We start from the raw sequence: 63096 nt of genomic DNA on the forward strand, positions 1-63096 counted from the left end.
CTGGATACAACGCACGCTCGGCAATTGTCTACGCGCCATATTGTAGAACAGCTGGGAATTACACAGGAGACAGCGTACTACTCTATATCCAGAAATATTAGCTTATTAAAAATTTCTGCTCAATGGGCTCCACGTCTCATCACCCCTGAGAAGCAATATGCTTGCTCTATTATTTATCATGGGGAAATATAGGTTCATCTCTGTACCATCGTCTAGAGAGACGGCATCAAGTTTTATCGAATGGCAAGGATATGTTGCTCACTGAGTGTGATGCGAAAGGTTGCAACATTGCCAGATTTTATTACTGCGAACTTATGGAGCGTCTAAAATAAAGAATGCGGAAAGGAAACCAGGAACGCTGACCAGGGGAGTTTTGTACCATCAGGACAGCGTTCCAGCACACACCTTAGCAAGTGCGTGGTACTGTAGTTCCAGCTTGTTCCTCACTCGTACGATCTGCCAGATGCTGCCCCCTCCTAATCTTTTTCCAAACATGAAATATCTCTTGCTGGGCCAAGTTTTGCCACTACCAATTAGGATGGAAGCTGGAGAATTTCGATGAAAATGTTTCTCAGCACCGCTGGAGAAAGTGCCTCGCCTTAGAGTACGAATATATAGAAACATACTTCGGAAAAGCTGGAAGTGGTTTTATGATCTGGAGACTTATATCAGCTGCCATATCTTTTATCAAAGCAAAAGGCATACACTGATTACTTCAGGAAAGTGTCACGCCAGAAATACATGCATCTATAGCATGAGGACGCAAATGAGTGTTGTACTCATTTGAAACGGACTGCATCTGTAATATAATCATCAATAAAAATAACCAAGGAGACCCGGTACCTTATACAGCACAGGGAGGCTGGCTTGAATGGAGCTTGGCAGGAAACGATGCGTGTTCAATATGTTTAGCCTTATACAGCGTTAACAGTTCCCTGAGGCCAAATAGAACAGTTGTTACATTCACATCAATGCCTGAATATATCTTCTTTCCCAGCAGCACGTTACTGCCCACAAAGATAGACGGACACTGGAAAGGTTGGCCCTGATGTATAAAACGGTTCAACAGTACTCTGCTTCAACGTAGTCTTCTGCTGCCGCGCTCTTTCTCGGAAAGAGAATTTCAGTTTTTGTGACTGTGTGGTTGTGGAGGAACCACACAGGAACCACAAATTCTATGTTATTTCCTTTCACTCTAATGTTTTTCTGAAAATGTTGCAGTCCAGAAATAATTTGGTGTCCAACATCACACATAACGTGTTCTCTATCGCAGACGGTGTCTGCAGGTGCTTGTTTGGATTTCAGGCGTGTGAGCATGTGTCCAGATAGTTTACATGAAGTTAGCAAAAATTCACAAGTGTCATAAGCCTTTCAAATCACTCCTCATCTCTTCTGCGCTTAGTGCAAATACTGGGGAAGTACAGGTGTGTTGCAGGCGCAGTCAGTCCCTTAGCTACAGCACTTTGCCCTTCAGCTTACGCTTCGTGTAGATAGAGAACAGCGGATCTGAGTTTCCGAATAATAACGCGAAAAGTCAGTATAGAAAAACTTTGATGCGCTTACAGCTCCTTCACACACTGTTTCATTATCACACCTTGTTACAGAGAGCGCTACGAGAACAGAAGGTGCTTCGTGGAGCCACGTGTTCTTCCTTCCATATAACTGGAATCAGAACAGAACTGTACCACGTGAACGGAAGAGGGTCTTACTTGAATATTTGGTGGAACAAGCACGCTGCGAATTCTGGAAAGGTTGGCATGTCAGGTTCCGTCATGTTCCTCCAGCGCATCTCTGGAAATAAAAAAAAAGAAAGGAAAACTGCACATTTGAGTTGGTTACAAGTTTTCTAAGAGGGAACTCATGTTGCTGTTTTTGCGGAATACAGCATCAAATGCAGGGTCTCAAGTGGCTGGTTTGAAAATAGGTGATATGCTTTTTTGGTAGCTGATGGGATCGCTTCACGCTTTATCGCCCGTGATATGCCTGATGACCGCCTAAATCAACTGTATCGAACCGACCCTTAAAAAACACATTAAAACCTTACCAGGGTACTCTTACCATGAAACTGACGTATTACATACAAACAGCTGCTCACAGACATGAGGGGCTTTGTATCCCATCAAATTCAACTGAGGGCACGTGATGTCCGGATATTAGACAAACTGACTTGTCAAAAGGGAACAAATGTGCTGTGTTTAGCTCCATAGCATGTAAGCAACCAAAGCTGTCATGCGCCAATAGGTAAATATGCCTGTCAGAATAGAGGAACATGTTATAGTTTAAAAAAAAAAAAAAACATGGGCTTCTTTTAGGAAGTAGTTTTTTTTTCCGGATCGGCAACTTTTTTTCGCGAGAGGGAAGGAGGGGCGTCTTCTTAATGGAGGACTGTTTTTTGGAAATGGTGGCCCGAATAGGACAACACAGTTGAGCCCTGCGCAAGGAGGAATACTGGAATCGCATTCGTAACCCATTCAGAAGATTTTAATGATGGTTGAAATAGCTTTGGTTTGAATGTGCCAAAAACTGCACGGTCAGTGGTGTGACACACACTGTTTTAACGCATAGATGTACAGTGTTCGAAAAGTTCTGTGTCAAAATAAGTGCCCAGAAAAGCCAAGAACTGTGTCTGTTACCGTAATAATGATGTTTTCTTCTTGAGCACACTAAATGCAATGCAGTATATTAGCGTAATAACCGCCGAGACAATAGCATTTGTTATCCTTTATTTTTACTCCCAAATCAAAACATTTTCAATCACTGAATCAATAGCCCCGGTTTTTGTTTGAGGTTGAAAGTCGACTTCTGAATCAACATGTGCTTTTTAGTCGATGGTTGCGAAGACTAAAATTTATATAAGCCACCAAATGATTAAGAATAATGACTCCCCAGTGGAAATTATTCAGTCCGATGGAGCGAATGCGTGAGCAGACAGTCGTAATGAACCGATAAACTGTACAAGCATGAAGTTTGCAACGTAGCGTATCTTACCAGGCAGTAACGAAAGCAGCACAGGCAATCGGCCCAATATTGGGAATATATTGGCAAATACTGGTCTTACAAAGAACCAGAGCAAAACCATCCATTTGCAATATTGGGCCCGTTTCCTATGCTGCGTGGGAGTACGTACTATCGCATATTATATAAGGCAACAGCAGTGAATTCACCCACGAACTTCAGACCAGTGCGCTGAAGGACAGGTTCGTCGAAATAGGCACCCTACCAAAGAACAAGGTTCTAGGTTATCCTGCAGACTAGCGCCGGAAATGTCCTTACAGGACGCGAGAAACATTTTTCAGTTGAAGACCTCAAAAACAAGCCTACAAATGTTCAGGCGAACCGCTTGGCGCCATTTACCATTATTTAGTGTATTACCTTTTTTGTAAATAATAATTTGTAAATAATAAATGCGTGATCTGTTTACTACGCTGTACAAAAATTTTCTGCATGAAATTGATATGCCCAAGCTGGTTCACATTTGCCAGGCTTCAATGTGCCCGCAGTAACAACATTCGTCTTTGAAATGAAGCAGCGGGTAGATCGGCTGACGTCACAGAACAACAAACAAGAAAGCGTGCACAGGGCACAGCAGTCAAGGGCGCTGCAAATGGTCTCCTTTAGTTCATTTCAATAGCAAAAGAGCACTCACTGCATTTTAAGGAATAGATCGAAAAAGGAAGCATGGTAGCAGTAGGTATTCTCAGCAACCAAGCCACAGGGGCGTAGCCAAGGGGGAGGGGGGGTGTATCTTCTGTGTCGGAACACCAAATGATATTTCCTGAGTGCTGCATTACCCCCCCCCCCCCCCCCCCCGTGTTTTCTCGGCCTTTTTTTCGCCCATGCTGTTTACACACCACGTCGACATATTTAGATGTAGAAACGAAAAATCAGAAGAGTGTTGGTTTGTTGACCAAAATCGATTCTCTTCTAAAAATCAGATGGCGCCACTAAGCTCTTTTTTTTACAAGCGGCATTTAACAACTTTCGAAAAATATTTCTGGCTACACCACTGCCAAGTGGCATGTTCTTGCGTCGGCGCCTGCGGCAGTCGTCCCCTGGATGTGGAAACCACAACGGCTTGACGCTATTCTCTTGCCGGCTTCTAAACAAGGTCGTGATTAGTACACATTATTGCAGTATATTATTGCCATGCTATCGAACGCAGGAAATCAATACAACAATAGAGTATTGCTTGTCAGCGCTGATTATGCTTTATATTTTATTTGTAGCATAGATGTGGTTTAGAAAATTGGAAACATATTTTGAACCACTAAAATTCGCGAATTAAAAAGTGTAGAAGCTGTTACTTTTTTCACTATAAGCACTTGATTAGGCTTCCCGAGAATAAACCGACCAGTCAGCCAGCCTAGCCTCTGACAAGCTTTCTGAATTTAGGTTCGAGCAAAATATTTTCCGCGTATAGGAAAACCATTTGAACAGATAACCTGAAAGTAGATGTGGATTTGAAAGCTCCATTCACTAAGAGAAGTGGACTGCTGCATATTTAGGCAACACGGAAATCATTAAGTAGTTCTGCGTGAACCCGCGCTCCGCAAACATTTGAGTGTTTTGAAAACTGGAATGCAAGGCTTGTTATCAGCGCAGAAGGAAGAAAGCTCAGTTTCTTGTATTAATTCCGAGGCGGTTACTGCATTAAGTTGACCGACAAAGCAAGATGTTTCAGTACCACGGTGAAAGTAGCGTCTTTCAGCCTTTTTTGTGTTGTGTGAGGCCTTCCATACATGTTAGGCTGTGCCTGTCAAAAGAGGCTATCCCAATGCTCCAGCCTACTACTGCCAAAAGGAACGCAATTCTATGAGAGAGGATCGAGGCTATTTTGTAGCTCTTCATAGGGAATGTTGTCACTGCAGACGCCTGTATGAACTCCGAACTGAAGCGATAACAGGTTGGCTCGTTGCAAGGTTGCCGTCATATTGGGGACCAACGCACAATTGCGCTCTCAAAGCCGCAATACATTAAAACTCAGTTTAATAAAGTAATGAACAGCTACAAATTATTTCGTTAAATTGGGAAATTCGCAAAATTGATCAAGGCACTTTTCCATAATTCTAAATCTCAAATCGGAACGCAGCGGCACCCAAAGTAGCGTGACATCGCATGCGCCGACAACCCGCCCCTGCGCATATAAGTCCACAAAAGCAGCCCTAATCACTTGAGTGAAAGCGCCATCTGGCAAAACGGATTCGAAGGCAAGGTGTTCTTTGTACTGCACAGTGTCGCAACTTGTACACCCGTTAAAACAAAACTAAACATGCGTCTTGGGATATATATGTTACCATTGGCGCGCTGCCAACAATATGCAATGCATTGGCTGTTTGTTTCGGTATTTCGGGTTATTGAGAACACTGATCTCTATAATTACGAGCTGGGGACTCTAAATTTGCTCGTTAGATTAGTAACATTGTGTACCATTGTCTACCACTTGTGTACCAGTTGTAGACGAGTAGGGCGGGCGGTTGGGTGTGAGTAGATAGGCAGTATTAAGGGTGGATATTTTCTCCCAAAGGGTAAGACTACTACCAGAGCAGCACAGAGTGGAAATACTCTTATCACTCATCTACTTCTCGAGCATACCTCTCCCAATTTTGACACGAGTCTCAGTCGACGCCAACTGTTTGGAAAATTACGCTCCAGAAGTGGTGCCAACAAATTCGAAGGCCCCCTCGATACATAAAATTACAGTGCCATTACTTGCCATTACAGCGCCATTGCAATGCCCTGCAGAATTTTAACTATTTAAATCTTTCTCTGGTGTCCCTAATCGGCTCGTTTTATCCAGGACAGCAATTCTCATCGTTAGCCGTGCTTCTTAGTTCACACCAGAAAATTTTAAAACTTCAACTAGACTGTAAAAAAAGGCGGATCCCAAGCAGACTGCATAAACGACTTCACACTGCATTAGGAATTTAGTGTTAAGCAGGGATTGCAGGTTAATTACAAAGATTGCAGTTTTTTTTAATCTTCTGGAAGCATGTTTGCCTGCCATTTGCGGCGTTTGCAATCAGAAATCGGCAAGGTGGTCGGCGTCTAAACAGGCAACAGGGAATCAGTGTCGATACCTTCTCAGTACAGAGAAACCTTAGTAGCTCCCCGTGTCAAATACAGGGCATGATTCGAAAACTGAAAAAAAGCATTCGCCGTTTTTTTTTATACCCTGAAGCAGCTACTTCGAAAATGGGAACCATAACTATGTCCCCTTAAGCAGGATTCACTCACCAGGGTTCCTGTCCAGCAGAGAGTCACAACGGCTGGGAGTTGACACGTCACAATTCCAGAGACTTCGCTGGGAATCTGCTGCAGGCGCCTGGAAGGACAACGCCATCTTTGGTACGAAATATGTCCAGAGCTTTAACGAGACGAAGTGGAGCCAATGCGATCGAGTGCTGAGTAACCACCTTGCGGTCATGATAGAAACTAAAGGAGAAAGGTTTCGAGTGCAAAGCTACACGACACCACCACAAGAAATATGCACGTCAATGATCATGAAAAGACGACGTGTGCTTACCTCCATGTTTTGACAACTGAACTTACGAAGTGTTAAAAACAACAACTTGTATGCATGCTGATCTTACTGGGTCATTTGAATTAGGTTCTCTGTACGTTCTACATGCGGGCCATGACTTTGGCCTCATTCATTTTCACACACATCGATAACATACCTGAGAAAATTTGACTATGACGAATTCCCGAGCAGAGACCTACGGCACCAAAGCTGAGGTCTACATATTTGCAACCGGAAATGCAGTTGTCCTTTCGGTACACTGCCACCTGTATGCGAAGAAAAACTTTGGAGACCCCTCGCCAGTTTTCACATCTGACGTATGTGGAGGTGACAGAAGATTTACTGCAGTATCACGGGATTGGATTAAAAGAGTGACGTGATCCGCAGTTCTGCTGGGTACGAATAAAGAGGCACGGTGCGTAACTACTTGTCCAGAGAGAATGTATTTTTGAGTAGTCTAATCACGCTTGTATGCTAAACCTCTGCGCATGAAGTATGCACACGAAGTGGTGCTCTCTCGCTAGTAGGCTGCTTTGATAAAGCGGCCCAACCATCGGGCACGTAGACGACTACGCTATATGATATTCCCTTCCAGGTTATAAAGCTGCCTCTCTGAGTGTAAGAAAGCAACAACGGTTGACTTACTTATGAAGTTGATTCAGGCTCTGGAAGCCCCCGGTATCCAGGTACCACGTCCGAAGGAAGGCCAGCTCTGCGATGACACCAGGAGAAAGTGCTAGAGCGTAAACTGGTGATTACATGCTATTAGTGATGACCTCCCACGGTTAATGAAACGAGCGTTTCAGTCAAGGGCTGCACACATACTCTAGGGGTACAACAGCAGTAGCCACTTTGAGGAAACAGTGTCCAAAATTGCGCGCGCATTGTAATTTACTAGACGCAAAGGCGCAAGTCTACGTGCGCTAAAACTAGGGAACGTAGCACCGAGTTCTGCTTCAAGCTTCTGCTCCGGTTGAAGGCAGCGCTAACCATCAGAGTTTTTTTTTTCAAATCTAAATTATTGCCTAGGTGCCAGGTGACCATAGAATCTTACCGTTACTATGCGATCCTCGTCAAACCATGGCTGTAAGAGCAATTCTCTGTTGAGTATCGTTACACGCATTGAACGGACACCACCTGCTCACAACAGTGAGTCTGGATGGCGATGAAAAAAATGAATAGCCGTAAGAAATAGCCGGAAAAAAAGAGTGCGCTCAGAGTATAGCCAAGTCAGCGACATTCCCGTCAGAGATTCTTTCCGGGGGGAACGCATAATACACTTGTATCATTAAAATATATAGTTATGTTTGTCCTGTACTCTACTTGCTTAAAGAAAGGGTTGGTGAAAACATATCCGTTCCAAAGGCGCTTGGTGACATCAACTGGCGCAACTAGGAGCATGCGATATTTTAAAAACTTATGTAGCTGAACTTTCCCTCTGCAGTCGATCTTCTTATACAGCTATGGATGAAGCATGACTGCAAGAACTGAAGGGTACGTGGCTGTAGCCGCGTAATCGAACTAAATAAATAGCCGTTCCTATTAGTGTCTGTTCAGATTAAGACAATATGCGATTCGACAAGCGAAAAACAATTTTGAATAGAAGGTGGCTTAATTAAAGCGGCTTAAAATTGGCAGACGATTTCGGTAGTCACTTATGCAAAATTTGAGCGCAGCTTTTCAAACGCCACCTGCCACCGCTGGCAGGTGCCGTGTTACGCTGTTAGCCACTCATCCACCTCCGGTTGTCCATTCCTCCGTTCTTGCCGTGACAGGTGGCGTTTCGAACTTCTACTGCCTGCTAAGACGCCACGTCACACACCGCAGCACGCCACCTGTGAGGTGGCGTGTTGCGGGGGAAGTGCTTCGGGAGTGAGGAATAAAGTTTTCTTCCTTCTGATAATTTTCATCACTTTGGTCTTTTAAGCTAGGTGTACACTGAACGGTGCCGATGTGTTTAAAACGGAGGCTGCGCCCTCTCACTTAGGTGGCGCCTTGGCACGGTCAGTCAGGGTGGCCTATAGGATTGTCGCATTGTGTTACTGAGAATTTTCATGGCCACAAAAGAAGTGCCATAGGATATGGCGATACTACAACTCCTTACTCCATATTACTACTGGAAATAAACGTGCCACAGGTAGATAAGAGCAGTCGAGTCACAGACACTGAGGCCAGGCATTCCATTTACTGGGAATAGCCCGAGTAATATACAACAGATAACAGAATACTCACCAGGTGCCGTAGTGTAGTCTCCTGAGCAGAGCCCTGTCCCAGGTACCACATCCAAAGAAACGGAGCTCTGCAAAAACTACACCATTCTGCGGTTACAACTCAAAACCGCATTGCTATAGCCAATATTTATCTAAACATTCATTTGTCTTTATTTTATCTTCGGCAGCGTGATTGCGATGGTAGCACATTCGTAGTTGTGGAAAAAAGGCAACACTAGGTCTAACTTCCCTTTTCGCCTCAGGGTCTCAGCTACCGGCTTCAACGAAGGGGAGACGCTGGTGCTTAGAATGAAGCGACGGATGCAGACGCAGAGATGTGGCAATGCCAGATTGATGCAAGATCTAACGTCCGCCGGCGGATATATGCCTCGCAGGATGAAACCAATGATCAAAAAGCGCGCTTTAAACTGTGGTAACTGCAAGAACTGAAGGGCACGTGGCTGTAGCCGCGTAATAGAACTAAATAAATAGCCGTTCCTAATAGTGTCTGTTTAGATACGATTCGACAAGCGAAAAACATTTATGAATAGAAGGTGTCTTAATTATACCGGCTTAAAATTATCAGACGATTACGGTAGTCACTTATGCAAAATTTGAGCGCAGCTTTTCAAATGCGACCTGCCACAGCTGGCAGCTACCGTGTTACGCTGCTAGCCACCCATGCACCTCCGGTTGTTCATTCCTCCGCTCTTGCCGTGAGAGGTGGCGTTTCGAACTGCTACTGCCTGCTAAGACGCCACGTCACACACCGCAGCACGCCACCTGTGAGGTGGCGTGTTGCGGGGAAGTGCTTCGGGAGCTAACAGATTAGCTCTCAACCCTCTGAAATTTGTAAACGTGATGGGAGGCAGTTATGTGGGTTTAGCGTCGCTATTAAATGTAAAGGCACCACAGCAGAAGAGCCCGAACGGATTTCAACCGCGTGAGGTTCTTTAACTTGGATATAAATATCGTTGTACAACTGTTGGCTTCAGCCAGATTGGTTTGGTTTATGGGAGTTCAACGTCCCAAAGCGACTGAGGCGAGAGACGCTGTAGTGAAAGGCTCCGGAAATTTACTGAGGACGCGATGTTGCTCGGGTGTTGACCATTCGCGGTGCTGACTGCGATGCGCGTATAAGGCTATCAAATGCTGGACTGCCCTGATGTGCTGCACCTGCGTTCAAATTCTTCGGCAGCGAGTTCTGATCACTTCGGAGAAGGGAATAACTCGGGGCGGGTCGTTCACAAAGAAAAATTCTGTAAACATCTAGCACATCTCCCCACAAGCTGGTTAATGAGATAAAAATTATTCCCGACAGGAAGAGACAATGCATCGTACATAACCTTCTTAAAGACATTCGCAGTTTCTTGTTTAATTCGTAACCAAAGTTACACCCTAAGCGGACCTTTCTAAGGAATACTGAAACAAAATCTTAAAATTGAACAGAAACACTGAATTAGATTCTCGGATTGTGATTACACTGAAATCTGGTCATCACTTCGCATATTTTTCAGCGGATGGTTTTATTTTCGATGTTTTATGAGCGCGCAGCAAGCCCTCCCGGCCGGCGCGAGGTGAGAACCGTGACGTTATGACACCCTCGTCCGACAGGCAACCGGTCGCGTCACTCGAAGCGCGATGTCGCACTGAAATACGGGTAGACCAACACTTGTTGTTGGGCTAGTTGGTAATACATACTTCTGAAGGAACCAGCGCACAAAACACAACGGACAAGAAAATGGCGGTACACAACGGACAGGAGCGCTGAACTTACAACTTTATTTCGGAAGTAAAGATGCAACGTATATATACAGCCATGTCAGGGGGGCGTGCCACACAAGGAAAGGAAGAACAAGTGGAATCTACAAGGTCATGAAGAGACAATCGGCACAAGCAAACCAAAGATCTTAACTAATATTACATGTGAAGGTGAAGGAGTTTCAATGGAGGCAAGAAAAACAACAGGGAAAAAACAAGGGAAAAAACGCCAGACCTCGTGAAGATGAAAATTGATACTGATAACAAAAACCGATAAAAACAAAACGGTAAAAACCAATAAAAGCGATAAAAACAATAAAGTTAACAGGGCAATGGAAATGAAAAAGATAAGATGCCAACAAGTAACACGGCTACAATACTAACAGCTCAAAGTATTTAGCCAAACTTGATAAAAACGTGAACAGTCGGTTGGATGGTACAAAAGCGACAAAGATTTTTCGTTTTGTAGACGACTTTCTCGTTTTTCTCGATTGCAATCAGGATACCTTCCAAGTTGATGTCTCGAAAACATTGGCCATTTTCTTAGAATGCTTATCTCCTTTAACCCTTACACATGAACTTCCAAATAATGGGTCCTTGAGATTTTTAGAATTGGGCCTTCATTTCAAGTGTGATCACCTATGCTGTTCTTATGAGCCAAGGGGCCAGAAGCCGGTACTTCCTTTTGACTCAGCCCACTCTAAGTTGGTTAAAAGGAATGTAATTCAAGGAATCTTTAGAAATGCGCTGGTAAAATCGTGTGAACACCAAATTGAGACCAGTTTTTTAGCGCAAACATTTAGATTAGGAAATGCTGGCTACCCCACTAAGCTTTTAGCCTCAGTCGCTGAAGCAATGCTTAAAATTCAAAACTGGACTGCCCCTACTGACAACGCCAATAGAAAGAAAGTCTCTTATGCCCTACTTGCATCGCATTTCCCACAACATGAAGAAAATTGGGAAACGTGTTGGAGTTGAAGTCGTCTTTAGTGCCCCAAAGAGACTTTCCCAGCTTTGCAGTAAGGTCAATGAAAGTTCGTTTAACAGTACCTTTTGCTGGGCTAGTTGGTGTGACATTGTGTTCAGAAAAGAAAAAAAACAGCGCTAAATTCTACACAAACCACACAGAAAGACGGACAGGACGGGCGCTGACTCCAACTAAGTTTATTGAAAGCCACATGTAGCATATATATAGCCCGAAGAAGGTGAACGCATGCGAAGTTATCGTCCTTGTGTGTGTGGGTGTTGTTGCCATGTGGGAAATGCGCATGCGTTCACCTTCTTCGGGCTATATATATGCTACATGTGGCTTTCAATAAACTTAGTTGGAGTCAGCGCCCGTCCTGTCCGTCTTTCTGTGTGGTTTGTGTAGAATTTAGCGCTGTTTTTTCTTTTCTGAACACAAGGTCAATGAAACTCGTAAAAAAGAGATTATATGCAATATCAGGCACCGGAAGAATTTTGTGCAGTATATCGATTCAGTTGTCTATTCCATCCCTCTGTCCTTTGGGAAGCAGTATATTGAACAGACAGGGCGTTGTTTAAATGAAAGACTAAAAGATCATGATTACAACGTAAATGTTCAAAGGTGCCGTCACATTGGTATCCATTGTCGGAATTGCAAAGATGTAGAAACAGGATGTTTGCCACACTTTGAAAAAAACTCGGGTAATAGCCACAATCAGAAACACGAGGCCACGTGAAATAGTTGAGGCAATCACGATAGCTGCGTTAAAAGAAAAGTGCATTAGCCAGCCTTCAGTGTCGCTATCTGAGAAAGAACTCGCCTATCTGGCACAAAATTCGAGGCACTAACATTTTAACTTCCCACCTTATGCAACCGTCTTTTTTCCCGCCAACTTTATTCCGCTATTTGATACACAAGACTTAACCTTATGTTTCTGTGGGTTTTACCTTTTAGCTGTTAGTTTTTCCGCGATGTTTTCTTAATTTTAGCTGTTAGTATTTTTGCCGTGTTACTTGTTGGCATCTTTTTCATTTCCATTGCCCTGTTAACTTTATTGCTTTTATCGCTTTTATTGGTTTTTACCTTTTTGCTTTTATCGGTTTTTGTTATCAGTATCAATTTTAATCTTCACGAGGTCTGGAGTTTTTTTTCTTGTTTCTTCCCTGTTGTTTTTCTTGCCTCCATTGAAACTCCTCACCTTCACATGTTATATTAGTTAAGATCTTTGGTTTGCTTGTGCCGCTTGTCTCTTCATGACCTTGTAGATTCCACTTGTTGTTGCTTTCCTTGTGTGGCACGCCCCCCTGACATGGCTGTATATATACGTTGCATCTTTACTTCCCAAATAAAGTTGTAAGTTCAGCGCTCCTGTCCGTCGTGTACCGCCTTTTTCTTGTCCGTTGTGTTTTGTGCGCTGGTTCCTTCAGAAGGGGCAGACCAAGCGATAAAGCTCCCGACCTCGGATGCTGCCGAAGCAAAACTGGCAAAACCCACAAGTAGCGATGGCAGTCGGGCTACTGCGGGAACAGTGGGCGCGCGGGTGTTATGACGTCTAGTCGCAGCTTCCACAGGCGGCCGAGAGATGCAACGATGTGGCAATAAATCACGAAAAAGCGTGCCTTCTGCCTTTTCTCGCAAAAATATTTGTCGCATTTATCAATTTTAGCAGTCAAGCTCTTGTTTACATGTAAAAGAGCAGCTCCAAAAGTTTGGTTCAGCATCCCTTTAAGGAAGAGTTTAAGCCAGAACATGCTTTTCGCCAGTCTTATTAAATACTACGCCACACGTGATTGAAAGAGCAGATCACAGTAACTTGCACTTGGAGGCGCAGGTTTGAACAAGGGTACTGAGGAGGGAAGCCTCAGGGTGCTGATCACCGTTCACTAAAAAACATATACGCTAGCTGACAGCGAAATATCTCCCAACAGTGGGACTGCTTTAGGGGGGACCCTGCTCTTTTTAAAAAAATGAAATTTAATAATGAAGTCACACTTATGCAAACTTCAGTGAACCGTGGGCTGATTCTAAACATGTACAGTCGTGGTCAAAATTCTTAAGGGAAAAGGTTTGGTTTGGTTATTGGGGTTTAATGTCCCAAAGCAACTCAGGCTATGAGGGACGCCGTAGTGAAGGGCTCCGGAAATTTCGACCACCTGGGGTTCTTTAACGTGCACTGACATCGCACAGCACACCAGCCTCTAGAATTTCGCCTTCATCGAAATTCAGCCGCCGCAGCCGGGATCGAACCCGCGTCTTTCGGGCCAGCAGCCGAGCGCCGTAACCACTGAGCCACCGCGGCGGGGTCAAGGTAAAAGAAAGGGTTTTTGGTTCAGCCGTAAAGCAAAGTCATTACGGCACTATTAAATGTCTAATCACCTTGAATCACCTTGAACTGAAGAAATTTTACCGCAGAGAATTTTCATACAATATGTTATGTAAGTATGAAACTATTATGTAGAGAGCCGCCGCGGTGGCTCAGTGGCTATGGTGCTCGGCTGCTGTCCCGAAAGACGCGGGTTCGATCCCGGCCGCGGCGGCTGAATTTCTTTGGACGAGAAATTCGAGGCCCGTGTACTGTGCGATGTCAGTGCACGTTAAAGAACCCCAGGTGGTCGAAATTCCCGGAGCCCTTCACTACGGCGTCTCTCATAGCCTTAGTCGCTTTGGGACGTTAAACCCCATAAACCAAACCATTATGTAGAGAGAATTGAAGCAATTTTACCGCAGAGAACTTTAGCAATTTTGGCGAAGAATTTTTATTGCAGCAGAGAAGATTCCTGCTTGACATGTGTTTTGAATGATCCGCTACACGGAGCCCTCTAGGGACATTCATTTCGTTGAAGGTGAACGCTGTGGCATTAACACTTTTCACCAAGACTGTACTTGCGTACTCACTCAATATGTTAAGTATGAAACTATTATGTATAGAGAATTGAAGAAGTTTTACCGCAGAGAATTTTCATACAATATGTTATGTACAGGCGCGGCCATAAGTAAACGGAGCACGCTATTGCGTTCGAAGTGCAATCACGCTTTCTCCATTGGTAATGAAAAAGCGTTGTTTGTCTAAAGAAAGCCCACCAACCTCCTCTACCTGCATGCGCGTACCACTGCTGGAAATTTCAATTAGGTGACGCGTGAAAAATATTCGAAGATAGTTGCGTGCTCCGTTTACTTTAGTCCGCGCCTGTAAGTATGAAACTATTATGTAGAGAGAATTGAAGCAATTTTACCGCAGAAAATGTTTGCAATTTTGCTGATGGGAACTAGCTGATATACATTCCACTGTTCTAGCTTGACATCATGCAGTGCAATAAGGTTAAAATTATTGTGTATATAACAGGAGTTGAATTACGAGGTTTTGAAGTCGCCACTTGAGAAATGGCAAGAAAAGTTAGCATCTCTGTTTCTGGTGTGGCAAGACAGCAACTAATAAAAGAAATAAAGCCACAAGAAGTAAGAGTTCTAGAAATATAAATAATCTAAGGTTTAGCCCATTATAGGAATTACTGTGGTCTTAAACCTCACTTAGGCACACAACATAGATGGTTTGCAGCGCTTAAGCTTCCATGAATAGGAAGATCTCTCACCGGAGCTGCGCATGGACTAACAGTCGTAAATTCAAGAAATGTAGTGACCTGTACACTACTGTGCATTATTTCGATCTTGCCTGTTGCTTAGGTCAAGCGGTTGACGGGCAATAAGGATTTTTTCAAATGACGCACAATTCATTCAACGTCTTTTGCCGTGAGACGCCAACTACGCGCTCCGTACGTGCTTTACAACTAACGAAAGCCGGAACCGAGGACCAAATTGGCGAACAAGCAGGGTAGCATTAACAGCACTTAGAAGCGAATAGCGGGGCATCAGCTCAGGCCTTGATGCAATGAATGCAATTGAGAACATTTGTTCAAGATCGAGTTAAAATAACTGAAGGGAATCAGCTAGCACAGGGAGATCCTCTACTGAAACATTCAGTGTGAGCCACTCGTAGGAATTTATAGGAATATGAAGCCCATAACATAGGAAAGAACACTGTGCCATGTCAGTGCACGTTAAGAACCCCAGGTGGTCGAAATTTCCAGAGCCCTTCACTACGGTGTCTCTCATAGCCTGAGTAGCTTTGGGATGTTAAACCCCATAAACCAAACCAAACCATATAAAGATCTATATCTTATCTTTACGGAGTCTATAAGCATTCCATTAAGCTTTTACACGGTTTCCATACAATACGCTTGACCTTATATGGAGTCCGCGAGTCTCCATACGTGCTTCTATATAGCCCATAACGACTCCATATGCTCGATACTAACTGCATAAAGTTTGATATGGAAATGCAAAGAATTATGGAGCTTTTCATATGGATACTTTCAGTAGGGTGAAAGGTTGATGCACAGCTCTGGTCGAATTATTCCTCACCGAGCACAGTCCTCTTCCACCCTGTCCCCGTCAAGCTGACGGTGGGATAAGAGGCACCCACGTGACGAAGGCACCACAGAACACGTAGGCGGCCACATTTCCTCGGCCAACATTGGTCCGTGCCCCGACACTGTTTCGTAAAGCTTCAAGAAAGGTGGAGGGATTACGATTAAAAATGAATTATACAGGAAAAAGCGGCCATCTAAGAAGTGACAAGATACCACAGCAAAGTTGGAAAAGGGTTGTCAGGAGATGCGGGTCATTTGTAACTATGAGGAAGAGGTGAGGCACAAGTCATGCTGGCACTCGGACGTAATGCTCTAAATTATACATAGTAACAATGCGATATTTAAATAATCCATGGAGCCATCCTTTAACGATCTATACGCCTAATTCATGACAAGGTTACGGACAGGTTCTTACAACCTGAGTCGGTTTTTCGATGCGATCACTGAGTAGGCAAAGGAGAGAGTCAGTGTCTGCGACGAAAGTGGCCGACCCAGCACCACTGCATAGAAGCCAGAATGTGTTCCCAGGCTGTCGTATTGAGTGTAAGGAAAAAAAAAGCTGGACTCAGAATTAGAGAACCAGGAAAAGCATTATGCGTAGAGGAATCTATGGGTATGGTATCTAAAGCCTCGTCAACGAAGTTATCAGCTGCAGTTTATTTGCACCATTGAAGAATCTCGAATTTAGTGGGCTGATTTCACTTCTTAAGAAGCTAGCCGCAGGTTTTCCACGTGTCTACAAAAGAAGACGAGAAGCGATTATCTTCACAGAAATCGGTGCTTTTTGTTCATACTGTAGGTAGTGTATTCTTACCGTAGAAAATTATTTTTGTGAACCGTATTTGGCTCAGCCCCTTCTTTCCCATTCACCGACGAGGCCTGACAAGATAACCCTCTCTTACGCTGTCCTGTGCTCCAACAAGTGTCACTAATTCTCGACTCCTTTTCTCTTTCTTGACATGCCGCGCACAGCGTACCAAGCGTTCCTCTGCACTCGCCCTCCGTGTCTGGCCATGTCATGACGTGTTGTGCCTTGAGATACTGAGGAGAGTCACTAATTTGAGGTCCCAGTGAGCCAATTGGCTAGCTTCTGCATGACCAACCTCACGGCTTGAACTAGCTTTCGACTGACCAAGTTGACTGCAGGAACCCTATTTTAGTTCCAAGAATATCTTTCAATTCTCGCAAGCATCAAATAATGTGTCTGATACAACGTATGCTGAACAGTACAACGAAATGTACGAGCTGAAAAAAAGTTATTAGAGTTATAGAATAGCGCAGGTTTATTCATCATCATTGTCATCAGCATATTTATGCCCACTGTGGGGCAAATGTCTCTTCATTGACGGGGAATGAAGAAAATACTACGTTAGTTTCGCATGGTGTTTCACACGTATTTTGCGCATTCCACTGAGAAAACAAGAACAGGAAAATGAGGTGCTTGTTAACGACCTACATATGAACGAAGCGATCAGTCACTGAAAGCGAGGAAAGCATAGGGAAGCTTTTCTCATTTAAATCTGCGGTGTTGATCAGTACGAAAGAATTATTGTAACCATAATGTAATCAGAAGCCCGCGTTTGTCATGGCACAGAAACTTGGTGAAGGCAGAGTAACACATCATATGAAACAAGGCAAAAGAATATGCGCAGAAAGAGGTTGAAAAATACGAGCGAGGGTGATGCGGCAGAAATCCAAGCCAGTTTTGGCAAAGAGCACCTGCATATGTTCTTGCCGGGACGCAGTATACATGATTTGTATAATCTTTTACTAGAATAATTCTGCCTATAACTGCTGAAGATATCGTACATAGAATGGCCTTATCTTGCAACTCAGCCTTTTTGTGGCATTGAACTTCACGTTTGGTTGATGCTTATGTTCATTTTCATATATATTTGGTACTGAGCATTGAGATGGATGGATTGACGCCAGATCCTACCATGCTGACTGGATGCTGACGTTTCTGCGTTGGCAACTGCTGCGCCCAAAATCCAGTGACAGAGCTAAGGCACAAGGAATTTGGGCTACTTGCACCCATGACAGCGGAAAATCAACGTCTTTTCCCGCTGAGGGGTGGCTTAAGCTGAAAACCCGTTTGTCTCTATCAGGGTCTCGGTAAGCGCAAAGCTGAATTTCCCACCTCTCAGTACTGAAGCGTATTTAAGAGGTCATACTTTTACAGGCGCCGTTCATGTATGTGTCCATGCCATAACCTTCCGCCCATTATGCTCCACTGAGTAAACCGCGCGAAGGAGGGCAAAAAAGAATTCAGCACAATTTAGGCGAGCAACATTGCAGTTCTTTGCGGAAAAGAAGGGGTGGCACAAGTTAATTCCTTTCACTCATAAAAGGATGTACAATGCGTAGTGAGGATGTGCGAGTTTTAGAGACACGCTGAAGGACATTAAAGGCTGAACACGTATGTTTAGAACACAGACTGTCGAATGAATTGCATCACAGCAAAGCGAGCGGGCCATTCACTTCCACAACAGTGAAGTATCAGTCCTGCTCACCTGGTACAGCTCTCTTCTTCCCAGTCCTGGTGGTAAGGGCGAGGGAGAAGACTGCCGGAGGACCAGCTCGCACCCACGTGACGAAGGCACTGCAGACACCGCAGTCTGCCGCGTCTTGATTCACATCGGCCCCGCTGGCTCTGTTGCTTGAGGACGAAAGGACAAAAGTTAAAGCTGATTCGCTATACGACTTGTGCTATGGCGACATTCACCGAACATCGCTTGCAAACGCCTACGTAGACAAGCGTCGTCCATGACACACATTTTCACAGATTTTCTGTGAACGGACCTGGAGGCCGACAAGTACTGACACCTAATTTCATTGGGATTTTTACGCTGCGAGAGGAAAAAAAACGAGGGATCCTCGTAGCAACCACATAATGAGTACATACAAGGCATAATACGATAGAAGATATAAGAGATGATATTGGTACGGTGTAGTGAGTATGGTGATTCAGTGTGTCGACGTGGCATTTATGCCATGAGGGACGTCACAGTTCAAGGCTCCGGATTAATGCTTGAGTGCTTGGAGGTCATTAAACTCATGGCATCACCAAGCACACGGGCGGTTTTGTATTATGCCGCGATTGAAACACCGAGGAAACCTTTGCATATTTATTGTTGTCTAGTTTCCTTATTCACGGCATTATGCGACTCACATTCTGACCTCCCTCATTCTTGGTGTAGGCGACGCTTATCCGCCTACTGTGTTTGAACGCGGGCTGTAAAGGAAACTGGTTGTGTGTCGACAGGCACCCCGTCTAGACTGGGTGCAAGTATTAGATGCGAAAGCAGGGCTACGACACCAGTTTGTCAGAGGTAGAAAGCTGCTAGGCTGCAAGAAAAGAAACTGCAGCGAAAAAAAGTGGGTCTCTAGTTAGGGCTAGTTGGTTCATGATTCAGGAGGAAAACGGGGCAAAAAAACGTGGACAAAAGAGAGAAAAGGCGTAGGTCCTCTTGTGTTTGCCTCTTTTGTCCACGTTTTTTTGCGCCGCTTTCCTCCTGGAAAAAAAGTGTTGATTCCTGTCTTATAGACGTGAAATGAAGCATGTGTAATGTTGATGTATTGAATATGTGGTTAGCTATAGCGCAATTTGTCGGTAAGGGTTGCCTGTCATCTCTGCCTGGTTAGGTATATGGGTAAACAAATGCGTTCCCTGTCCTGGACCCACACTCGTTGATCGTAGGAGCATGGGCATCACTACTCTACTGCGGTATACCCCGCTCCCCTCCATTCCAGCAGCGCCTTCTATGTCTCGCGAAGTAGAAGCAATGGGCTTTATCCCCATCCAGACACTGCGGTGGCTTCCCCAATTTAGCTCACAAGGAAACCATCACGTGGTACTGCGATGCTTGTAGCTACGAGGAACGAGGACTTTCGTCACAAGTTTGGAGTTAGAACTGCAGAGATAATTCGCTTCGAGAAACTGGTTGAGGAGTTCTGCAACATGCAGTCGTGTCGCAACAATTCGTCAGTGAGTGACAGCCCAAAATGGTCGCTGGCGACTTGCGCAGGGCCCCTCTTCCACGATGAATCGGCTCAATTGTGTCGCGTGACCTCCGCGACTCGCCACTATGTACGCGCTTTAACAGCAGCCTGCCTATCTAGTTTAGGCGGAAGCGACCGAAAGTGAGCGTCCGACCGCAGAGCGTTGGGGACGAGGTACCGCTACAAAAGAAGTGCAGGCCCCTCCAAACCGAAGCAATATTTGACAGTTAAATCCCACGACAACGCTGATATATTCAATGCTGACCATCGACCGGGCTTGGCTGCGATGATTTTCCGGTCCCTGTCACTGACAATGGCTTTACGACTGCAATGTGCAGACTACAGTGACAGCAAGACTACTGCCGTCCATGTTGCAGGAAGTGTTTGTGTTTGGGAAGAATACCACGAATGCTGGATTCAGAGAGCTTCCACTTCAGTCGACGATCTACCTGCACACCTATTGATGAAATGAGATTCCCAGCCGGTACCGATGTTTCATTTTTAAGTGGAAAACAAAAGACCTGCACCTGAATAGATTGCAAATGCATTCACTGAAGGATACCGCACACTGGCTATAAACTTGCATCCTATAAAAATATAGGACCCTTGACTCCTACTGGTAATTCTTTTGGGCGAGCTGGCATATTTCTATATTGGAATGCTTTGGGCGGACGCACACACCACTGCTGATTGTGCTCCTGTTTCAGCTTGCTCGGTTGTTACAAGATGAAGAGAAAACTGGGAATTATATCGTCAGCTAAGCGACACGTTTTCGCGAGTTTTCCCATTTATTCTTCCACAGAAAATTGCGTGAAAAGGAGGTTTTTGTGGGAAATTTTGCACAATCAAAATAAATACTCAGCTACACATTTTGATCAACCGGAACAAATTTCAGGCATGTTATGTCAGCTGATCTGAGGGCATCTGGTCTGTGATGACATTGTCTGCTACAGAGCCTTCTGCTCTTGAGGATCCACGTTATTTTCTCCGCGTAGAGAATTAGACCACAAGATTGAAGAAAGCAAATGCATTTATTACTATAACCTCTGTGCAAATGTCTTGTGCACAAATTTCTACACTTGCATTAGCGTGCTTGTTAAAACTCTCAGCCAGGTTTTGTTTCTCCCACTGCAATGAAAGGCTTGTGAGAGTAACACATTTTCTCGCATAGAAGTTACAAAGGCAAGCTTGTCCTCTATACGCTAGTGTATCGCAGGAACCACATACTCACCTCCGGCAGTTTTCTTCGGTGTTGAGCGGGCTGCCTGGCAGATACGACTGGACATGTTCTTCGTTCTGGGACCGATGGAGCGACTCTGCATCGTGGAATGGCCGCTCGCTGATCGAATGTCTCCGAGCTAAATGTCGGAGACGCGTGACCCAGTGGCAGAGCGAACCACCACGTCCCGCTACTGGCTGTTTCCATGACAACGAAGTGGCAGCTTCTTACTTCTGGCCTGTGAGAGAGCAGCAATTAAGGGAGCGCGTAAGGCTGCATGTCTGTTGGTTTTATGGTTTTATAGAGCATAACGTCCCAAAGCGACCCAGACAGTGAGGAACGCCGTAGCGGAGCATTCACATCGCACAGTACACAAGCCTCTAGCCTTTCGCCTTCAACGAAATGCGACCGTTGGGACCGGGATAGAATCCACGGTTTTCGGTACAGCAGCCGAGCATCATAAATACTGAGCTATCAAGACCGCTTAGGCTGCACGCTTTTTATGCGTAGACGATTAGGCAAGAAAAAAGCAAAAAGGGTTCCGGAAATTCTCACCATCTGGGGTTCTTTAACGTGCACTGACATCGCACAGTACACGGGCCTCTAGCATTTCGTCTGCATCGAAATTCGACCACCGCTGGAGGAGAAATACTAGACGCCCATGTAGTGTGCGATATCTGTGCACGTTAAAACCCAGGTGGTCTAAATTTCTGGAGTCCTTCACTACGGCGTTTCTCATAGCCTGAGTCGATTTGGGGAGATAAGGTGACCGCAGCTGGCAAGGCACAGCGTTAAATGGAGAAATAAGTAAGTGACCTTTGTCCTGCAGTAGAAATAATTTGGCTGATGATGATGATGATGATGATATAGGGTAAGCCAGCAGCCCAATTCCATCGTAACCACGAGACGAGCGAGCCATTAAACTAGAAACTGAGCTCTTTTGGAGTGGTTAAACTGGACACTACACAAGTTAACGCTGCGGTGGCTCAATAGTTATACTGACCGGCTGGTTATAACCTGCGTAGGTTTAACTTTAAACACCCACAATAAACAAAGTGTATCCAGCAGTTTGCCGGGCTCACTTTCCGAAATGTAGAGAACGAATGAAGATACAAGGCTCCTGATCCTTGCTTCCTAGCACGTAAAATTGAGCGCGACAAAACAATTCATATGCAGGCTGTTTCACTTAAGACTGAGCGTTTTTTAGAAACGACCATTTTGAGTCACTAGAGCGTTTGTTAGCCATAGTATTAAAGTGATAGTGTTAAAGGCCCGGTTACGAATAAAATTCGGCGTCGGCGTTGTCAGCGAAAAACCATCATCAAGGTTCTGGCATGTCACCAGAGAGCTATCTTGGAGGTAGGTGGGACACCTAGTTCACATAACCTTGCGGCGTCATCACAGCCCGGCCACCTGATTGTGAGCAAACTCGGGAACTGCAACCTGGAATTGCTTGCCATCGCAGGGTAAGACGCATCACTTAACCGCTGCACCACTGCGCCGGGAGGGATATTAGGACTTCCAGGGATCTGGTTTGGTTTGGTTTATAAGGTTTACCGTCCCAAAGCAACTAAGGCTATGAGGGACGCCGTAGTGGAGGGCTCCGGAAATTTCGACCACCTGGGGTTCTTTAACGTGCACTGACATGGCACAATACACGGTCCTCTAGAATTTCTCCTCCAAAGAAATTCAACCGCCGCGGCCGGGATCGAACCCGCGTCTTTCGGGTCAGCAGCCGAGCACCATGTCCCAGTGATCTCTGAACGTAAAGTAGATAATGCCCTTCTGCATATTTTGGAATTAACTCCTTTCGCTATTGCGCCATACCCTTAAGACAGAGCTTAAGTGTCTCCTCCAGTTCTGTCAGCAGTATACTGCATCAGAATGCAGCTAAGACATGCTCACTAGCCGACTTGTAGCCCGCCGTTGTAAATATCGATATCAGCCACCGGTCGACTCGCCCCCCTCTACGCTTACTCCTGTCCCACTCGAATAACTTGCAAAGAACTACCTGTGCAAAGATGAATCTTACGCGAGCTCGGGAAGAGCCACCTGAGTTTCGCAACCTCCGCCGGTGGCTGTGCTTGAAACAGGCACCTGCCAGTGCAGTGACGCATCGCTTAACTGCTGTAGCGCAGCACCGGCAGTGGTCGTAGTGCTCACCGCGATCTAACAACGTAACACGCTTTGCGTAGTTGCGTAGTCAGAACTGCAGTAGAATAAGAATATGAATAGACTGGAGGGTGAAAGAAAATGTACTGATAATTGGAATAAAATCACAACTGGAATTGATTGGTGATCGAAAGAAGGATGCTATAGAGTTTACTCCTTGTCATTCAACTGACCACTCCTAATTTTTTTTTCTCGAAGCTGTCCGTTCTGAGCTGCAGTTTGCCAATGTGCTACTGTCAGTCATATGGCTGCAGGAACAGCTTCGCTGCGCTATGAATGCACGCCGCTACGGGTCACCAGGGCAGAGTACGTTATGGCCTCATCGTAGCCTAATGCAAGATGACTGGTTATGAAGATCTGGTGGTGCATCATTTGTGTAGACTTCATTACGCCGCGTGATATACGGCAGAAACCATACGTGCATTTGGCATTGATGCACCAGCAGGTTCCCTGTTGCCCGTTGTGTGTATCGCACTTGACTTCTGTCTATAAATTTAAGTTGTATTTTCGTCCTATCTATAATGTAGCCACGCCAGTCAATGCGCCGTTTAGGGTACTGAGAATGGTTTCTCGGTTGGAGGAACCAATTTATTTCTCAAGGATTGCAAAGAGCTGTGGTTGGACAGAAAGCTTGAAACACGAATACTAAGCTTTGCTTTTGTATTGGATGATGGTGAGGGCAAGACCACCGCGTCTTTTTGGAGTAATTCTGTGGCGATGGAAATATTTAGCCTGCAAAACGAATTGGCCTATAGCTGTCACAATAGGTGGGGAAACAGGACAATCAAGTCCCTCAGATCTAGCGGCTGGTTTGAGAAGATCAGAATGGGGCATATTAACGTTTTTTTATACAATGTCACGTTTAATGCACCAGCACCAATATGATTCCTAGATCACAGAATAACTGACTACACGACCACACCACCGCCTCACCGTGGGCCTTAAAACAGTAGTGCGTACATGCAAATTTTGTAGTCTGAAAACGAAGCACGGCTAACATGTTTCGGGCTGATTTATTGCAGACCTTCTCTTTGTACAGTCAAAAATAATGAATAAGCAGTATCTCTGGTGCGTACATTAACAACTATACACTATGGTGGTCACGCCACTGTGAACAGCGCCCCCATGCTGGGAGCCATTGCACACACTTGGCTTGGTGAAGTTCTGTATGCCACAACTTCGCAGCTGTATGACTAAAGAGGGAGCTTCACATCAAACTATGGTTGTTGGAGAAGCAGTGATGGTGGACACAAAAAGGGGGCATGGTTACACCACGTTTTTTCTCCCAATGGCACTCAGTGGGTATAATAAATGGTGATATTCCTCGCAGGTTATGCATTTTGTCCTTTCTGCTGTATAGCTGCCAGGGAAAAAGAAAAAGGGGTAAGTTACGCGTTTCTGGAAGCCACCTAAGTCCAGGCACACTCAACAGCAGCCAGCAACGGGGACGTACTTGCAATGGCAGGACGGAAGGAGCGGACTTTCCCGCCTTCCTCGTTTCTCCATGGTATGGAGATAGAGCTCCCAGTCACTAGCTCGCACTACCGGTTAGTGGCAAAAAACAATTACCGTGGGTAGCGCTGTTGAAACCTTGTGTGCTGTTGGTGGGGCGTCGCTTCTGGAGCTGAAATTAAATGAAAGATAGAATTAAGTTCACTGGTTATGAGATGATTGGCCTTGTATGTCTCCCTAACATTGAACACTTTAAATGCACTGTGAGGGAAGGAAAGGATGGTGTGAAAAAGAGGAAGGAAATTTCATATAAGGCAGAGGGGCAACCTTTGTACGAGGAATTTTTCTGCTCCTAACTGTGAAAAATTTTCTCGGGACGACATATCTTGTTGGCCGCCTTAACTATTTGCACGGCTGCTCTCATATCCTCAAGATTTTGCTTCATGTCAACCGGGAAAGCAGGCAGAAAAGTGGCAGGAAAAATGGGATCGCAGCCAATAAATGTATGAGGAGTGAACCATGAGGTGGCTCGGCAGCAAGTCTATGCCATGTTGAACGCGGCAGAAGCTGAAGCTGTACTTGCTCATTTTTCACTACGCATTGATGATGGTTCGCGGTTTCGTAACTTCAAATATAGCCCAAGTGTGCGAAATATTTCAGTTTTCTAATCCATGTTTACAAAATATAATGCAGCTTTTCTACTTTACCAGGAGCCAGAGCTAACTTTAGCCGTGGGTTTAAAATATACCGAGGCACACTATGTAAACATAACTTATGGTGTCCACAAGTTGATACTCAAGCCTACCGAATGAATATCCGCCTCGCAGTTGGGAGATGCTGAGTTAGATCTGTAGTGCTCTCGGTATAGAAGGGTTTCCTAATCAATGCAAGGTTTTTTATGCCCTGGTGCTGACATTTCCAGCGACTCAGCGTAGTCTTCAGTTGGGAAACTCGCAGTGGTATGGGAGAATCGGCGCAAAATAAGAACACCACTCGTGGCATTTCGAATGATATTCGCCACGTTATCGAATCTGGTATTAGCATACAACTGCTTGTGTCATGTACCCTTTTAGCAGTGTTGGAAGAGCGTAGCATTCAGAACTCGTCAGTTTTACCGAGAAATGAAGTTCCCCGTGTCAGAGAGGCGGTACTATGGACTTTGTACGGCGAGATCAGACGCATAGGACAGCACACATCTGAACAGTTCGCATTTGTAGCAAACTGAGTTTAATGATCTTTGTGTTGAATCCCGGCCTTTAATACCCCACGGCAGCTGTTGAAGCAAAGCAGACTAAATTCAGCCGCCGCGGTGGCTCAGTGGCTATGGTGCTCGGCTGCTGGCCCGAAAGACGCGGGTTCAATCCCGGTCGCGGCGGCTGAATTTCTTTGGAGGAGAAATTCGAGGCCCATGTACTGTTCGATGTCAGTGCACGTTAAAGAACCCCAGGTGGTCGAAATTTACGGAGCCCTCCACTACGGCGTCTCTCATAGCCTTAGTCGCTTTGGGACGTTAAACCCCATAAACCAACCAACCAGACTAAATTCAACAAGCTATGTGGCTACAGGTCCAAAACGCCTATAGGTTCCTTCGAAGAGCATTCAGTAAGCTAAAGCTTTAGAGGTGATGCTATGTCTATACAGCCTTAGGCACCAACCTACAACCATGCTTCTATGTCGCCTCTCTACATACCTCGATGAATTTCCTCTGTACTAGTTTTAAGCCATGTTTGCGTGGAAGCTTTACTGTTTCTATATGCATTGGTGAGCTCGTAACGCACAAACGTCAGCTATTTCGTTATCGGCTATGCTGACATGGTTCGGTAGCCAGCATAATTTTATGTCTTGTTATGTACTGCCTCCTTTTGTACCACTATTGATAATCCAGGTGGTGAGAGCTACCTGGCAGAAATTGATTGGCGTTAAAATAGACTAATGACTGTATGTCTGCACAGATATCTTTTATATTTTCCACAGATGTTACTATTTCTGTAACCTACTGTTCAGCAGCACGACTAACTCTTCTGTCTCTTCTATAAAACAATTAGGTGACCACATTTCCAGCTATTGGAAGTGCTTTCTCAGTTTATAAATGTTACCAACGATGATTTGCACTTTAAGCTTTCTTCGATCTCACCTAGCTCATGCTTATTCTCCTGTAAATGAACAAAACAAATACTATATCCAATCCTTTTGAGGCCCGAACATGAGTACGCCTGTGTGATAAGTGACCTGCATCATCCTAATCGAATCAGTGGTCGCCGCGGTGGCTCACTGGTTATGGCACTTGACTGCTGGCCCGAAAGACGTGGGTTCAATCCCGGCTGTGGTGGTTGATTTTCGATAGAGGCAGAAATCTTATAATCCCAATAATTCCAATAATCAAATCACTACAATCGAATCGATTCAAAACCATGCCGCCAGATTGAAATTTTCTGACTAGCGTTACTAACCTAAATGTTAAAGCCGGTATCGCCAGGCTAAAATTGTGCCGCAAAATGTCTAGGCCCCGCCTATTTCATAAAGTTTCTATCATCCCTTACGTCATCCTTCACTCCAGTGCGAGTTATTTCAAGAGCTGATATTGCATAACTGTTCTGTTAAACGATGTGCAGTCTCCCCTAATGCAAAAGCCCCGCACCCCCGAGTGTGAGTTACTATAAATAAATTAAGAAGATGAATAAATACGACACCCTGAGATGCACCTAAGATTTGGAGCCATTCAGATCCAGTAACCAATGAGATCACATCTGATATTAGACCTGAGATTAAATCACTTGCAGAGTACCCGTTTCCAGGGGATAACGAATGGCGATTTTCAAACAAGAACACACGAGTAGCAAACCTTTCAACGACAAGGAGCATTAGCTCAGTGCGTATACAATTCTGGACAAATTTTTGGGCGGGAAACCATTTATGAACGAATTTTTTTCATATAATGTCAGATTTCACGATAACAATATATCTGTGTGGATCACCCGACCGCAGTCTATTAACATTTATTAACATTATAAAAGTCTATTAACGCTAATTATATGGAAGTTTTTGCTATCATAAAGAGCCTACCCCATTTGGTTTTCGATGGCAGTCTTAACTGTTCGATGGAATAGATGGAAACGTTTCAAAACCAAGATATTGCTACATATCGGAAGGCTGGACCATTACCTTCAATATGTCCATAACAGTACCTTGCAATTTTCTAATATTCAGCCTCCATGGTGGCGCAGTGGTTATGGTGCTCGGCTGCTGACCCGAAAGACATGGGTTCGATCCCGGCCGCGGTGGTCGAATTTCGGTGCAGACGAATTTCTAGAGGCCTGTGTACTGTGCAATGTTATCGGACGTTAAAGAACCCCAGGTGGTCCAAATTTCCGGAGCCCTTCACTACGGCATCCCTCATAGCCTGAGTCACTTTGGGACGTTAAACCTCCCAAAACCATCCAATAGTCAAAATCTTTGTCCAAGAATGCTGGACACGTTTACATGTTGAGTGCAAGGGGATGCTTCGGGCAAAAACTAGTTCTCTCAAGGTAATGAAAAGCGACCCCCTACAATTCTCCCCTCTTTGTTTCTTGCTTAAGTGCATTCGGAGCCTTGGGGCATCAGCACCCGCTTACGCAGTGGCTTCGGAAAAGGAATCCGGATGCCCACCCAGCCTAGCGCGTTGCTGATATTGAGAGAGCGATAAGAATTTTCGTGTTGGTTTGATGATGCAGAGGTGATGACATCATCGGTTTTGTTATGTCGCTAACGCAGAATACAGGGACTACCTTTGATCCCTGCAGTAAATTCCACAGCAGCTTATTCTCGCACACGAAACAACATTCAGTCAATTTTTTTCGACTTGGATCTGGGAAAAACTTTCACCCCTCAGTGAACCTCACGAACTATCAATGAAGACAACACAGATAAGCTTATGAGTCACATGTGTACAGTCGGAGCGGATGTGCACCATAGAATAATTTTCAATGTTTTGCACTGGGCTTGAGTATAGGCAGCCGTGATGAAACGCTAAACCGCGTACTTAGAACATCTTAGGTGCAACTGCCGGTACGGTGCATAGTTTAATGTACGGTAAAGGCGGAAGCTGCATATCTGCGGTGGCAGTGTTATGTACTCATCTACACATCTGCTGGCAATTGGTCACTCGCTTAAAGTGGAATGACATCACCTGTTTGCTTAACTCCTGAAAAGCAGCAAACCCGTCTCAGAACATCAGAGTTATCTGTTGAATTCCATGGTTGCCACCAAACACTCTGCTGCGTAGCACCGCATCAAGAGAAACGGAATCCCAGAAGAGTTCCTATGTTATACTGCTAGCCGCCGTAGACCTTCAAAACTTCAAATTGTTCCAGCACTCTCTCAAGACTGGATTGAAATTTCAGCCACCTCTTGTTTACATGTCGAAGAAAGACATTTTCTGGCATGCTAGGGTGCTACTTCTGGTCAACAAGTATTGCTGATCGAACAGCATGCTTGAAATAGTAGTATGAACTGTTACTAGAAGCTCAACGGATATATTCCTGGTAATAATGGATACACAAACCAGTATAGGCGCTTGTATAAGGTTTTTTTTTCTCTCTCAAGTTCTGAGCGTTGTCTTCAGGCTCTGGACTACGTACCACACGAGTTCTCACCTTTCAGGGAAAGACGATACAGTCGCTCAGGAGAACAGAATGAAGTTGTCCCAACAATTAAGGACAAAAAGCACATGTTATCTGAACAAAAAGAGCAGAGCTAGCGTAGCTAAAAAACCTCACAAGCTCGCTTATTACGACTTTATGGAACGAGCGAAAGAAAGTCGAGGTTCTGATTGCAGTACGAGTCAGAAACACACCACAGCTGCATTTATAGATGTCTGTGTGGATTGGAAAGGCTTCTTTTACGTGGATTTCGTTTTGTATGTCCGCATATTTAAGGGCCGCTTTCAAAGAAAAAAGCTCTTAGTATGCTGCGCACGCCCGCTCTTCCATCACAATGTGCAATTGCAATGAATTCTTCGCAAGATTCTAGCCCCTGCCGGGGCCGAATATGACTGGGCAAGAACAAGTCAGCGCAGCAGCCTAGCAAAAGTCACCACAGGGTTCCGTCTGGTATTTCGTTGCCCATGAAACGCTGGCAGGATTGATTCCTAAAAATAGAATCGCACGAAAGAAACGGAGCTCGCAAGTGGTGCGAACTCCTAGGAAGGGGGTGGCCGGCTATTTTTGGCTATGGAGACGTTGAATGCTTGGCGCTCAGCTTTTGAACGCTTCACCAGTCGTACATATCAGCCCACCCATGGCGTAGTGGTGGCAACTGCACGACTAATGTGTTTCTGGTGCCGTTTTTGCCGCGAGCAGAATAACGTTTCTTTAATTTTGTAGCGTTACGCTGATTGAGGGCCATGCAATGGAAATCTGCACAGTGGTTCTAAGGATAATGAGTCTCGGCAGGTGGAAAGTAAATACCTATTTATCCAGAATATGCTATATAGACTAACAACCAGTTTCCTGAATTATTTGGGGCTACGCCCCAACGTCTGTAGCCCTAAGCTTGCAGTTACGTGAGACTGGCGTCCGGATACCGTCCTCACGGTATCTATGCCGTTGGCGGGATTTTCCGCCGTGAGAATAATTTTCCCACGAACCATAACTTGTCGTAGCACTCTTGAGTTTGCTCATATTGCCGTCATTCCATAAGATGTTTTGAGCCTCGGAAAATTACAATCACATCTAACAAGTGCTATCGTGGTCATCGAAGTTTTACTAGGTTTATTGAGGCTTAACGTCCCAAAGCAACTTAGGCTATGAGGGACGCCGTAGTGAAGGGCTCCGGAAATTTCGACCACCTGGGTTTCTTTAACGTGCACTGACATCGCACAGTACAATGGCCTCCAGAATTGCGCCTCCATCGAAATTCGGCCGCCGCGGCCGGGATCAAACCCGCGTCGTTCGGGTCAGCAGCCAAGCGCCGTAACCACTGAGCCACCGCGGCGGGGCAGGTCATCGAAGTGAACATGACACTAAGTGCTCATGCGCTAAGTGCTCAGCACTGCTCGAAATTACGCCAAATTCTCTTTGCTGAAGAAGGCCGCGTCTTCCTATTTTATGCGATTCTACGGCACAAAGTACACAAGAGGCGCATATACTTTCGTTCCCACAGCGTCAAGACTAAGCATTGTTGCCTCTATAAAAGTGCCCTAGAACCTCGTTATAACAACTCTCGTTTCATTGGCCGCGTTCCTGTAACGAGCCTCGTAAACGTCTAGGCAGGTCCCGCATCCAAAGCGCTGACAGTTTTCCTGGGGTTACGAAGAGGACCACTGGACACTGGACAGGGAGGGAAAATACCAACAGCTGCACTAAACCAGTTCTTGAGTTATGGAAACATTTGAAGATACCCGGTACCTACTGCTAGACGACCGTAATAAACTCATGCTATTCCTCAAGACAGCTATCGTTCTGCATATCTCAAGAACCGGACCAGGCCCGATTCTCCACAACCCGATATTCCCAAGCAAAATACCCAACCACTACCATCACCCTCATCGTGCACTTCACATGAGAGTTAGGCTATGCCCGCTGACTAATATTAGGAGCGAGAAAGGACTCAAGCACTATCTGAAACCTTTTAACCTCCTATGATCTTCCCCAGGCTGCACACCGACGAAACTTGTCTTAGGATTGCACACTTTCATTTAGGTTCGCAACAAACCTGAAATTGACCTCTCCGACCATAGAGTTTCTTACTATTACCTGGAGGGAAAGCTGGCAGCCTGTCTATGGGAGTTTGCATGGCGACCCCTCGAGGCCACTTCAGCCACCATGGGCGCTCAAAGCATCATGGGGCGGTGAGCTACTTGTTGCGGAACTGCAACTTTTGGCCAAAAAATAATAGAAAAATTAAGCTGTTTGATAACTACAAACGTCCTAATATTCAATATCTTGTCTAATGATTACAGCAAAAGAGCAGAAAAGCATTTAAGTGCAAAGTTTGCCCAAAATAAAAGATGACTAGCTTTCCTATTGGCCAAGTGATGAACACTAAAAAAACTAATATTGCGTAATTAACAAGCGCACTTTTAAAAGTAAATATGTTTTAAAAAAAATCTTGTTGCTTAGATACTTTAAGAGGTTTTTAATGACATTTCGGAAGAGTAAAACCTTTTATTGGCGTCGTGTGTCGTCGCGTTTTCACTACTATGGCTTTTGCACACTGCGTTCGCGCGAAAGTCGTCTGCGCACACACGGACAGCGTTTTTGGAATGAAACATCTTAGTAATAACACTCCGTGTTCCCGAAAAACTACGACTGTTCCGCAACAAGTAGCTCACCGCCCCATGATGCTTTGAGCGTCCATGGTGGCGGAAGTGCAGCGCCGCCAGCTTTCCCTCTAGGTAATAGTAAGAAACTCTATGTCTCCGACAAAATATGATCTGATGTGGTCCACTGAAAGCTGGCGGAAAAACGGCGAAATTGAAATAGAAGCCACTTAAGCTTCCTTTCACAAAAGCTTACCCTCTATGCTAGGATTCGAGAGCTCGCTGGGACGTCTCAGCGAATGAACGACTTTCTAAGAGGGATGAACGCGTGGTTAGACAGACGCATGAATGCACGCAGCACAGCTGCACGCACGTACGCACACAACTAGATTTTATTTTTGTACCAGTCAATAAATTATTCCGCGTGTTATGAGCGCAGTAAGTTTGGGAACGCCTGCACCTCGTCCATATTTCCCCTTTTTAGAGCACTTGAACGTAAACTCCCTTTTATTTACTTATTTCAAGTTACCCTCTTTGCCCAGAGGGTATTAAAGAGGGGGAGAAGGGGCAGAAAGTTGATATATAACTCAATTTTGAGACCAGTGCTAGCGCGCGCTGCTCTTCTCAGTTCAGAGCAGTGTTGATAATGGTCGTTTTTAGCGCGAAGCTAGGGAATTATAATAACCCAGTCGCCACGCCAGCTAGATGACTCCTCGGTGGCCTTTCCAAACAGCCATTCATGGCGGGGCCTTAAAAGTGAACACGATCATGCACTTCCCAATTTTATTTGTTTAGAACACTCGCGGTTAACTGTCTGACCAAGGGCGCTCCGGCATCGGCGGGGCCCGCTGGACTCACCTGCGGCCGGCCATATCTCTGCGGGGATCTCGACGCCGCCTGCAGCTGCGTGGAGTTTCCCAAAAATGCAAACAGAGACAGAAATACACAAGTTCAAAAATAGAAAAATTGACAACATATAAATTATCATGCCAAGCAAGAAGAAACAATGCAGTAGCTACACAAGCCAAGAATATAGAAAAACAGAAGGGTTTGCTTGAGCCCGGGGAAAAGAACAACGCGCCCATCAACAACTTCATGTTAAAAAAAAAAAATCGAGCTCACAAATTATGGAATCTTCACTGGCAGTGCCTCCGGAAACATGACGATACGGGGAAGATGAGGTAGGATCCGACGTATGTACATTGCGCCTCTAGTTAAAATCGGGTAAACTGGAAATATTTCGCTTGCGGTATACCTAGTCGACATGATGAGAGAAAATCTTTGCTTTGAAGAGACCATGAGAACAGGTCTCGAACGAGCCCACTTGACAGCGACGGCTGCGATTCCCCTATTACTGACTCTTAATAAAGCTAAGTGTTTCCCAGACGACTCCACACCTCACTGCGGTTTAACAAAATTTCGACCAGAGGATAGTTAGAGAGTGAGAGAGAGACGAATAAACTAGAACATTTATTAAGGCGGAAACCTTTATTTAATTCTTCATCGTTGGAATCAGGAGTTGTCGACAGAATTGTCACGCTTTTCTAATGGTCGTGATGTCACAGAGCGCGAATTTCAAACGGGGCCAATCGTACTTTGGCTAGTAACCATGCAACCAATTAAAGGGATGGTATAGTGATGCTCCAAGTAAGGGGGACTGAGTTTAAATAATTAGTTAATCAACCAATTAGCCTAGTTAAGCTTTCTAGTGAGACGAGGTAAATAAATGAAACTGAGTAGCAAATTTGCCGAGTTGGGGAATCGAACCAGGATCTCCGGAGTGTGAGACGAACACGCTAACCACTCCGCCATCACAGCTCGATGGTTTGGATTGAACAAAGGCGCGTCTAGTGAGCACAGTGTGTTCGTTCACTCCCATCTTCCTCCATTTCCTTACGGCGAGGTTCAGGTGTCCACCGAGATATGCGAGAGAGAGATACATTACATTTGCTCAAAAAAAAAATTACCAACGAGCAAGGCGTAGAGTCGAACCGGCGATGGCGTTCCGTGGACTCTCTGGCAGCTTTGCAAGACTCTGTTGCGTTGCACTTTTAGAGGCGAAGCATAACATCTTAATCACACATCAGTGACACAAGCAGCAACACCGCGCTTAAGGCTTCCCCCTCGCCGCACTTTAGGTCAACCAAGTGCCCCTCTGAATTTTGTATTGTATTGTATTGGGTTTTATGGCTCATAAACAACTCGGAACGTCATGCACCAAACACATGGTATAATTTTTTTCAAATACTGGGTGTCCTCGGTGACAGTCCTTGTCCGGACAAGTGGAGCTGAAGAAATCAGATAAAGACCTTTTCAGACCTGAGAAAACATTTGGTGATGGCTCAAAGACTAGAGCGGCATACGGCGCCCCAGCGTGCAAAAACGTGCTTCGGGTGTCCTCACAGGAGCCCCTCTACAACGCCATCAGCTTACCGTCTCGCTTTCCAGGTCCCTCGTCTGCTCTCGTAGGGATGCTCGTGAGGACTGGTCGCGGTTCTTCCATTGGAAGCCATGAGCATTCGCCCAGGGCTGCTTATTCGTGCAAATACAGAGCCTGCATCAGAAACAGCCCTGCTGTTTGTAAGACTGTTTGTAAACCTCTAATCTGCCCACCTTTTTCTCTACCATAGCCTCATCAAAAATGTCTCAGAGTTCTAGTTTTCTAGTTTAAAGCAAGAGGCATGTGTAAAACCAGTTTAAGGAGGATCCTCCCCCCCCCCCCACACCCTCCTCCACCTTCACTGCGCTCGAGATAATCTCTCGAGTAAATAGCGGGCATCAAATGAGCGTACAGACGCATACCGCTATCCTTTAAAGACTGTTGCCTGTCAAAGACACCACTGTTATTCCCAAGGTAGCAGTAGAATTACTAGGCTTTCGGAAATCCTAAACAGTTTTTTAACAGTGTTTTAGGCAAAGGTCTTATTCAATGCATTTCATGTGCTGCAAAGGTGAATTCACTGATGGAAGAGCGACTGGGTGCGAAACGGTGACTGCTAGACGACAGGCAGGAACAAGCAATTCATTGAGGTCACTGGCAAGAAGAACTTGATTATAGGCCTACAGGTAGAAACAAGAAACCGACACTATTTCTGTCTTGCAATACTGCACTACCCTGAAACAGTTAAGACTAGGGCAGAGCTTTCAAGGCTGCTCTTTCTCGTGCCTTGGAGACAAAATCTTTTAAAATGTATGCGCTCAGCTTACAGTGTGTGCCTTCCATCCTTTCTGTCTGTTACCGCCAATGTCTGGTTGCTTTTAAAATTTTTTTGGAACTTGCAGAGAATTTGCGTTATTAGTAGGTAGAAATCTCGATTGCACTTTTCCTGCTTAAATAAAGATTTGCATTGACCGCATTGACGTTCGAGCCGGTGTGTTGTCCTGGCAGCACTACTAGTGTTTTCAAGTCGGCGAAATGCTTCCAGATTTTAACAAAACTTCCTCGATCAATTGCTCAGCTGGGTACCTCAGGTGAACATATTGTGCGCACACAAAAACAGCCAGGTCATGGACATTCTACTAGACATTCGCTTCGCTGGGAAAAGCTGCAGTAATCTACACGAGGATATAGCCGCATACTCACCCATGAAGTTAAGGCCTCGGCGCACTGCGAACTGCCCTCTTCCATTGTACATGTTCAAAGAAGCGCCGTTCCTGCAAAAGAGTCATATTTTTATGTTGCATCAAAGAATAGCGCTGCTATATTCAACGACACTAATATGGCTTTCCTTATTAATAACACCGAATGCTATTGGTGCTTTTGTATTCTTACAAAGGCACAAGAAGACAACACGAGTTTAAACCAGCAGGTGCGCAAGCAATGGTAGGCGTGTACCAAACAGCACGAGGTCTTCATGACTTGCTATCTAAAGAATCAAGAATACATCCTACGGGAACCTGCAGGAGCCAGCTTCACCACGTGATCCCAGGCGGCACATTAGAAGGAGCACCTAATCTTGCGCCTACATGTCTGTACGACACCAGTGCGTTTACCGAGAACTACGTACCCAAGAACACTATAGCTCTAAAAATTACACACTAGAATGAGGACGTGGGCTAGCTGCCGCGGTTTAATAATTTAATTTTCCCTCAATATTCAGCTGTCATGATCAGTTCGACTAGCCTGTACGGAAAACGACATGCATTGCGATGCAGCTTTTACACACGGCTGTTTTATCGACAACATGGAAGGAAGATGTGTTTTGCGGTGTGTCACTGTTGCGCTTGTTTTAAAAGGCCCTGAGACTTCCGGACCTGCCGCAATATATCTTTGTTTTAGCCGTGACCATGGCTATTCTTCCGTAAGAGGACTTTTTCCGTAAATTACTTATGTGGCACATTGGTGCTGATGTTATCGCATGCAATAAAGTAAAGCATGAATAGCTTCATATTTAACATTAGCATTATAGCACAGCTATGATTTTAGATACAAAAGCACTGTCTTAGTGGTTGTCTAATGCGACAACGATGAATCCTAGGGAACAGCTACGTGCACTTCTGTGGTGGGAAATTTCCTCACCGGTGACAGCGCTCTCTACCCGCCCCCAGTGTCACTGTTATGTGAAGGCGGGTCCGGCTGTCGGCGACCTCCTTTGCACCCACGTCATGAATGCGCTTCAGAGTATATGCGCTGCCGCGGTTCTTCATCAAGACTCGTTCTCGCCTTGCAGGTGGTTCTTTCGGCTTCACTTCTGTAAAATTAAACATATAACTTTATGGACAGAAAAGGGGTCATAAGGATAATGCAGTAAACAAGCAAGGAATAGAACTTATCGCAGCATCTCCATGGCCAACACATGCTCAGCCTTCCAACATACGATCCAGGTTGGGCTCCTTAGCATTGGAACTTAGCTACCAATTACAGCAGGTACAAGTTCTACATTTTATGGTTGAAACAACAGAGGAGAACACAACACAAAGCCTGAATGAACTGCACTCCCAGTCGTTATATCATTGCACTCACGTTGCTCTGTTTGTAAAATTAGAAAGTTATTCTAGAAAGTTGAGACAATCTTGGCCTTCCGGGGTAGTGGTAAGAGGCTCGGTCTATTCTGTTCACCATGAAGGTGAGCAGTTATAGGGGTTGGAGACAATTATTCAGTCTAATGATGCTGCCATCTTGTCACCAACTCAACAAACAACTTTCCACGTGTTCACGGCCATACTATCTCATACAAGAAATCTGACTCAGGAGGCGGCTCTACTCTGATCCGTCATATTACACGTGACCAAAAACCAATTCTTCCAAACAGACCGTCCCTCCAACGAATTACTCCGCTTTCTTGTGAACCATGCTATGACGCTGTGGACAAGCTTTCACATCCTGAAGATGGCTTTTGCTAGAAGTCACTCAGGGAATTTAGTGGGCGGATACTGACAGAAAGGTGGCCGACGGACTATCCCTAAGTTTATGATTTACAGGGGTTTAACGTCCCAAAGCGACTCAGACTATGAGGAACACCGTGGTGAAGGGCTCCCGAAACTACGACCAATTGGGGTGATTTAACGTGCACTGATATCACCCAGTATACGGACCTCTAGAAACGGACTCTCCCTAGACATGCATGGAATCGGCAACAGAATGCATTCAGAATGCATTTCAATGCTCCCACACATATGCGCTGAAGGAAAATGACGCACTCAGTAATGACGACTCAGCATTGTTGACAGAACTTTGCTATCCTAACCACACCGGAGTGGTCTAAATGAAGAAGCCCAAATGGGCCTGTTTTCATTTGTATGCACTAAACAGCGATATCAAAATTATATGGAGCTCTGGCTCATACTCGATAATTGGCGCGTGTACTAGATAAGAACAACTTTCACTGTAGGGCAGACTGGAATGGGATCATGGGAAGTAGCGGGGCCAGTTGGTTCATTTTTCTGCTTAAAACAGTGCGCAGGGACAGGACACAGTCGAGAAATACACAGACACAGCACTGACTGTCAGAAAGCATAAAAATTGACATGGTTTGGTTTTTGGTTTATGGAAGTTTAACGACCCAAAGCGACACTCCCTGTGAGGGACGCCGTAGTGAAAGGCTCCAGAAATTTCGACCACTTGGGGATTTTTAACTTGCACTGGCATCGCACAGTACACGGGCCTCTAGCATTTCTCCTCCATCGAAATGCGACCACCGCAGCCAGAATTGAACCCGCTTGTAAGAGTTTGCTAAAAGAAAATAAGAGGTAATACAAGTTAGCGGTTAAGAAATTTACTATTGAATATTAGTTAATCACCTGTCGTAGCAGTATTCTCATTCACTACACCGCTGACAATGCTACGCCGAAAAAAAAGTTCTTACACACTGCATACGCTTCACACATAAGAGCAACTCAGACTGCGAGGCAAGTTTGTGGTTATCCTGCCGGAGGTTTCACATGGAGGCCTGTTTGTGATGATGCAGAACAAGGCCCCTGGAAGAAAACCGACTTTGAATCTGTGTAGTTACATAGCTAATTGGGGATCAAGACCGCACCGTAAACTCGGCCAAAGGCAAGGTAACATTAGTTCCTGAGCCCCACCACATTCCGGATAACACTCAGCTGTTGTGCAAAAATTAGTCACCTGTCCTTTACTGCGAAAAAAAATTGACCGACAGTTTAGCATTGCTGAGCACGAAATATTATGCGAAAGCACTGCATTTTGCAGGTCAACGCCCCCGCCACGTACCTGAAAGCGCGATTGAGGTGTCCACCGACCCAGGCCGCCAGTTATGCACCTGGCTTTATGCAGTACGCGATACAGGTGTTCCAACTGATGCAGTAGGCAGCGACATCAACCAGACTGCACAAAGAGAATCGTACTTGAGCCTGATCACTGCACTGCAAGGAAGTTGCAAGTAATAACACAAATGTTGAAGCAGCGCATGGGCCAGTTACAAGCCAGTTACAAGTCGAGTCAACTCAGACTGCCAAGTTCTTCTCACTGCAACTTTAAGGATTGGGAAAGAATGCAGTTTTTGCAATAGCTTTTTAATTCCTGCTGCATTAAATGCTCTGGTTTCGAACAGTCAATAAAAATATTTTTATCAATGATGGGAACTACTTGCCCTAGTTAGTAACATAGATTTAGTACCCGGTGTAGAAAATTGGCAATGTGCAAGAGTTAATTAAACAACACATAAGAAAGGTAGACGAGGGGCGAAGTAATGAAAGGTGGCGGCACTAGTAATCGATATGCTAACGGTAGGCAGCTGCAGAGGAACAAAACAATACGTTCGACTCAGATGCAGAGCCGTAGAGAGGAGATTCGTCTATAATTCGAGATTTCTGGCGATTAGCGAAGTACCCCGCGTAGTGCCTCTAATTGCACATTGCTCCCGATGACCACACAGAGTGTGTGGGGTGTTCGGATTCGCGGCTAACTCTGAAGGCAAGATAGAGCCCAGGGGGGGGGGGGGAGAGGTTGGTGTCACCTCCCGCCGTGGGCCTCGAATCCGATTGGCGTTTATTGTCTTGCAAGGACATTGCATCGAGTGTCGGAAATCAAGGATACCATGAGTCGCGGGTCCAAAAAACTCGCCTAATTCCCTGCCCGTATTCCGAACCTTCATAGTGCAGAACCCGTGCAGGCCAACAAACAATCGACCCCTCAGGTGACAGCACTGCGGGTGACGACAAAGTTAAGATTGCCTGCCAAAAAGATCATCAATCCTCAGTTGCAGCATGGCTGTTGAGAGCAACGAACAATGTATCGAAGAGCAGCTGCCTTGAAGACCGTCTCCTTATACGACAACGGAGGCTTGAGTGCAAGTATTTCCTTAAAAGTTAACCACATCTGAGATCATCTTTCGTTTATCCAGTTCACGATCCAGCGGTTCATGCAGCAGTCTTGCAAACACGTTCAACACATCACAGGCCTTGGACTCGCTTTCGGTGTGTTCCTTAGCTATAATGGTTGCTTATTGAGTGTGTAAATCCAGCCTTTAAGCAAGCGCCAATCCTGTGCTTACCACGAAATAATATTATTATCAAGTATGGAAAGTTCCTTGTGACAAATATATGAAATTTAGCTATGTACGGTCAGAAAATGGAGCATTAATACCTCTACACATGCTTAAGAGCTCTTCGTTTGCAAAGTACAAGTGCTTGCTTTTACGTACACAGATGCCAATGATTATGCGGTGTTCGACAGCAGTTGGAATAGTTGGAAGCACTAAAGAAAAGAAAGTTTGTGTAAACTGATAAAGCTTGTCTGGCATGCACTGGAGCAATGCCTTTCACTAAAGCTTTAACCATATCACGAACGTCAGCCTTCCACGGAGGATACATTTGCTATTCCAGAGGAGCCGGTCGGCGGGTCAGTATCGGTTAACCAGCAGCTACATGTCAAGCAACACGGTTTTTCCGACTGTGTCTTGTTGATCTAATTGGTAGGATAGAGGAAATGACTGCCTACTGCAGATGATATACAGCTGACGTATGTATAGGTGTGATGGCAAACATTTTTTTCTACAAAACACACCTTACGAGAAGCTCACCTTTTAAAAATTATCGTGAACGATATGGCAGCAAGGTAGGTCTGGTCCTGGCACTTGCTGGAAGTCCTTGCATCTGGTTGCCGCGGAGTCGGAATCCGTCTCCTGCACAGTTGTGTGATACAAGTAATTTTTTTCTTCAGAGAAAAGCTCAAAGGTAGTCGCGAAACACGGTCGAAAGGAATCACGTTTGACAAAGGTAAGACGGTGTATGGTATTTAACATCTCGAAGTGAATCAGGCTATGTGGGACGCCGAACTGAAGGGCTCAAAGGTAAGAAGAGGGCACACTCAGTCAATGTTGATATAGACGAAACGGTGGCAGAGCGGGGGTGTTGTTTAAGATACAAGGCCGAAAGCTGAATGTCAGCAGTGATTCTATGCACGGGGACCAGTGTTCGGGATAGTAAAAGGCTTGGAAAGGTGGGGGTGTGAACGAATTATAGGCGCATATATCTAACGAAGCATTAGGAACGGCTAGAACACTACCACGAATGCAGACGATGAGGAGAGTGCAATATGCCTGAATGCTCTTAGTTCCGTGAGAACGCTCCGAACTTGAATGCGGGTTTAACATCCTAAGGCGACTAAGGCTATGAGGGACGCCGTAGTGAGGGGCTCCAGAAATTTCGACGCAGACCAACAAAGTTCTTATGCCCAAAGAGGCCAAGGAATAGGAAGAACCCATTTCTTTTCGCGTAAATATGACGCATACTTTGGCAATATATTCCACTCTTCAATGTATAAGCCGATCGTAAAATTTCGCTTCAACGCAGACTTTTCCTTAAGAAATGATGATGATGGTAGGTTTTAATGGAGCTAGGCACTGTGAAGTCGGCTTAAGACTAGTCAAGTGAGTGGAAACCTGTCCCATGACGTGTAACTCAAGAAGAAATGTATGGGGCATTGTCATTGTTGCAGAAAAACTCAGCAGTCAAGCATATGACGATCTCCGAGGATCAGTAGCTTGACGAGGTCGCTTCAGGTATATCCTAGAAGCAAATGGTACTGCCCTTTATGCACAAAAACGGTATCTATGGAGTATGATCACCCCAAGTAAAGGAGTGTCAAAGTAAAGCAATGTTCTGAGTAGCGTCGGAATGCACTCCAAGAGACAGTTGCGTCCGTTCCTGGGTGAAGCTTGCTTTTCAAGGGTGTTCAAAACTTCTCAGGCCTTATGCGTCTTAAGTTACACATCTGTTGCTATTATTTACTGTGCCGAGGAGAGCTGTTGATAATTGAGACGGACGCACAACTTGCTCACATGCTTCATGGCTCGAGCCGGAAGCATGGAAGTTCACTTTTGCGCCGAGCAAGCGTGATGGGAACAAGACTTGTTTCCAAGGTCGAAAGAAAGTTGGTGCCACATTTTTTTAAATCCTTAGTTCCCGAAAAAGCTCAATGTTGTCGGGTTTTGTTACTGGCAGTCTGTTTAACAACCTTTTTTGTGTTATGCCCCGAGCATGCACCAAAAGGTCGTGGGGCAAAAGTAAAGAACAGTCGTTGAATTGGAGTGAAGCCTGGAGGACAGCGCAGGGCCGGGGATTTTACTGCAGACCAGAGAACTTCTAGTGCTATATCAGCATCATGAAAAACGTGAAGTATGATGGTCTATGAGAGCGTCAGAATGCCGGATGAGTGTCACGTTCACTGATATAAGTTGTGGGTTGGAATTGTTGCTTCGAATACGATGAACGCCGCAAACTACTGCCGTTGTACCCTGCGTCTCTCAGACGCAGACATGTCCACTTGTTTTAAGGGGCACAAGAAAAAAGTTTTGAATCCGAACAAACAATGCGATTTGTTTCATGGGTGCTCAGAGATAATTCTAGCAAGCGGTTGGGTGGAACATAACTGAACATGTTTTCAAATGCTTCCACCCGTATGGAGTGACGTTGAGGTTCACTTGCCCCAGTCATTGTGACGTCACTGAACTTAGTGGTTGTTCACAGAACTAACGCGCTTGCCAGTCAACAAATTATTCAGTGCACTGAGTGCTTCAGGTTCGTATCTCCTGTAGCTCGTGCATATTTTCGCTTTTAAAGCACTACAACGCAAACCCCTTTTCACAGGAGGTTACACATTGTCTAAATATTGTCTAAGTCTATTTTGAGACCATTTACTAGCGCGCGCTGCTTTGCTGCCTGCATAGCAGTGTTGATATTCGTCGTCTTAAGTGCGAAAAGCTGGTGAATCATAACCCAGTGTTCACACTCTCCAGGTGATTCTACGGGAATCTTTTCATTCAGCCATTAGCGGTTGGGCCTATTTCAAAGTGAACACTATTGTGGACTTTCCAATCATAACGGTGAAGAATGCATCTGTGAACAGCGAGTGTTATGAAGCAAATCAAGCATACAGAGCATGGAAACATCACTGGCAGCACCTCAGGAAACATTCCGGGTAGCAAAAAGCAAGAAAAGTGAACTTGAAAGGCGGGACGATGCCGCAGGACCTGACATAAGTACATCGCACCTCTGGCTAAAGTCGGACAATTTGGAAATAATTGGCTTGCGGTAGTTACCCGACATGAGAGAAGAGAAAATCTGAAGCGGCCTAGAATGAACCCACTTGACAGCGACGGCTGTAATTCCTCTATTACTAAGCCGTTTTGCAAATATTTTAAAGCTACGTGTTTCCCAAATCAGTCCGCATCTCATTGCAGCTTAACAAATTTTCGACCAGAGGACAGTTAGAGACTTAGGACAGAGGATAGATGAGAACAATGGGTGATGTCTCAAAGACGAGAGGGGCATACGGCGCTTCAGCGTGCAAAAACGAGTTTCGGGTGTCCTACTCACAGCAGCCACTCGGCAAGGACTTCAGCTTACCGATTCACTCGACAGGTCTCTCGTATACACGCTCAGTGCTGTAGGCCCGCTCGTAGGAAGAGGACTGGTCCCAGCTCTTCTTAGGCAGCCATGTGCCATCACCCAGGGCTGCTTATTCGCGCAAATACAGAGCCTGCACGTGAAACACGCCGTGCATTAGGAAACACTGTAAACCACTCATCTGCCAACCCTCTATCTAAGATAACCTCGTGAAAAGTGTATCAGCATTGTAGTTTAAACCAAGAGGCATGTGTACATCCAGTTTAAGGATCCCTCCCCTCCACATCCTCTTCCCCATTCAGTGAGTTCCGAAAACAGAAGTCCTGAGATAAGTTCTCGAGTAAATAGCGGATATCAAACGACCGTATCGACTCACAACGCTCTTCTATAAAGACTGTTGCCCGATCATAAAGATGAATTCACTAATAGAAGAGAGACCGGGTGTGAAACGGTGACTAGCATGCTAGACGTCAGGCAGGAAGATGTTATTCATTGAGGGTACCGGCAAGAACTTGCGTATTATATTACAGGTAGAAACAAGAGAGCGACACTATGTCTTGCAATCCTGCGCTGTCCTGAGACCTGTAGACGTGGGGAACTGTGTTCCAACACGCTTTCAGTCGTTGAGCAGCGGCGGCCGGTAGCCACGCGTGACCTGTACACGCGGCGCACTGCGTTCCTTCAGTTGGAGGCGCTGCGCTTTTGCTTACGCAACCTACCAGGCTTAACCAAAGCTAAGCCCCCGCCAATTTTTTTTGCAGTTCAAGGCACATATCTACCGGAAATAATCCTTACGAGCCAGGTTACCTGCCTTTTAGTTATGATCCTAACCTAATCGGCGCTGAGACAGTACGCACCTATTCGACTACAAACAGTAGGAGTCAGAATGGCTGACAAAGAAATTGAAGATGGAAAACGGGGCTGTGCTGACATAACAGCTCTTAATTATCTAAGTTGCTGTTCCTTTCATTATTTGGTGTCGCGGTTGGCAGCTTCACACCATTGCCCCATTCGAATTCTGCTAATCCCTGATTACGATAATGCCTGATCTCACGTCATCATCATCATACGCCCAACTGCATCCACCGCAGGATAAACGTTTCTCTCATATCCATCCAGTTAATCCTGCCCTTTGCTAGCTGGGGCCAGCCGGTCCCCGCTACCTGCAAACTTCTCAATCTCATCCGCCAGCCAGACTCTCTGCCTGCGTTCTTTAGTCGTGCAAAACAAAACAAATGAGTACAAAAACAAAAATAATCGCAGACAAATAAGGTGATTTCGGCCCTCGTCCGTCCTAAGCGGTAAAAAAGATGTTTAGGAGGCAAAGCAGTGGACTAACCATGCAAAATATGTTCTACCAGCCTATGGAACACCAAACGCGTAAATGAAGTGCGGCTCAAATCGGTTTAAAAAGGATCTGCCCCAAATTGCGTTAAGCCATGAAAACCATTATCACTATCAGCAGCCTCACTACACCCACTTCCGGACAAAAGCCTCTTCCATGTGTCTGATTCTTGTCCTCCATGAAAGCAATTCTATGCGAAATTAAAAGATCGTTAGCATTATAGCGCCAAGAACGAAGGGGAATACGATTGGTCGTACAAAAGCATTATTGAAATTATACACATCTGCATTCTCTTGCGTGTGTGCAGCGGTTTCTGAGGCCACGTGGGTATTGAGCGCGGCCGATCTGTCATAAATAGCAGTCCACGCTCTGGCCACCATGGCGCGGTCACTGTGGGCGGCTTGCAAAGCTGTCGCACAGAGTTGAAGACAGTTTACGCTATTATTAGGAGTGTGCCTAAAGAACCGGATTTTACTTTTCCTGCTTATATCTTTGTACTGACCGCATAGATGTTCGAGCCTGTGTATTGTCTCGGCAACACTACTAGTGTTTTCAAGTCTGCGAAATGCATCTGGATTTCAACAAACGGGCCAATGTCGAGAAATCATTCGTCATATTACAACAGAGTTACTCGATCATTGCTAAGGTGGGCACCTCAGATGAAGATGCTTCGCGTGCACAAAAACAGCCAGGTGATGGACATTCTACCAAAGATTCGCTTTGCTGGGAAACACGAGAATGCAGCCGCGTAGTTACCCATCAAGTTAAGTTCTCGGCGCAGCACGAATTGTCCTCTCCCTTTGCACCACATTGAAAGAAGGGCCGTTCCTGCAAAAGAGACACATTTCTATGTTAAATCAAAGAATAGCGCTGCTATATTCAACAGTTATCTTGACAGAGCTATGGCTTTCCATACTGATAATACCCAACGGTAATTGGTACATTTGTATTCTTAGAAAGGCACAAGGAAACAACAGGAGTTGAAACCAGCAGGAGCGCACGCAATGGTATGCGTGTACCAAACAGCGCCAGGTCCTCACGACTTAACGACGATTTAAAGAATCAAGAATATATCCTCCGGGAGCCTGTAGGCGGAACCATCACCACGTGATCCTTGGCGGCACATTATCGGGTGCACCTAATCTTGCGCGTACATTTGTGTACACCATCGCGTTTACCGCGACCTAACAAAGCCCAGAGCGCTATAGCCCTAAAAATTACACACTGGAATGAGCTTGTGGGCAAAGCAGCAAGATAGAATAATTTAATATTGTTACGTAGCCGTTGGGGCTCGTAACCGAAAGGCTTTAATGGGGGGTGACGTGGACGGCACCGGAGAACAAGCCAAGAGCACCCAGAGGAGGCCGGAACCGATCTTCTTCTTTAACCCGGCGGTGCACGCGACTTGCGAAGGGCAGCCGCCTAGTGGCTGCTTGTGGAAACGTGGCATTACCCCCCTCCCTAAAAAAAACATCGACCCGATGCATGCGCAAGAAAAGAAGGTAAGAAAAGCAGTTTACAAGAACATGGCAGAAAATAAGCAGTTCGTAAGCAAGGATGGTGAGAAAATGAACGGTCACAAGAAGCATGCGGTTATGGCGTGGCGGTAGGCTGCTAGCGGCGCTTGCGCGAAAAGTACGGCTTCATTCGCACGACGTGGACGACTTCGGGCTTCTGCTGGCGGCGATGAGAAGTAGAAGAGCCGTCTGGAAGAAGTTCGTATGTGACGTCACTGAGCTGACGGACCACTCTGTAGGGGCCGAAGTACTGCTTTAGCAGTTTGTCGGAAAGCCCTCGGCGTCGAATCGGAGTCCACACCCACACCATGTCGTCCGGTTCGAAGGTCACTACTCGGTGGCGGTGATTGTAACGCCGAGGGTCTCGGCCTTGCTGGTTCCGGATGCGCAGTCGCGCAAGCTGCCGTGCTTCTTCGGCGCGCTGAGTAATTTCCTCGGTACCAACTTCGGGGTCATGGCCGTCATGGGGCAACATGGCCTCTAGCATGGTGGACACCTCGCGGCCATACAACAGAGAGAAGGGCGTCATGCGAGTGGTCTCTTGTTGCGCCGTATTGTACGCGAATGTGACGTACGGTAGGATGTCATCCCAAGACCGATGTTCAACGTCCACGTACATAGACAGCATGTCGGCGAGAGTTTTGTTGAGACGTTCGGTCAGGCCATTCGTCTGTGGATGGTAGGCGGTGGATTTACGGTGGGTAGTGCCACTCAGCTGCATGACGGATTCCAGCAGCTTGGCCGTGAAAGCTGTGCCCCGGACCGTTATTACAACTGACGGGGCGTCGTGCCTGAGGACGATGCGCTCGACGAAAAATTTCGCTGCTTCGGCTGCCGTGCCTCGTTCGAGGGCCTTTGTTTCAGCATAGCGCGTGAGGTAATCGGTAGCGACTATTATCCACCGGTTGCCCGAGGAGCAAGTTGGAAAAGGGCCCAACAAGTCCATGCCAACCTGCTCGAATGGAAGTCTGGGCACTTGGACAGGCTGCAGTAAACCAGCTGGCCTTACAGACGGTATTTGCCGTCGCTGGCAATCGTGGCACGTTCGTACATAGTGGCGCACTGCCGCCGCAAGTTTGGGCCAGTAAAAACTCTTTTGAATGCGAGCCAAAGTTCGAGCATAGCCGAGATGACCGGCGGTGGGCTCATCATGACATGCCTGCAAGACTTCGTCGCGGAGAGTGTCTGGCACGACGAGGAGATAATCCCTTCCCGTGGGAGAAAAGTTGATCTTGTAGAGCACGTCGTTTAGGAGACAAAACGAGGAGTGCGTTCTGGCGAAGGGACGGGGTACTTCCGTAGTACGCGCTTTCAGGAAGTCGATGAGTGGAGCGAGTCCCGGGTCCTCACGTTGGCGCTGCGAAACAGTGACTGCGTCGACAGTTGCGATAAGAGGGAAGTCGGGCTCTTCGTCTTCGTTCGCCGACTGGATGGGCGAACGGGACAAGCAGTCGGCGTCGTTGTGCTGGCGTCCGGACTTATACACGATGGTCATGTGGAACTCTTGTAGACGTAAACTCCAACGTGCAAGGCGTCCGGAGGGATCGCGCAAGTTCGTCAACCAGCAAAGAGAATGATGGTCGCTCACGACCTGGAAGCGGCGGCCATAAAGATACGGGCGAAATTTCATCACTGCCCAGACAACAGCGAGGCACTCTTTCTCGGTGGTGGAATAATTGCTTTCAGCACGAGACAAAGTCCGGCAAGCGTACGCGATGAGTCGCTCAGCGCCATCCTGCCACTGTACGAGCACAGCGCCGAGGCCTACGTTGCTTGCATCCGTGTGAACCAGGGTCTCGGCATGGGCATCGAAGTGGGCAAGCACAGGGGTTGTTTGCAAGCGGTGCCGTAATTCATCGAATGCCTTTTGCTGTTCGTCTGTCCAGGCGAAGGTGACCTCACCTCGGGTGAGACGCGTCAACGGGGCAGCAATTCGTGAAAAGTTTGCAATGAATCGGCGGTAATAGGCGCAGAGTCCCAAAAAACATCGGACTGTCTTCTTGTCGGATGGGGTAGGGAAGTTGGCGACGGCTGCAGTTTTGGCGGGAAAGGGCTGAACACCTCGACGGCTGACGTCATGGCCCAGGAACAGGAGCTCTTCATAACCGAAGTGGCACTTTTCAGGTTTTTACGTGAGGCCGGCAGATCTCATAGCCCGTAGCACGGTGGAAAGGCGTTGGAGGTGTTCCTCGAACGTTGGGGAAAACACAATAACGTCGTCCAGATATACTAAACAAGTTTGCCATTTAAGGCCGGATAAAACTGCGTCCATCATTCGCTGGAATGTCGCTGGAGCGGAGCACAATCCAAACGGTAGGACCTTGAACTCGTAAAGTCCATCCGGCGTGACAAACGCAGTCTTCTCACGGTCCCGTTCGTCTACTTCGATCTGCCAATAACCGCTTTTGAGATCAAGCGAGGAGAAGTGGCGCGCATGGCGCAGCCGGTCCAAGGAGTCATCAATGCGTGGTAGCGGGTAGACGTCTTTTTTTGTGACCTGGCTGAGTTCGTGGTAGTCAACACAGAATCTCAGACTGCCGTCTTTCTTCTTAACCAAGACGACAGGTGAAGCCCAGGGACTCCTCGATGGCTGTATGACACCGTCATTCAGCATTTCGTCTACCTGCTGAGCGATGACTTCGCGTTCCCGCGGTGACACTCGGTATGGGTTCTGTGGGACTGGTCGGATACGTTCGTCGGTTATTATGCGGTGCTTGGTGAGGGGCGTCTGCTTGACCGCGGAGGCAGACGAGAAACAGTCTTGAAACTGACAGAGCAGCCCGACAAGTCGATCCTTCTCGGTAGGTGATAGAGCGGGGTTCACATCGAGGGCGAATTGGGCCGTTCGGCTGGCAGATGTCCCGGTCTGGAGTGCGATGCAATCTGAAGTTTCGGCGATATCTTCCAAGTAGGCGACCGTGGTCCCTTTAGCGATGCGTTGTCGCTCATTGCCGAAGTTGGTAAGGAGTACATGCGCGAAGCCGATGGTCGGATGGACGATACCGCGGGCAACACAGACGCCGTGATGGAGGAGAAGCTCAGTGTTCTGTTCGGCCACCCCTGCAGCACTGGACTGGTCATCGCACCTGACGGTAACGAGAGTACATGAGCGTGGCGGCACGGTTACATCCGCGTAAAGGATGCGCAAAGGTGCGTGGCGTCGTTCGGCGTCTGCTGAAGTCGGTGCAGGCGCCGCGTTGTAACTTAGTTACAAATAATGGCACGTACAAATTCTACATCTTACGGTTGAAAATAACACAGGAAAACACAACACAAAGCCTGAATGAACTGCACTCCGTGTCGTTATATCATTGCACTCACGTCGTTCTCTTTGTAAAAGTAGCAGTTTATTCAAAAACGTTGAGAGGTTCCTGGCCTTCCGGGGTGGTGGTAGGAGGCTCGGTCTATTCTATTCACCATGAAGATGAGTAGTTAGAGGGGTTGGAGAAAATTATTCAGTCTAATGCTGCTGCCATCTTGTCACCAACTCAATAAAACAACTTTCCACGTGTTCATGACCATACTACCTCATACGACAAATCTGACTCAAAAGGCGGCTCTACTCTGATCCGTCAAATTACACGTGGCTAAAAATCAATTCTTCCAACCAGACCGTCCGTCCAACGAATTACTTCACTTTCTTGTTATCCATGCTATGGCGCTATGGACAAGCTTTCACATCCTCAAGATGGCTTTTGCAAGAAGTCACTCAAGGAATTTAGTGGGCGGATACTGCGGGAAAGGTGGCCGACGGACTATCCCTCGGTTTATGGTTTACACGGATTTAACCTTCCCAAGCGACTCAGGCTATGAGAGACGCCGTAGTGAAGGGCTTCAGAAAGGTCGACCAATTGGGGTGATTTAACGTGCACTGATATCGCGAAGTATAAGGACCTCTATAAATGGACTGTCCCTAAACATACACAAAATCGGCAAGAGAATGCATTCAAAATTCGTTTGGATGGCCCCAGAGAATCGCGCTGAAGCAAAACGATGCATTCAGCAGTGATCTTTGCATGTATGAGAGGTACAGTATGGCTACGAGCATTGTTGACAGAACTTTGCTATTCAAACCACACCGGAGTGGTCTAAGCGAAGAAACCCAAATAGGGCTGTTTTCCCGTGTATGCGCTAAACAACGATATCAGTATTATCTGGAGTTCTGGTTCATACTCGATAGTTGGTGCCTGTACTATATTAGCTTCCAAATACTAAATTGGACTCAGCTCTCTATATAACTGACCATATCTGATAAGCTCCTGGCGCTATGTTCGCTCTTTTACGCTAACCTGTGAAGCGCGCCAATGTAAGTTGTAGTGTCCTGAGCTCTCCAGTCGAAAAGGATTAATAAATCAGTGCTATGTGAGTAGTATGTGAAATAATTATTAGCACGCAGTCTTTCTTGCCTAGAACTGCTTTAGCTCTAGCGCAGACTGGAATGGGATTTCAGAAAGCCTAAAAAGTGACATGGTTTGGTTTTTGGTTTAGGGGGGCTTAACATCCCAAAGGGACTCAGGTCATGCGGGACGCCGTATTCAAAGGCTCCGTAAATTTCGACCACTTCTGATTCTTTAACTTGCACTGACATCGGGGCTCCCAGCATTTCGCCTCCATCGAAATGCGTTTGCTGCGGCCTCCCTCGAACCCGTCTGTAACAGTTTTCTATAGGTAGAAAGGTAAGGGTAATATAAGTTAATTAATATTGAATATTGGTTAACCGGCCGTCTTAGCGGTATTCTAATTCACTGCTCCGCTGACAATGCTATGCAGAAAAAAAAGTGTTCTTTCACACTATATGCTTCGCACACAAGAGCAAATCAGACTTCAAGGCTATAAGTTTGTGGTTATCGAGCCGGAGGTTTAACATGGAGGCCTGTATGTGATGATGCATAACAAGGCCTCTAGAAGAAAACTGACTTTGAATCTCTGTAGTTTGATAGGTAATTGGGGATTAAGACCTCACCGTAAACTCGGCCAAAAGCAAGGTGACAGTTCCTGAGCCCCACTGCATTCCAGATAACACTCTGCTGTTACTCAACAATCACTCACCTGTCCTCTACAACGAAGAAAAATTGGTTGACAGTTTAGCATTGCTGAGCATGAAATATTATGCGAACGTGCTCCATTTTGCAGGTGAACACATCCCGCCACGTACCTGAAAACGTGATTGAGGTGTCCATTAAACTCGGCAGCCAGTTATGCTCCTGGGTTTACGCCGTACGCGACGCAGGTGTTCCACCCGACGCAGTGTCTACGACATCGGCCGGACTGCGCAAAGAGAATCTAACGTGAGCCTCCATCACTGCACTGCAAGGAAGTTGCAAGTAATAACACAAACGTTGAAGCAGCACATGGGCCAGTTAGAAGCACTGCTTGCGGAGTCGACTCAACTCAGACTGCTAGGGTCTTCTCGATACATTCTGTAAGGACTGGGAAGGAATGGACTCCTTGCAATAGCTTTTGAATTCCTGCTGCACTAAAAGCTCTGATATCAAACAGTTAATAACAAATGTTTCTATTATTGATGGGAACCACTTGCACTAGTTAGTAACATGGATTGAGGAGGGGGGGCGAAGGGTTGGTGCCACCCCCCGCTGTGGACCTCGAACCCGATTGGAGTTTATTGACATGCAAGCACATCGCATCGTGTGTCAGCAATCAAGGATACCATGAGTCGGGGTTCCCTGCCCATATTCCGAACCTTCAAAGTGCAGAGCAGGTGCAGGCCAAAAAACAATCAACCCCTCAGGTGAGAGTACTGCGGGTGAGGACAAAGTAAAGCTTACGTGCCTAAAAAGATTTTCGATCCTGAATTGGAGCATGGTGGTTGAGAAGAAGGAACCGTGTATTGAAGAGCAGCTGCCTTGAAGACCGTCACCTTATATGACAAGGATGGCTTGTGTGTAATTATGTTCTTAAAAGTTAACCACATGTGCGATCATCTTTCGTTTATCCTGTTCACAACTCAGTGGTTCATTGAGCAGTCTTGCAAAGATTTTCCACACATCAGAGGCCTTGGAGTCGCTTGCTGCGTGCTCCTTAGCTATAATGGTTGCTTATTGAGTGTGCAACTGGAGCTTTCAAAGAAGCATCAATCCTCCACTTACCACGGAATAATATCCTTGAGTATGGAAATTTGTGTATGACAAATATATGGAATTTAGCTGCCTACGGTGAGAAAATTTAGCATAAATACCTCTGCATGTGCTTAAGGGCTCTTCGTTTGCAAAGGACAAGTGCTTGTACACAGATATCAATTATTATGAAGTGTTCATAGTAGTTGGAATAGTTGGAAGGAAAGAAAGTTTGTCTAAACTGTTAAAGCCTTGTCTGGCATGCACTGGAGCAATGCCTTTCACTAAAGCTTTCAACATATCACGAAGTTCAGCCTTCCACGGAGAATACATTTGCCATTCCAGAGGTGCCGGTCGGTGGGTCAGTATCCGTTAACCAGCAGTTACATGTGAAGCAACACGTTTTTTTCGACTGTGTCCTGTTGATTTAATTAGTAGGATGGAGGAAATGACTGCCTACTGCAGATGATGATATGCGGCTGACGTGTGTAGAGGTGTGATGGCAAACTTTTTTTCTCTACAAAACACGATACGAGAAGCTCACCTTTTAAAATTTATCGTGAACGATGTGGCAGCAAAGTAGGCCTGATTTTGGCACTTGCTGGGTCATCGCATCTGGTTGCCGCGGAGTCGGATTCCGTCTCCTGCAGAGTTGTGTGATAAATGTAATTTTTTTCTTCAGAGGAAAAGGGTCAAAGGTAGTCGCCAAACACGGCCGAACGGAATCACGGTTGACAAAGGTAAGACGGTGTATGGGATTTAACATCGCAAAGTGAATCAGGCTATGTGGGACACCGTAGTGAATGGCTCAAAGGTAAGAAGAGGGCACACTCAGTCAATGCTGATACAGACGAAACGGTGGCAGAGCGGGGGTGTTGTTTAAGATACAAGGCGGAAAGCTGAATGTCAGCAGTGATTGTATGCACAGCGACCAGTGTTCGGGATAGTAAAAGGCTTGGAAAGGTGGCGGCGGGAACGGATTATAGGCGCAGATATATCAAAGCATTAGGAACCGCTTGAACACTGCCACGAATGCAGACGATGACAAGAGGGCAAAACGCCGGAATGCTCTTACTTCTGTGAGAACGCTCCGAACTTGAATGCGTGTTTAACATCCTAAGGCGACTAAGGCTATGAGGGACGCTGCAGTGAGGGCTCCAGAAATTTTGACGCAGACCAACAAAGTTCTTATGCCCATAGAGGCCAAGGAGTAGGAAGAACCCATTTCTTTTCGCGCAAATATGACGCATACTTTGGTAATATATTCCACTTTCCAATGTATAAGCCGATCGTAAAATTTCACTTCAACGCAGATTTTTGCTTAAAAAATGATGATGATGATGGAAGGTTTCAATGGTGCAAGGCACAACTTGCTCACATGCTTAATGGCTCGAGCCGGAAGCATGTAAGTTCACTTCTGCGCCGAGCAAGCGTGAAGCGAAGACTTGTTTCCAAGCTCGAAAGAAAGTTGGTACCACATTTTTTTAAATCCTTAGTTCCTGAAAAAGCTCAATGCTGTGGGGCTTTGTTACTGGCACTCTATGTAATAACACTTTTTGTGTTATGCCCCGAGCATGCACCGAAAGGTCGTGGGGCAAAAGTTAAGAACAGTCGTTGAATTGATCAGAAGGCTGGAGGACAGCGCAGGGCCGGGGGTTTTACTGCAGACCAGAGAACTTCCAGTGCCATATCAGCACCATGAAAAAATAGCTAAGTATGATGGTATATGAGGGCGCCACAATGCCGCATGCGTGTCACGTTCACTGATATAGGTTGTGGGTTGGAATTGTTGCTCCGAATACGATGAACGCCGCAAACCACTGCCGTTGTACCCTTTGAGAGACGCAGACATGTCCACTTGTTTTAAGGGGCACAAGAAAGAAGTTTGGAATCCGAACAAACAATGCGATTTGTTTCATGGGTGCTCAGAGATAATTCTAGCAAGCGCTTGGGTGGAACATAACTGAACATGTTTTCAAATGCTTCCACCCGTACGGAGTGACGAGGTTCACTTGTCCCAGTCATTGCGACGTCACTGAACTTAGTGGTTGTTCACAGAAATAACGCGCTTGCCAGTCAACAATTTATTCAGTGCACCGAGTGCTGCCAGGTTCGTATCGCCTGTAGCTCGTGCATATTTTCGCTTTTAAAGCACTACAACGCAAACCCCCTTTCACAGGCGGTTGGACATTGTCTAAACATTGTCTAACTCTATTTTGAGACCATTTACTAGCGCGCGCTGCTCTGCTGCCTGCATAGCAGTGTTGATATTCATCGTCTTAAGTGCGAAAAGCTGGTGAATCATAACCCAGTGTTCACACTCTCCAGGTGATTCTCCGGGAATCTTTCCATTCAGCTATTGACGGTGGGGCCTATTTCAAAGTGAACAATTTTGTGGACTTTCCAATCATAAGGGTGGACAATGCATCTGTGAACAGCGAGTGTTACGAAGCAAATCAAGCATACAGAGCATGGAAACATCACTGGCAGTGCCTCAGGAAACATTCCGGGTAGCAAAAAGCAAGAAAAGTGTACTTGAAAGGCGGTATGATGACGCATGATCTGACGAAAGTACATGGCACCTCTGGCTAAAATCGGAAAATTTGCGAATATGTCGCTTGCGGTAGTTACCCGACATGACAGAAAAGAAAATCTGAAGGGGTCCAGAATGAACCCACTTGACAGCGACGGCTGTAATTCCTCTATTACTAAGCCTTTTTGGAAACTTTTTGAAGCTACGTGCTCTCTAGATGAGTCCGCATCTCAGGGCAGCTTAACACATTTTCGACCAGAGGACAGTTAGAGACTTAGGATAGAGGATAGACGAGAACATTGGGCGATGTCTCAAAGACAAGAGGGGCATACGGCGCTTCAGCGTGGAAAAACGTGTTTCGGGTGTCCTCCTCACAGCAGCCATTCGGCAACGACGTCAGCTTACTGTCTGACTCTCCAAGTCCCTCGTATGCACGCTGAGTGCTGTAGGGCCGCTCGTAGCAAGAGGACTGGTCCCAGCTCTTCTTAAGCAGCCATGTGCCATCACCCAGGGCTGCTTATTCGCGCAAATACAGAGCCTGCACGAGAAACACGCCTTGCATTAGGGAAGACTCTAAACCACTAATCTGCCAGCCCTCTCTCTAACAGACCCTCGTGAAAATTGTATCAGCATTGTAGTTTAAAGCAAGAGGCATGTGTACATCCAGTTTAAGGATCCTTCCCTCCCCATCCTCTTCCCAATTCAGTGAGTTCAGAAAACAGAAGTCCTGAGATAAGTTCTCGAGTAATTAGCTGATATCAAACGACCATATCGACTCACAACAATCTCCTATGAAGAATGTTGCCCGAACATAAAGATCAATTCACTGATAGAAGAGAGACCGGGTGTGAAACGGTGACTAGCATGCTAGACGTCAGGCAGGAACACGTAATTCATTGAGGGTACCGGAAAAAAATTGTGTATTGGACTACAGGTAGAAAGAACAGAGCGACACTATGTCTTGCAATCCTGTCCTGCAAAGATTAAAAGTAGGACAGAGGTTCCAAGGCTGCTCGTTCTCTTGCCTCGGCGATGAAATCTTCCAAAATATATGCGTGCAGCTCACCGTGTGCGACTTCCACCCTTTCGCTCTGTTATCGCCGTTGTCAGGTTACTTTGGTAAGCACGGTGCACAGGTATCCCGGAAGGTGAGACTATGGCCCCAATAGCGCCGAACTGGCACATTCGTCGGAAGAATCAGCAAAAAATGAAATGCGAACAAGAAAACTGAAGAGAACTGAACAAAAACACTGAACAAGAGAACTGAACAAGAGCACTAGAGAGGACATCCCCTGGCCGGCGCGAACCGCCACCACCGAGAATATAAAAGCGAGCCCGGAGGTCGAAAGGAGAGAGACGAAGCGTTCTAGTTCTCCTTTGTTTGAGCAGAGAACCCGCATTGCTAAGGTGGGCACCTCAGGAGAACACGCTTCGCATGCACACAAACAGCCATACATGAACATTCTTTGCTGGGAAAAGCCGCAGTAATCTACACGAAACATTCGAGACATAGACATTCGAGCCGGTGTATTGTCATGGCAACACTATCAGTGTTGGCAACTCAGATAGGCACGCCGCCTCGGTGGCTCAGTGGCTGTGGTGTTCGGCTGCTGGCCCGAAAGCCGCGGGTTCGATCCCGGCCGCGGTGGTTGAATTTCTTTGGAGGAGAAATTCGAGGCCCGTGTACTGTGCGATGTCAGTGAACGTTAAAGAACCCCAGTTGGGCGAAATTTCCGGAGCCCTCCACTACGGCGTCTTTCATAGCCTTAGTCGCTTTGGGACGTTAAAGCCCATAAACCAACCAACCAATCAGATAGGCACCTCAGATGAACATACTTCGCGCGCACAAAAACAGTCAGGTCATGAACGTTCTACCAAATATTCGCTTTGCTGGGAAACACGATAATGCAGCCGCATAGTTACCCATGAAATTAAAAGCACGGCGCAGCACGAACTGTCCTCTTCCTTTGTACCACATTGAAAGAAGGGCCGTTCCTGCAAAAGAGACATATTTCCATTTTAAATTTGAGAATAGCGCTGTTATATTCAACAGTTAGCTTGACACAGATATGGCTTTCCGTATTGGTAATACCTAACGGTATTGGTGCGTTTGCATTGTTACGAAGGCACAAGAAAACAACACGAGTTGAAACCAGCAGGTGCGCACGCAATGGTAGGCATGTACCAAACAGCGCCTGGTCCGCACGACTGTTTCTGTCTAAAGAATCAAGAATATTTGCCCCGGGAATCTGCAGGCGCCACCATCACCACGTGATCACAGGCGGCACATTATAGGGTGCGCCTAATCTTGCGCGTACATGTGTGTACAGCGTCGCGTTTACCTCGAGCTAACAAATTCCAGAGCATTATAGCTCTAAAAATTACACACTGGAATGAGCACGCAGGCAAAGCGGCGACATGGAATAATTTAATTTTGCCTTACTCTTCAGCTGTCACGATGTCTAATTTAACTAGCGCACATGGGAAACGACAAGCATTGCGATGCAGATATTACACACTTATGTATTCGCGATACCATGGAGCGAACATATGTTTTGAGTAGAAGCGGAAATGGAAGATGTCAGTTTACCTCCCATTGAAGAATCCATACTTTCCTCACAACCTTCGATGACTCGAAAGGTTTTCGTGCTACCTTTCTCACTTCAGGGCACTCCTAACGAGAACACGGAAGCCGCGGGAAACGAAATGACTAACACTTGTCGAATGGTGACTCTAGGCCCATCGGTGCAGCGGTCAAGCGACGCGCAACTGCCATGCGATGGCAGGTGCTGCCACAGGGGGTCTTGAGCGACCCAGGCTGCCCTTCCTGAGGAGCCTGTCGTGACCAATGATTAGCCGGGTCCAACAAATTTGAACAAAAATTTTTAATATTAGAGAATTTTCAAGTACTATTATGGAAATATTGGAGGTAATGGCCCTTGCTTCAGATGCGTAGCAACAATGTTTTCTGTATTGCTCAAGACTGCCATAGAAAACCAACGGAGAACGCTATTGACGATAGCAAAGTATTAAGAGGCTGCAGTCTCTTGAGGAGCTGCCGCAGTGGACATTTTTTTCCACACTGACTGCAGCTATTCACCCTTCAGAGGCTTTTGCCGGACATTTTTAATGCGGTACATTGTTGCTGATGGTATCATATGCAATAAAGTAGGACATTTATAGCTTCATATTTAAAATGATCCTAAGAGCACAGCCACGCATTTTGACACAAATACATTGACTTAATCGTCGTCTGATACGGCAGCGAGGAATCCTAGGGGACACCTACGTGCACTTCTCTGGTGGAAAATTTCCTTACCTGCGACAGCTGTCTCTACTCGCCCTCAGTGTCACTTATGTGAAGGCGGGTCTGGCTGTCGGCGACCTTCTTTGCACCCACGTCATGAATGCGCTTCCGAGTATATGCACTGCCGCGGTTCTTCATCAAGACTCATGGTCGCGTTGCAGGCGGTTTTTTCAGCTCCACTTCTGTAAAATAAACATATAACTTTATGGACAGAAAAAGGGTCATCAGGATATTGCAGTAAAAAATCAAGGGATAGAACTCATCGTAGCATCTCTATGGCGTCGTGAACAACACCTGGTCAGCCTTTCAAATATACTATTCAGGTTGGGCTCTTTAAGTTTGTAACTCAGTTACAAATTATGGCCTTTACAAGTTCTACATTTTATGGTTGAAACAACAGAGGAGAACACAACACAAAGCCTGATTGAACTGCACTCCGAGTCGTTATATCATTGCACTCACGTTGCTCTGTTTGTAAAGGTAGAAGTTTATTCTAAAAAGTTGAGAGAATCCTGGCCTTCCGGGGTAGTGGTAGGAGGCTCGGTCTATTCTATTCACCATGAAAGTGAGTAGTTATAGGGGTTGGAGACAATTATTCAGTATAATGCCGCTGCCATCTCTTCACCAACTCAACAAACAACTTTTCACGTGTTCACGGCCATACTATCTCATACGGAAAATCCGACTGAAGAGGCGGCTCTACTCTGATCCGGCAAATTACAAGTGACCAAAAACCAATTCTTGCTAACACACTGTCCCTGAAACGAATTATTCCCCTCTTTTCCGACCCAAGTTATGTAGAAGCTTTCACATCCTGGAGACGGCTTTTGCTAGCAGTCATTCAAGGAATTGTGTTGGCGGATACTACGAGAAAGGTGGCCGACAGACTATCTCTAGGTTTATGGATTACAGGAGTTCAATGTACGAAAGTGACTTAGGCTATGAGGGATATCGTAGCGAACGACTTTGGAAATTTCGAGCAATTAGGCTTCTTTAATGTGCACTGACATCACACAGTAAACGGACCTCTAGAAATGGACTGTAGCTAAACATGCACAGAATGGGTGAGAGAATGCATTCAGAATGCATTTGAATGGTCGCACAATTGCGGTGAAGCAAAACGACACACCCAGTTGTGATCTTTGCATGTATGAGAGGTAGAGCGTGGCTACGAGCATTGTTGACAGAACGTTGCTATCCGAAGCACACTGGGGTGATTTAAGGAAAGAAGCCCAAATAGGGCTGTTTTCACGTGTATGCGCTAAACAAGCGATATCAAAATTAACTGGAGCCCTGGTTCATACTCGATAATTCGTGCTTGTACTAGATAAGATTGCAATTACTAAATAGTACTCAGCTCTCTATGTAACTAACCGTTTCTTTAAGCTCTTCGTGCTGTGTTCGCTCTTCTTTCCTGACCCGTAAAGCGCATTAAGGTAAGTTGTCCTGTCCTGAGCTCTCCAATCGGAAAGGAATTATAATTATCGGAAAGGAAATAATTATTTGTTAATTTAGTTAATTGCTTAATTACACAATTTGCCTAATTAAACTTTCTAGTCAGGCCAGATTAATAAATAAAACTGAGTGGGAAATTGGTCGAGCTCGGGAATCGAACCCCGGTCTCTGAAGTGCGAGGCGAGCATGCTTACCACTCCGCCATACAAACTCGATGGTTTGGAATGAAAAAGACACGTCTAGTGAACACGTGTCTTCATTCACTCCCATTTTCCTCCCTTCCCGTTACGGCGAGGTTTAGGTGTCCACCAAAATATTCGAGACAGATACATTTCCTTTCCTCAAAAACCAATTTACCGACGAGCAAGGCCTAGAACCGAACGGGCGATGGCGTTCTATGGACTCCCTGTCAGCGCTGCAAGACGCTGTCGCGTTCCACTCTTGGAGGCGAAGCTTAACATCTTAACAACACATCAGTGACACAAGCAGCAACACCGTGCTTAAGGCTTTCGCATCAGCGCACTTTAGGTCAACAAAGCGTTTCCCTGAATTTTTTTCTGAATACACACGTTACCAGAAGCTCACCTTTTGAAGAGTTATCCTGCAGAATGTGGCAGCAAGGTAGATCTGGTCCTGCCACTTGCTGCAAGTCCTTGCATTTGTTTGCCGCGGAGTCAGAATCTGTCTCCTGCACAGTTGTGCAATAAAAGTGATTTTTTTCTTCAGAAAGAAAGGCTCAAAGGTAGTCGACAAACGCAGCTGAAGAGAATCAGAGTTGACAAAGGTAAGACAGTTTATTTTAACGTCCCAAAGCGACTCAGTCAATGTGGGACGCCTTAGTGAAGGGCTCAAAGGTAAGAAGAGGGCGGACTCAGTCAATGATGGTAGAGACGAAATGGGGGCGGGCGGGGGATGTTGTTTATGATACAAGGCGGAAAGGTGAATGTCAGCACTGATTCTATGCACAGGGACCGTGGCTTGGGATAGTAAAAGACTTGGAAAGGTGGCGGTGGGAACGGATTATAGGCGCAGACATATAACAAAGCATTAGGAACCGCTTGAACACTGCCATTAATGGAGACGATGAGGAGTGTGCAAAATGCCCGAATGCCCGTACTTCCATGAGGGTGGTCCGAAGTTGAATGTGGGTTTAACATCCCAAGGTGACTCAGGCAACAAGGGACGCGATAGTGAAGGACTCCAGAAATTTCGATGCAGACCAGCAATGTTCTCATGACCAAAGAGGCCAAGGAAAAGGAAGAAACAATTTCTTTTCGCGCAAATATGACGCATACTTTGGTAATATATTCCACTTTTTCATGTATAAGCCAATCGTAAAATTTTACCTCAACGCCGATTTCTGCTTAAGAACTGATGACGATGATGATGGTCGGTTTTAATGGCGCAAGGGAGTGTGAAGTCTGTCGAAGACTAGTCAAGTGCGTAGAAACCTGTCCCATGACACGTAACTGAAGAAATGTATGGCGCGTTGTCATTACTGCACAAAGACTCAGCAGTTAAACAGGCATTGTAAAACATTTCTCTCATAGGCAGGTACGGGACTGGGCTTCTGCCTGTGAGAAATGGTGATGAAATACTACTTGACAGAATTAAACTGCCTGCCAAGTACGGCACTCAACGATCTAGAAGCTTCCTAGAAATACTGGCAAGTGTGCTACTCCTTAACAGAGCATACTGAAAAATGATACATTACAAACAATGTAAATAAAGTGAGGTTACCGAAACGTCAATCAGAACGGCTTCCAAGAATAGAAACCTTAAAGTTCCAGCTACATTTTCTTGCTTTGTAAAGTTATCATGCACGAAATGGAGCTCATATTTTTTTCGCCATCTTTTTTTCTATGATGCTGATATAGAACAAAAAAGTTCTCTGGAAGTACTGTGAAATCCCCCACCCCGCGCTGTCGACTAAGAATCATCAAGAACTGAGAACTAAACCAACAAGAAAAAACTTTTTATGGCGCAAGGCACTATGATGTCTATTTGACTAGTGAAGTGTGTAGAGACCTGTTTCATGACTTGTAACTGAAGAAGAAATGGAAGGGGGTTCTTAATATTGCACAAAGACTCAGCAGTTAAGCATCTGGCAATCTCCGGGTATCAGTAGCTTGAAGTGGTGATTTCAGGTATATGCTTGAAGCGAATGCAACTGCCCTTTGTGCGCTGAAACGGACGGTATCTATGGAGTATGACCACCCCAAGTAAAGCAGTGTCAAAGTAAAGCAATGCTCATTCAGAGTAGCGTCCGACTGTACTCCAAGTGACATCGTCCATTCATGGTTGAAGCTTGCTTTTCAAGGGTGCTTGAAGTTTGTCAGGCCTTATGCATCTTGAGTTACACATCCGTCTCTATAATTTGCTGTGCCGAGGGGTGCTGTTCATAATTGAGATGGACGCACAACTGGCTCACATGCTTCATGGCTCGAGCCGAAAGCATGTAAGTTCACTCTTGCGTCCAGCAAGCGTCATGGGAAGAAGACTTGTTTCCAAGCTGGAAAGAAAGTTGATACCACATTCTTTAAATCCGTAGTTCCTGAAAAAGCTGAGTGCTGTGGGGCTTTGTTACTGGAACTCTATTTAATAACCGCTGAAATTACACATTCTTGGGAATTATGCAACGTTTTCACCTGTGCAGTACTACAAGGTTGATCCCAACCGCTCACCAACAATCACTCACAGGGCGCTAGTGGTGGAGCCTGAACTGCCAGGGCGTGGTCGTGGCGTCGACTCCAGAGACGCAGCGAGTACTCCAGGTCGAATTCTCGCTTCCACCTCTGACACGGCTGCGAATGGAGAATCCTATATGAGCACAGCACACTGCACTGTGAGAAAAACTAGGTTTCAAGAAGCAGCCTAACTAATTAATGTCTGCGCAATACCAAAGAATTTATCCGCCACTGCAGAATGCCACAAAAATGAAATAAAACAAACTGTGGCGCTCAACTTCACGAAACAGGATATGAACGAAGGCGGACGACTCTGTTGTATGCTCCGTATTTAGATAACCTGGTGGCGTCCTTTAGTGGGGTCCTTCAGCATTCGCTTACATGGAAGAGCAAACGGCTGCCATATCCAGTATTCGAAGCAGCGACGTGTTGGGATCAGGAGTTTAATGCCAAAGCTACAGATTCCCTGCGGCGGATACACAAATGAAATCTGGGGCATTGGCTCTGGAGCACTGGCAATGGAGAAAAGAATGGGCACTGTTTTTTGTGGGGAGAACCAAAAACGAGTCAGACAATGTTGAAAGATGTTTTGCGAGGACGTGGAAGCTGTCTGAACATCGTCAAAATTGACTGAATACATAATGCACCGTGGGATAATTTTACTAATAGAATTCATTTTAACAACAATGAAGGTTGTGCTTAAGATACACCTTTGAGGCGCTTCATTTTCCCGAATGAAAATTCTCGAGAGCGTTGAACCAAAGTGTGCATGGAATGAACGATTTGACAGGAAGTCTTTTAGGCAGTTCAACATGCTGCCGCGAATGCCAGTTCAGCCAAGTTCTGAAAAATTCCGGACCTTCTGGTTGTTTGCGTACAAAAGCTTCACGGGCAGTCT

General features: G+C 45.9%; 3 long non-coding RNA genes across 3 annotated transcripts in view; all 3 read right to left on the minus strand.

Moving 5' to 3' along the window:
- Positions 1–6456, minus strand: part of LOC149347560 (uncharacterized) — a 7873-nt gene extending 1417 nt beyond the window's left edge. The window contains exons 1-2 of the long non-coding RNA XR_016292142.1: positions 6235–6456; positions 1710–1791 (exon numbers count right to left, since the gene is read on the minus strand). This is a non-coding gene — a long non-coding RNA (uncharacterized LOC149347560). The remainder of the gene's footprint in view (positions 1–1709; positions 1792–6234) is intronic.
- Positions 6457–15727: 9271 nt separating this feature from the next.
- On the minus strand, positions 15728–25031 carry LOC149347561 (uncharacterized). The gene is made up of 4 exons (XR_016292143.1): positions 24848–25031; positions 21119–21344; positions 18399–18544; positions 15728–16020 (listed from the first exon to the last, which is right to left on the minus strand). It is a non-coding gene; the product is annotated as an uncharacterized LOC149347561 (long non-coding RNA).
- Positions 25032–38665: 13634 nt separating this feature from the next.
- Positions 38666–58231, minus strand: LOC149347562 (uncharacterized). Its single transcript, XR_016292144.1, has 8 exons — positions 58069–58231; positions 56673–56744; positions 52761–52860; positions 51298–51410; positions 45382–45453; positions 43281–43413; positions 40454–40555; positions 38666–38757 (listed from the first exon to the last, which is right to left on the minus strand). It is a non-coding gene; the product is annotated as an uncharacterized LOC149347562 (long non-coding RNA).
- Positions 58232–63096: the final 4865 nt, after the last annotated feature.

This window comes from Amblyomma mixtum, chromosome 4 (assembly GCF_055824585.1).
Source record: "Amblyomma mixtum isolate Tamu chromosome 4, ASM5582458v1, whole genome shotgun sequence".
Classification (NCBI taxonomy): Eukaryota; Metazoa; Arthropoda; class Arachnida; order Ixodida; family Ixodidae; genus Amblyomma; species Amblyomma mixtum.